Here is a 72,089-nt window from a genome sequence, read left to right as displayed (position 1 = left end):
ATGCCTATTTCCCTATAGATTGTAAGCTTGCGAGCAGGGCTCTCCTACCTCTATGTCTGTCTGTTATTATTACCCAGTTTTGTTCTATAACTGTTGTTCTAATTGTAAAGTGCAACGGAATATGCTGCGCTATATAAGAAACTGCTAATAAATAAATAAATAGAGAGAGTTACATTCGGGTGGGTTCAGGGCTGTCTCTAGACAATTTGACTCCCAGTGCGGGCAGTAAAATAGTGTGCCCCCCCATAGACTTTTAAAAAAAGTGCCCTTCCCCCATAGATATAAAAAAAAACTATTTTGTGCACTTCCAGGGAGAGAGCATGACCTTGCTAAAATGGGTATGGCCTCGCAGGAAAAGACTACATTACTCCCTAGTTTTTGACCCTGCACCAACAGACCTCAACCACCACAGGAAATAAAAACATTCCACCATATTAAGCCGCACACAATAATGCCCCTTGCACCATATTATGCCACACACAATAATGCCCCGTGCACCATATTATGCCCCTGCACCATAGTATGTCACACATCGCAATGCCCGTGATACATTATGCTCTACAGTAAGGCTTCTAATTACTTTTAAATTATCTGCTCATTGCCAGGGATTTTATGCGCTGGGTGTTATGCTCATTGCCAGAGGTTTCATGCACTGGGTGTTATGCTCATTGCCGGGGGTTTCATGCACTGGGTGTTATGCTCATTGCCAGGGGTTTCATGCGCTGGGTGTTATGCTCATTGCCAGGGGTTTCATGCACTGGGTGTTATGCTCATTGCCGGGGGTTTCATGCACTGGGTGTTATGCTCATTGCCAGGGGTTCATGCTCTGGGTGTTATGTTCATTGCCAGGGGTTTCATGCACTGGGTGTTATGCTCATTGCCAGGGGTTCATGCTCTGGGTGTTATGCTCATTGCCAGGGGTTTCATGCTCTGGGTGTTATGTTCATTGCCAGGGGTTTCATGCTCTGGGTGTTATGTTCATTGCCGGGGGTTTCATGCTCTGGGTGCAATGCTCATTGCCAGGGGTTTCATGCTCTGGGTGTTTTGCTCATTGCCAGGGGTTTCATGCTCTGGGTGTTATGTTCATTACCAGGGGTTTCATGCACTGGGTGTTATGCTTATTGCCAGGGGTTTCATGCACTGGGTGTTATGTTCATTGCCAGGGGTTCATGCACTTGGAGCATTAACTGCTCCCCCTCTTCCGGTCCATAAGCTGCTCCCCCTCCTCCCATCCATAGTATTCAGCTTTGGGGCGGAGTTACGTGAAATGGCGTGGTTGCGTCGTGACATCACGATGCAACCGCATCATTTGCAAAACTCTGCCCCCCTGAGCGGAGTACTATGGATAGGAGGAGGGGGAGCAGGATACCAGCTAGTAGGTCTCGTGGCGGGCACCATGGCCCTCATTCCGAGTTGTTCGCTCGCAAGCTGCTTTTAGCAGCATTGCACACGCTAAGCTGCCGCCTACTGGGAGTGAATCTTAGCTTAGCAAAATTGCGAACGAAAGATTCTCAAAATTGCGAATAGAAATTTCTAAGCAGTTTCTGAGTAGCTCGACACTTACTCTGCCACTGCGATCAGTTCAGTCAGTTTCGTTCTTGGTTTGACGTCACAAACACACCCAGCGTTCGCCCAGACACTCCCCCGTTTCTCCAGCCACTCCCGCGTTTTTCCCAGAAACGGCAGCGTTTTTTCACACACACCCAGAAAACGGCCAGTTTCCGCCCAGAAACACCCACTTCCTGTCAATCACACAACGATCACCAGAACGAAGAAAAAACCTCGTAATGCCGTGAGTAAAATACCAAACTTCTTAGCAAATTTACTTGGCGCAGCCGCAGTGCGAACATTGCGCATGCGCAGTTTGCAGAAAATCGCTGCGATGCGATGAAAAAGAACGAGCGAACAACTCAGAATGAGGGCCCATGTGCGATCGCACGGCTCATCTGCCACGAGAAACGGCACTGGGTGGGTTATATTATTTCTGTGCAGGGTAAATACTGGCTGCTTAATTTCTACACTGCAATTTAGAATTTATTTTGAACACACCCCACCCAAATCTAACTCTCTCTGCACGTTACACCTGCCCCACCTGCAGTGCGATAAGTGGCGTGAAAGTACATAGGTCCACGGATTAACGGAGGGTTTTCATGCATGATTATTGAATAGAGGTGATAAAAAAAATAATGAAAACCCCTGTTTTTCCCGTCTGCAGCAATATAGCGGCTTTCTGAATGCATTGGGTATGAAATGCCAGCATTCGGGAAACCGGCGGCCAGAATACCGACCGTGATATCCCGATGGTGCGAATCCCAACCTAATCCCGACCTGCCCCCCTAACCCTCCCTACCCGCAGCCTAAACCTAACCCTTCCCATCTAAACCTAACCCCCCTTCCTGCAGCCTGAACTTAACCCCCCCAGTCTAACCCGAACCCTGGAGGTGCCTAAACTTATCCCCCCCCCCCCCCCCCCCTGGAGGTGTCTAACCCTAACCCCCTTCGCCACAGCTTAAACTTAACCCACCTGTCCCCACAGCCTTACCCTCCCCCACAGCCTAAACCTAACTAACCCCCCCCCCCCCCCGGCTTACCTCTCCACGGCCCGGCATCATTCGGGATACCGGCTGTAGGGATCCCGGCGGTGGGTTTGTCTGGATGCCGGTATTCCGAGCAGTGTTGGGATTCCGGCGTCAGCATTTTGACTGCCGGGTTCTTGACAGCTGGAAACCTGACCAGATCCCAATTGAATACCCCCCTGTGGGTCTACTGTGCATGCCCAGGTCTACATGGAAAGTTTCCAGGTGATTTGTGCTGCACTGCTGACATGGAACTCTAGGGAGGTAAGTATTAAAGAACATGGGTGCAGGATGTGTTGTGTGGCCCCCCCTTTGGCCCAGAGGCCCGTGTAGACTGCACCCCCTGCATCCATTATAAATACACCACTGTCTTCCTGGGTCTTTATGTTTGTCCCCATTATAATAACCTCAGCGTAGACTGGAAATGCTGTGCATCACACTACCGCTATGTCACTGAGCTCATCGACATTGGACGCGCTCTGTGTGCCGCGTTTGGGTTGCCAGAGACAGTCCTTGGCACCTGCCCAGTGCTTGGAATCACTGTTAGATGTGTGTGTAAGAACACAACAAGTATCACATCTCATGCGTCTGCATTAAAAGTCACTGCTGCACTTATTTGATTGTGCGGAAAATAAAAACCACACACAAGAGCTGGATCTACTATAGAGCATCTTGTGACCCAATAGTGAATTAGTCACGCCCGTCTCCTCAAGCGTAACTGACAGTCCTAATGCCTCTTATCTCCAGGGCACCGCAGTTACGTGAATGCTATGAATATGCCTTGATTGTGGAATTTGCATTGTGTACTCCATGTAACAGCTTCTCTGTCGATAGAAGAACATCACGTCCATTTCCTTAGAAACATTAAAAACAGCCAGCACTAAGTGTGGGCCTCCTGCCAGCAGGGATCTGGTGAGGTCTGTAACCTAGATTGTATCTGGTGTCTAATAAATCATTGTGGCGTAATATGTTGACATTCATAATTACGACATGAGAATGTCAACAAGGTCAAAAACGAGATTTATGGTAAGAACTTACCTTTGTTAAATCTCTTTCTGCGAGGTACACTGGGCTTCACAAGGATAGACATTGGGGTGTAGAGTAGGATCGAGATCCGAGGCACCAACAGGCTCAAAAGCTTTGACTGTTCCCAAGATGCATAGCGCCGCCTCCTCTATAACCCCGCCTCCCTGCACAGGAGCTGAGTTTTTATTTACCAACCCAATGCAGTAGCAGGAAAAGAGACGACAACAGTTAGTAGCCACATACACCACACTCTCACGACAGGGGAAGTGTCAGCGGCTAATGCCATACCAACCCAAAGAAGCTAAGTGGGTCAGGGTGGGCGCCTTGTGGAGCCCAGTGTAGCTCGCAGAAAGAAATTTAACAAAGGTAAGTTCTTACCATAAATCTCGTTTTCTGCTACGGGGTACACTGGGCTCCACAAGGATAGACATTGGGGATGTCCTAAAGCAGTTCCATATGGGAGGGGGACGCACTGTAGCGGGCACAAGAACCCGGCGTCCAAAGGAAGCATCCTGGGAAGCAGCAGTATCGAAGGCATAGAACCTTATGAACGTGTTCACTGAGGACCACGTAGCCGCCTTGCACAATTGTTCAAGGGTCGCACCACGGCGGGCCGCCCAAGAAGGTCCAACAGACCGAGTAGAATGGGCCGTAATGTAAGCAGGAGCGGACAGACCAGCCTTCACATAAGCATGTGCAATCACCATTCTAATCCATCAGGCCAAAGTCTGCTTGTGAGCAGGCCAGCCACGTTTGTGAAACCCAAACACAACAAAGAGAGAATCAGATTTCCTAATAGAAGCAGTTCTCTTCACATAGATACGGAGAGCCCGTACCACATCCAAAGACCGCTCTTTGGGAGACAAGTCAGGAGAGACAAGGGCCAGAACTACAATCTCCTGATTAAGGTGGAACGAAGAAACCACCTTAGGTAAATATCCGGAACGGGTCCTAAGAACCGCCCAGTCACGGTGAAATATCAGATATGGGGAACTACAAGACAAGGCACCCAAATCCAACACTCTTCTAGCAGAGGCAATAGCCAGCAGAAACACCACCTTAAGGGAAAGCCACTTAAGATCAGTTGAACCAAGAGGTTCAAACGGAGACTCTTGTAACGCCTCCAAAACCACCGACAATTCCCAAGGAGCCACAGGCGGGACATAGGGAGGTTGGATACGCAACACACCCTGAGTAAAGGTATGAACATCAGGTAAGGTCGCAATTTTTCTCTGAAACCACACCGACTAGGCAGGAATATGAACCTTGAGGGAGGCCAGACGCAGGCCTAAGTCTAGGCCCTGCTGAAGAAAAGCCAAAAGCTTGGCTGTACTAAACTTGGAAACATCATAATTGTTAGATGCGCACCAAACAAAGTAAGAATGCCAGACCCTATGGTAAATCCGAGCAGAAGCCGGTTTCCGGGCCCGCAACATAGTTTGAATGACAGCCTCAGAAAACCCTTTAACCCTCAAGACGGAAGCTTCAAGAGCCACGCCGTCAAAGACAGCTGGGCCAGGTCCTGGTAGACACAGGGTCCCTGAACGAGGAGGTCTGGGCGTTGTGGAAGTAGAATTGGACGCTCTGACGATAGGCCTTGCAGGTCTGAGAACCAGTGCCGTCTGGGCCACGCTGGAACTATGAGAAGCAGGATTCTTCCTTACTGCTTGAACCTCCGATTTACCCTGGGCAGGAGTGACACCAGAGGGAACACATACGGCAGCCGAAACTTCCATGGCACCGCCAGCGCTCCACGAATGCTGCTTAAGGATCCCTTGTCCTTGCTCCGAAGACCGGAACCTTGTGATTGTGTTGAGATGCCATCAGAGCCACGTCTGGAAGGCCCCACCTTTTCACTAGGAGTTGAAACACTTCTGGATGGAGGCCCCACTCTCCGGCGTGTACGTCCTGACGACTGAGAAAGTCCGCTTCCCAATTCAGGACTCCCGGAATGAATATTGCCGATATGGCCGGTAGATGGCGTTCCGCCCATTGAAGAATCCGTGAGACTTCCTTCATTGCCAAGCGGCTTCGAGTGCCGCCTTGATGATTTATGTAAGCCACTGTGATGGCGTTGTCCGACTGTACTTGAACAGGACGGTTCTGTATTAAATGTTGGGCCAGGTTCAATGAGTTGAAGACCGCCCGCAATTCCAGAATGTTGATCGGGAGGAGAGACTCCTCCTTGGTCCATCGACCCTGAAGGAATTGTTGCTCCAGCACCGCGCCCCAACCCCTTAGGCTGGCATCTGTCGTCAACAGAACCCAGTCGGGTATCCAGAAGGGACGACCCCTGCACAATCGTTGGTCCTGGAGCCACCAGTACAGCGACAGACGGACCTCCGGAGTCAATGAGATCATGTGAGACCTGATCCGATGAGGCAGGCCGTCCCACTTGGCCATAATCAGCCTCTGAAGAGGGCGAGAATGAAATTGAGCATACTCCACCATGTCGAATACTGACACCATGAGGCCCAGCACCTGCATCGCCGAATGTATCGACACTTGCGGACGAGAAAGGAAACAACGAATCCTGTCCTGAAGCTTCAGGACTTTCTTCTGAGACAAGAACAACCGCTGGTTGTGATTGTCCAATAGCGCTCCCAGGTGCAACATGCTCTGAGCAGGGACTAGGGAGGATGTCTTCCAGTTGATGAGCCACCTGTGGGCTTGCAGAAACTGGACAGCCAGATCTAGGTGACGTAGGAGAATTTCTGGGGAATTTGCCAGGATCAACAAGTCGTCCAGATACGGTAGGATCCTGACCCCTTGACGGCGGAGCACCCCCGTCATCACCACCATAACTTTGGTGAAGACTCGCGGAGCCGTGGTTAAACCAAAGGGTAATGCCCGAAACTGGTAATGGAGGTTGCCAATCGCAAACCTCAGGTATTGCTGATGCAACACTGCTATAGGAATATGCAGGTAAGCATCCTGTATATCCAGGGAGACCATAAATCCCCAGGTTCCAAGGCCAGAACAATAGAGCGAAGGGTTTCCATACGGAACTTGGAGATTCTCACAAACTTGTTCAAGGCCTTGAGGTTGAGAATTGGCCGGGAGGACCCATTCGGTTTCGGGACTAGAAACAGCGGAGAATAGTACCCCTGGCCCCTCTGAGCAAGAGGCACCTGTACTACCACTCCTGTGTCCAGGAGGGTCTGTACCACCGAATGAAGAATATTTGCCTTTGTCTGGTCCGATGGGACGTCTGTCAGGCAAAATTGATGAGGGAGACGGTTTTTGAAGGCTATGGCGTAACCTTGAGTGACGACTTCCCGTACCCAGGCATCTGAAATGGTCTTCAACCATTCCTGGGTATACCCTAGAAGCCAGCCCCCCACCCTGGGGTCCCCCAGGGGGAGGACGCCCCGTCATGCGGCAGGCTTATCGGTCTTGGAAGCTGGCTGATGGGCAGCCCAGGCTCTTTTGGGCTTTGGCTTACCAGGTTTGGAAGTGTGGGCCTGTTTGTGGTACGCCTGACCTTTTCCTTTACCTGAAGGACGAAAGGGACGAAAGGAAGTACTTTTAGCCTTCGGCACAGAAGAAGCAGTACTTGGCAGACAGGCTGTTTTGGCAGTAGCCAAATCAGCCACTATCTCATTTAAGTCCTCTCCGAACAGGATATTTCCCTTAAAAGGGAGTACCTCCAGGGTTTTTCTAGAATCCAGATCCACAGACCAGGATCTCAGCCACAATATCCGGCGAGCCAGGACTGACGAAGTAGAAGCCTTGGCTGCCAGAACACCAGCATCAGAAGCGCCTCTTTAATATAGTGAGAAGCTGTGACAATATATGACAAGCATTGTCTAGCATGGTCAGAAGAGATTTCAGCTTCCAACTCTTGGGCCCACGCTTCAACAGCTTCTGCAGCCCATGTCGCTGCAATAGTGGGCCTTTGCGCAGCACCTGTGAGGGTGTAAATCACTTTCAGACAACCCTCCACACATTTATCCGTCGGCTCTTTCAGAGACGTGACGGTAGTGACAGGTAGAGCTGAGGAAACCACCTTCCTTGCCACATGCGAGTCCACTGTAGGAGGTGTCTCTCAATTTTTAGACAGCTCTGGCGCGAGGGGATAGCGAGCAAGCATCTTCTTGTGAGGCACGAACTTCTTACCTGGATTTTCCCAGGATTCCTGACGTATATCAACCAGGTGATCAGAATGAGGTAAAACTTGTTTTACCACCTTCTGATGCTTGAACCTATCTGGTTTCTTAGGAGGAACGGATGGCTCGGGATCATCCGTAATCTGTAGAATCAACTTTATAGCCTCCAATAGATCAGGAACATCCACTTGCGAACTGCTATCCCCATCAGTATTATCAGTGTCAGAATCTGTGGAATCAGTGTAAATGCCATCTTCATCAGACGAGGTGTCAGTGACAGCAGTGGATTGTGAGGAAGTAATGGCCCGCTTAGAGGACCCCTTGGTCTTAGGCGAGCGAAGATTAGACTTTTTAGTAGTCAGTGACTGGTTCAATTTCTTTAACTGAGCGGACAAGTTATCTGCCCATGGTGGATTAACCGTGGGGACCATATACGGTTGGACCGGCATAGGAGGTCCCATAGGGGGCGTTAGTTTAGTAACTAGCGTATTCAGTAGTGTGGAGAAGGTAGCCCACGGCGGGTCATTCTGGACCCCCGTTGCCACAGTCCCACTGGGGGGCAAGGAACCCCCAGAACCAGAGCCCTCAGCTGCTATATTTTCTTCAAAATGATCTGCGGCTTCAGCACCATTCCCAGTGTGTTCAGCCCCAGAACCGTTACCCTCATAAGCAGACATGTTATAACTTGCAGTATAAGGTAACTCAGTACAATTTGTCAGCAGCACAATACCTGACCCAAACCCCTGCGCAGTGTAGTCAGCACAAACAGGGATTCGGGAGAGATATGGTGACTAAAATCACAGAGAAAAATACAATTAAAGTATATCTTGTGAATATCCTATATTATATTATTTTATATTATATTATAATAAACCTGATGCACTTAGCCCCCACAGGTTATAGAATATAGGAATAGCAAGCTGAGTGAGAGACACGAAATGGAAGTCAGCCAGCAGGCCAATGCACACACATATTGGCCCTCATTCCGAGTTGTTCGGTCGCTAGCTGCTTTTAGCAGCATTGCAAACGCTAGGCCGCCGCCCTCTGGGAGTGTATCTTAGCTTATTAGCAGAATTGTGAACGAAAGATTAGCAGAACTGCTACTAAATAATTCCCTGCAGTTTCTGAGTAGCTCCAGACCTACTCCTAGACTGCGATCACCTCAGTCCATTTAGTTCCTGGTTTAACGTCACAAACACGCCAGCCACTCCCCCGTTTCTCCAGCCACTCCTGCGTTTTTACCTGGCACGCCTGCGTTTTTTAGCACACGCCCTGAAAACGGACAGTTTCCGTCCAGAAACAGCCACTTCCTGTCATTCACACTACGATCACTCGAGCGATGAAAAAACGTCGCTCGTGCTTGTGTAAATCTACAAAGTTTTGTGTGAAAGTACTTAGCGCATGCGCGCTGCGTACCATGCGCATGCGCATTTTTGCAGTTTTTTCACTAAATCGCTGCACTGCGAAAATCGTCAGCGAGCGATCAACTCGGAATGACCACCATAGTCACAGTTTGTACAATGTAGGGGATGCACTCAGTTTACCTCCAATCAAAATCCCAACGTTCAAAATCCCAACACCAATTGACCGATGGTCAAAATCCCGACAAGGTCAAAATCCCGACATGGACTAAATACCGACACTTAAAATACCGACATGTAAAATGCCGACAGGTCAAAATACCAACATGAGTTTTTTCATGATTTTTTTCATTGAAACCGACTTGTTCATACTTTACCATCCCAGTGGACCTGGAGGGGGAATATAATAGTGTGCCGAGCGTAGCTAGCCATGCTAGGGGACGCGGTACACTTTATATGGTGTCCATGTTGACTTATGTCGACATACACACACACAAAAAACCGCATGTCGGTATTTTGACCTGTCGGCATTTTACATGTCAGTATTTTGACCTTGTCGGTATTTTAAATGTCGGTATTTTGTCCATGTCGGGATTTTGACCTTGTCGGGATTTTGACCATCGGTCAATTGGTGTCGGGATTTTGAACGTCAGCATTTTGATCCCCAATGCAGACGTTATGACAAGCAATAATACTGCACTGGACTAGCTTATATATAGCTATGTAGTCAATAGATATAACACTGCACAGTAAAGACTGGATGTATATCACAGGGTACTTGTACCAGAGAACCCTGACCAAATGCACTTTTTCTTAACTAGCACTGTCTAAATGACATGTAGAATACTTAAGTGTCTTGTAAAGTCACAGCGCTGACTATCAGGCGGCTTTACAAAGAAGGATTTTCCCAAGCAGTCCCAGGAACAGTGTAGCTGAGAGAAATGGCACCCAAACACTGACAGGGAGTGAGGGAGAGACAGAAATGCAGCTCCAGGACGAGAACATTTACTGTAAATGGCGCCCTGGGGCTGGGGGAGGGGCTACAGAGCTAAGCCTTATCCCCTCTGCTGGCAAAACCACCGGTACTATGGGCTTAATATAAAACGGTTTATGAGAGAAACCGACCTGTGCCCGTGCCCTGGTGGCCTAGTGGGGTCGCCTGTACTGCCACAGTGTCCACGCCAGTGCGCGTGGCCTGCCTCCCACCGGCCGCGCCGGATCGCGATAAAGAGCGGGTCCCGCGAACGGGACCCACTTACCACCTCCCGAAGCGCGGGCACGCGATCCTGGAGAGCCCCAGCCGTGTGTGTCTAACATGAAAAAAACCGGAGCCTCCTGCTGTAGGTACCCGGCAACCCGGATATGGGAGTGTACAGCGTCGCTGGGGGAGTGATGGAGCTGTAGCAGGCAATGTCTACTGACATCCAGCACAATCTGTGCCTCTGCTGCAGCCCCTGTAGTCCACTTTTCTTCACAAAAAAGCTCTTCTTAGGGCTGCCAGGAGCAGCCCCTCTGTTACGTGCCTGCTGTCTGCAGCACCAACTACAAAACTGAGCTCCTGTGCAGGGAGGCGGGGTTATAGAGGAGGCGGCGTTATGCATCTTGGGAACAGTCAAAGCTTTTGAGCCTGTTAGTGCCTTGGATCAAGATCCTACTCTACACCCCAATGTCTATCCTTGTGAAGCCCAGTGTACCCCGCAGCAGAAATGTCAACATATCATCCTTGGTTGGCCAGCGGTGACTTACCTGCTCCCGATGACTGCAACATCTCCAGCAGCATCTTCCGGGTCCCAACAGTCCTGTGAGTGTAACTCCCAGCAGAGCCATCTGATGGAGCTATGTTCCAGTGAGTGTACCTGCCCTATCCCAATCCCTAATCCCTACTATTGACCCTCTCCCTCTCTCTAGTGCCTTACCCTAACCGCCCCCTACAACCTAACTCTCCCATCCCGCTGCCTCACCATGATGTATACTTGCTCACTTTTAGTTGCTCCTCTCCAGGAGAAGCCCAGGAATGGAGCCGGGCTCTTTGCGTCATTAGGCTCTTGTCCATTGTGGAAAACTGAAGTAAATTGCAAGTCTGTGGGGGAATGGGAGGGCATAAAATGACACGAATTGCATCACTGTAGCCCCGCCATTTCTATACGGAACCATAATTCCCAGTATTATCTCCCAGGGTTATCTCCCCATCCTGCCCATTTTACGGAAGTTAGAAGTATCTACCACCACCACACCAACCATCCCCCCCTTCCCCACACCCATCTCTAATTGCATACCTCCCAACATTTTTAAAGCAGAGATCGGGACAATGGCGACAGAAAAGGTGCGTGGGCTGTAAAAAAAAGGTGTGGTTTTGCAGTAGTGCCGCTATTGCAAGCCACGCCCCCCATTTTTGTCACTGAGGGGGCATGCCCAGCGCTCTGTGAGCTGCTGGCATGCACCCTCTCCCTCCATCTCTAGTGAACAGACGCTGTGCGCATGCGCACAGCCTCTATTCACCGCTGCTCTGCTAAGCAGGGCAGCGAGTGACAGAGCCTCCCAGCTGCCCCCCCCCACCATGGGTCAGCAGGACAGTCCCAAAAAAACGGGACTGTCCCACGAAAATCAGGACAGTTGGGAGGTATGTAATTGGGCAGCCCCTTGATTGACGTCTCCCATTACACAACGTCTGTTTGGGCTCATGACTCATAAACAAGCAGCAGACACAGGCAGGCAGGGCCGAACTGCCCATCTGGCACTTCTGGCATGCCAGAAGGGCTGGTGGGCCGGTCCAGCACATAGATAACTGGGAAAGATAGCTGCGCGCAGTCCAGACCCCCCTGACTCATGAGAATGCAGCAGCACTACAGATCTGCGAGGAGCTGTGTGAGTCTCAGCGCACCATCCACTTAGTCCACTCTCAGCCAATCATCAGGCTGTTTCTATGGCAGCGGCCGCTGATTGGCTGAGGGTGCAGAGAACCACATGGACAGCTGCCATTCTCCGGGGAAGCACTGCACATACAGAATGTATTTATACAGTATGTATATATACAGTGCTTCTGTGTCTGCAGGATCGGGCAAGTTTTTTTTATTTTGCCAAGCCCTACGGATTCCTACTGGAGATGGGGACTGACCTGCACCAGGGAGTAGCGGTAAGTATGTAGAGTGAGTGTGAGTATGGGTCAATGTGTAATAAAACATATGGTGTGTCGTCTGTTTTTTATATATATATTTCCTCTACAGTAGGTGTTCAGGTGCCTGCGGGCCCATACAGTCCAGGCATATTGGCACTTGTGGTTCTCCAAGTGCCAACATGCCGGGGCCGGCTTGCTTGGGACCTGTAGTCCCACCTTAACAGACAATATTACTTCTAACTTTAACCAGCATCAACTCCGTATCCAACACCCAGGGAGATAACTCCGGACTTCAACCCAGATCAGGGGTATACTCGGGAGTGGGGACCCCTTTATTGGCTGGGTCCCCACTCCCAAGGAATCCCTGGGACATGGGCTGACTAGTTGTGGGAGGATAATGTTTTGGCCCCACACATTTGGGGGACACATTTTTTTTGTTTTTTTAACCATTTAATTACAGTGTAAGACACGGAAGCACTGCATAGATAACACTGATCTGTGCAGGCCTCGGCAGAGTAAGCTGCTCGCAGGCAGGTCTGTTGGATTCGGGTACAATGAGACTGAACCCATTCACGTCTAAACACAACTGCATAGACTATCGGAAAACATGATTCTGTCAAACACGAATATTAGTAACTTTGAGTGTTTGATCTTGAAAAACTCTCCCCGATCCCAGTGATGCTCAGCATGTTTAATCTTGACCAAACATGGGGCCTAAGGGGTCATTCCGAGTTGATCGCTCGCTAGCTACATTTAGTAGCCGTGCAAACGCATAGTCGCCGCCCACGGGGGAGTGTATTTTCGCTTTGCAAGTGTGCAAACGCGTGTGCAGCCGAGCGGGACGAAAAAGTTTTTTGCAGTTTCTGAGTTGCCCAGAACTTGCTCAGCCCTTGCGATCACTTCGGACTTTTTGGTCACGGAATTGACGTCAGACACCCGCCCTGCAAACTCTTGGACACACCTGCTTTTTTCCAAACACTCCCTGAAAACGGTCAGTTTCCGCCCAGAAACACCCACTTCCTGTCAATCACACTCCGATCACTTCAACGATGAAAATTCTTCATTCTGCCGTGAGTAAATCTACTAAGTTTTGAGCAAAAATACTTAGTGCATGCACACTGCGTACCATGCGCATGCGCATTTTCGCATTAATCGCTCCGTTGCGAAAATTGACAACGAGCGAACAACTCGGAATGACCCCCAATGTGTTATATTTAGAGGACAACAAAATCCCAAAATTGAAACTTTGAAAAATGAACCATAAAGATAAAATTCATAATCGTTCAGTTTTAACCTGGCTGTAGATGTATGCTGTGTTGCTTTAATGTGAGTGGCAGAAGTTGCATCATTGCCATCCAACTTGTTATTCTGGAGGTGCCTCTGCAGCCATTGTTCAGCAAGAATGCAACTAGTAAAGTCACACTTCCGCAGTTCTCCAGAGATTTGCACACGGACCACTTGACACTGACAATACATTGCAGCTCTGTTTAAAAGTAATGTTCTAACTCCTCTCTCTACTGCACGCAGCTGTAGCTCCTCCCAAAATCATTAGGACTGTGGCCTTATGGAAGCTGTTATGAGTCCAGGAGTTGAGGCTGCAGTAATTTCAGCTGCTGTGACATCACTGCCCCTGTCTGTGAAGCCACCGATCCATACAAGGCATTTCTGCAAAACATTTCAGCAATTTAATGTTGCTCCATGATAGGAATCTAGTTTTTGCAGTGCTCCACAAAACTAGGAACACCAGCCTGACTAATCCTTAGGTATGCCAAGGAATGCCAGCACTTCACCCAATTCCTGCCAGCGCAGTCTCCTGCTCATCAACAGCACAATGTGCTTTTCTGGGTATGCTTATGCAAACTGCAGCATGCAGAGTCACCGAAGAGGATTTTGTACCATGCCTCACCGGTCAGAGCTTTGTAAATGAGGCCCTCTCTGTGTAATAGAAGCTCTTCCCACCTAACATGTGACTTGATGCAGAGAAAATATACATGGGGGGGGGAAGCTTATACAGGGAAAAGACCCTGGTTCCTGCTGGGCCCCTCCAAGAAGCACTGGCCGGGGTAATTAGTACCCGCTCCCCCCCAGCGCCTGTGCTCCCATGAAGTCGGAGGGGTTAGGAGACATGATGATGGCGATGCAATGCCGCAAATTTCCCATATTTCTACCACCTTGACCCGTCTTGGAGGACAGAGGGGAAAAGTTGGTAAATATGTATTAATGTCAATTATGGGTCTATTCATGAAGCAGTGAAAAGTGTGGAGAAGTGAGCCAGTGGAGAAGTTGTCCATGGCATCCAATCAGAATTGAAGTAACATCTATAATTTGCATACTATACAATTGTACGGAGCAGCTGATTGGTTGCCATGGGCAACTTCTCCACAGGCTCACTTCTCTGCTCTTTTCACTGCTTCATGAATAGACCCCTTAGTGAGCTTACCTGCTTGTTAAGAAGACATTATAGTTCCGGGTATCACTATAAGGCACTATGAAATCAGCAGCGGATCTTGCACCGGGCAAGCAGGACTTTTGCCCGGGGCGCCGCCTTCCGGAGGGGGCAGGGCGCCATCCGGAGGGCGCCGCACCAGGGCAAGATCCGCTGCTGCTGTGCCCCCCGCTGCCTGCTGCTGTGAAGGGAAACTAGACGCGTACGCGTCTAGTTTCCCTTCGTGGAGAGGTCCTTTACTGTGCGGTGCGCGATGACGTCATCGCGCACCGCACAGCAAAGGTCCTCTCCACGAAGGGAACTAGACGCTACGCGCGCGTCTAGTTCCCTTCGTGGAGAGGACCTTTGCTGTGCGGTGCGCAATGACGTCATCGCGCACCGCACATCATTTCAGTCTGTACAGGGGGCGTAAATTACCATGCCCCCTGTGCGAAGCCACGCCCCCTATTGCCGCCCGGGGCGCACAGAGCCCCAGAACCGGCCCTGTATGAAATATACAGCAGACTGTGTCAGACTAGCACAGATTGACAGCGAATATTTGGGGGTCATAAGGGGATGAGAGGAAATTTTAATTTAACTGGAAAATTACTTTCAAGGAATGTGTATACTTAATGAATACCAATTACAGTAGGCAAATGAATCATATCACATTGCACTCCATAAAATATAGTGATTGCTGTAAAAGAAAATTACATCTATTGATCTTTTTTTTTTTGCTCAAGTGGAAAAACTGGTCCCAATTTCCAGTCTTGCCCCATAAGGATGGATAATAAAAGCTACTTTCTGTATTCATTTCTTGTTCCGTGGAAGTGCCTCCTGTGCGCTAGCAGGGAGCGAGTGACCCCATTCACTGGAAGTTTTCCCTTTGCCTGGTCCGCAGTCCAGGTGGTAGAGGAAAATCGCTCCTTATGCAGTCACTGCAGTGAACACACTTTTTCAATTATACAAATAATTGATCCTGCCTTCAGCTTTTGTATAAAGCTAACTTGTGATTTGTACCATTGTGTCGGTGCACATTAGTATATAGAGAGGTATTTACATTAATCCCAATCCTTTATAATGACAGGATGTCTATTTGTTTTACTTGCATTTCAGTGTCAAGGATTCACATAATGTGGCACTATTCATCAATCCATATGTCACAGTAATCCTCAATGCACCAGTTCGTGCTGAAGGCCTCATTTGGAATTAGGAGTAGATCCAGCGACAATTTGCAATTTTGCACCTTGGCAAAACTATGTTGCAATGCAACCGGGGTGGGGGCAAATTTCAGCTGTGTGGACAGAGTTAGACGATAGAGTCCAAATCTCAGCGTAAAAATAAAGCTGCACAAAAGCCTGCAGTATTTTCTCTGCAAAAAATACATAAATAAAATTAAAAATTTGTTACATGCCCCCTGTAAGGCCCATCAGACACCCCGCATGCCCGTTTTGTGCCATCAAACTTCTCCAAATGGCCACTTTGTGCCATGGAACCCATCCATATGCCCCCTTGTCCCATTAGACTCCTCCACATGCCCACTTTGTCGTCAGACCCCTCCATATGCCCCTATGTGTCATCAGACCCCTCCACATGCCTGCTTTGTGCCATCAGACCTCTCCATATGCCAATTTGTGCCATCAGACCTCTCCATATGCCCCCTTGTGCCATTAGACTCCTCCACATGCCCCCTTGTACCATCAGATCCCTCCACATGCCCATTTGTGCTATCAGACCCCTCCATATGCCCCCCTGTGTCATCAGACCACTCCACATGTCCATTTGTGCCATGAGACCCCTTCATATGGCCCCTTGTGCCATCAGTCCCCTCCATATGCCTGCTCTGTGTCATCAGACCTCTCCATATGCCCATTTGTGCCATCAGACCTCTCCATGTGCCCCCTTGTGCCATCAGACCCCTCCATATGCCTGCTCTGTGTCATCAGACCTATCCATATGCCCATTTGTGCCATCAGACCTCTCCATGTGCCCCCTTGTGTCATCAGACCCCTCCACACGCCCCTTGTGATGATGCCATGGTGCAGCCAATCAGATGACATTGCACAGTGCACAGGATGCCTGCAGCCACTTATGTTGATGATGCCTCATAGCATCATCATCTGGTGACGTCTGGCAGCCGTGCCATAGCCAAATGTGTCAAGGGACCACTAGTAGTGAGGCATCACAGATGAGCCACGTGACAATCTCAGAGTCACTCGCTGTCCCTGTTTAAAACTCCTTCCATGTAAAAGAGGTAGTGCCTGGGGATCACTGACTAAGCCATGCTGCTCACATAGACTTAGGCAAGGAAAGCAAGGGCAACTTTAGGCTCTGGTGCAGCTACTCTTTGGCTCTCCTACCTATGCTACATGAGTAAGTTTGACTAAAGCCGTTGCTATGCCTGCAGCGTAGAGGAACCTTGGTGAAAGCTATCAGCCTAGCAAACATGGGACTATATAGACCAATAAGAAGCACAGACAGGTCCACACAGTCACTTTTCCCTGCCCAAAATCTGGCCCCATCTGCTCCCACCATTATCTCTGCCATCCCAGTTACTCTGGGCTCATGGACAGGAGCAGCAAGGCCAGGCACACAACAGGGTCCAGAAGTCCATGCTGAGGTTTCAACAATGGGGGAATGGTACTTTATTCACCTCTGCAATAGCAGAGACAGTTTTAGGTTCAACATACAGTCAATGGAGTCAGCGGGTCTACTGTGTTTATGAAGAGTCAGGTTGTAAATTGTCAATTTGGATTGTTTCTGCCCAACATTTAAAAGGGCATTGCTTTTACTAGCCATGTCTTGCTAGTAGAAGCATTGCCTTCTTAAATGTCGGACAGAAACAGAAACATGATCCGCAATGATGGGTTTTTAAAACCGACTCTTGATAAATAAACCCCAGCATCTCTAACACCGTCCCCTCCAGAGGTGTCATCATACACCAAAGCAACAGAGGTACACACAGTCTCACCGTACGGTATATTCATTTGTCAGGCTAAACTTTGGATTTGTGAGCCGATATTCCTGCGACGTGGTAATTTCCTCCAAAGCAGCACTACTTCCACACGCAGGAACAAATGTGAGTAAACTTGAAGGAGACAAAATGGTAGAACCAAAGGGTCTGGTCATGAGTTGCACGTAATGCGTTCTCAATTTCCAGACGCCTACGGCAAGCGTCTATGTGACTATTATGGGGGACATGTACTAAGCAGTGAAAAGAGTGGGGAAGTGAGCCAGTGGAGAAGTTGCCCATGGCAACCCATTAGCATTGAAGAAACAATGCGTAACGTAACAAGTTACCACTCAGTAGCACCCATCCAGCCATCCCTGAGAAGTGACTGAGCTGCGTCCGACTTAGAAATGCACGTAACTGTTCTAAGTTGCGTATGTTTGCTGCGACACATGCGCAGTTCGCTGAAAACCGAGAGATGCACGCGGCAGAGAATCAGGCAAGAATCGCCTCCTAAGCCGCATTATGCCGCGGCACAGCAACAAAGTCGCCAGGTCCTACAATGAAGTGCATTTGCACATTCTGCACTCTCAGAAGAGACCGTTACTGTGCGACAATCATCGTTAGTCTACCAGTAACAATAAAAACTACAGGAGGGAGATGACGCAGGCTTTGTATTTGATGGTTTATTTTTCTCAAATCAAGGAAATAGAACCCATGGGACTTAGAACGAAATACATATTCGTTTATGAGGTCCTTTATACTGCAGATGATAATTTTATCAATATGTTACTAACCCTCTGCAAATTATGTATTATTGTGGAAGGCAGATTGTCACCTGGTTTAAATCTTAGCATTACCCATAAGAACATTGATTTTTGCGGAGCCCTCTACTTATAAATTTAGGAGGTTAAGTGGCTTGTATCCATGTTTCTCCCGCACCATGCCATCTTTCATTTAGTCTCTTGGAAGATACATTTTATTGATAATTATTTAGAAGGAGAAATCATGTTCAGCCCTGCGTGGGAGGCCGCGGAATGACGGAGATACAAGGGGAATAGGGGAAATACTGAGAGCAACATCACTCACAACCGCCTCAGCACACAGCATGGAAAATACATAGGGCCTAATTCAGAGCTAATTCACTCTGAAGCTCTTTATGGAGTGTGCCCGCTCAGCGGGTGCACTGCACGTGCGCACCCAGTGAGATGCGAAAACTTCTCACTGGTGCGATCGCCTCTGCCTGACTGACAGGCAGAAGCGGTCGCAGGGCGTACCAACGGAGTTAGAACGCTGTTGGGAGGACGTAGTCCGGACAACGGAGGAATGTCAAAACCGTTGCTGGGGCGGGCCACGGCGACTGTGTGACGTCACACGCAGTCGCTGCGATCCAAAACATTGCGGGTAGCCGCCTGCCAGTGCCGCTAGGCTGCACAGGCAGGGAGCTATACGGCGGGTGCGAAAGCATCAATGCCATGCGATGGTTTCTCACCTGTGCGAGGGGCAGTGGTGTCAAAAGGGGAGTGCGGGGGGTGCGGCCCGCACCCTGGTGTCACCCGCCGAGGGGTGACACCAAAGTGCCGGCTCCTGCTCAGTGACAGGTGCCGGGTGCTGCACTGTAATATTACGTGCAGCAACCCGGCTTCTGTCATCATGTAGCAGCCGGCACTGAAGAAATTAAAGTGTCCGGGGCCAGCCCGCATCTCCCGGACCCACGATGTGTCAAAAATGGGGGTCGGGACGCAAAGCCACGGCCCGTCCTGCAAAGCCACACCCCATCCCGTGAAACCACGCCCATTTTCCCGCCTTCACCAGGTGTTTGAGAGGTAAGTGACTCCTCTGGCGAGGGGGGTAGGGCCTGACATGCGGGGCGGACTAGCCCTGTGCTGGGCGTCCCCCCGCATGTCAGAAAATCTAATCGTAGGTAGCTATGCTAAGTTTAACACATCTACGATCAGCTATGAATCACCCCCATAAATGCTGTATATACTATCTGGAAAACATATAACTATGGTACGGGATATAGTCAAAAGGTCAACAATAGCAATATCATCATTTATGATGTCAACGTTAAATGTTAAAAGGTGAAATGTTAACATTGTCAGAATGCTGATATTAGGGTTAGGCTGCGGGCATAGTTGCCCACCTTGCTGCCCCCTCCTCCGGGAGGTGGCAGCGTGGTAGGCAATAGAGGAGTGGCCATGGCAAGGTGGACTGTCCGGGGGCGTGGCTGGCGGCAAGGTGGGCTGACCAGGGGGCTTGGCCGGTGGCATGATGGGCTGCCTGGGGGCGTGGTGTCACAATTGCATCATCGTGGCTCCGCCCCCGCTATACAGTGCCGAGAAAACAGGCTTTGTATAGTGGGGGGTGGAGCTACAATGACGCAATTTAGCGTGAATCATGTCATCTGATCCCCCCTCAGATCGCCCACTTGTTCTCTCTTGTGGGTGGCTAAAGGAGGGTGAGGGGGCTGCTTTGAAAAGTGGGAGACATGCATACATTTTCGGGGGGCGGGGAGACCCACACAATTTTGGTGAGCCTCCCGCCCATTCTGGGAGAGTAGGCAAGTATGGATGCGGGACTGGATGGTAAGGCTGTGGAGGGAGGGAGGTTAGGGTTAGGCTGCGGGACTAGAGTGTTAGGATGGTGGGAGGAGAGAGGTTAGGCTGCGCGACTGGAGGGTTATGTTGTAGAGGAAGGCTAGTGTTAGGCTGTGGGAGGGGAGGGTGAGGTTGCAGGGGGAGGTTAGGGTTAGGCTGCGGAAGGAAGGGGTAGGCTGCAGGGGGAGGTTAGGGCTAGGCTACGGGGGGGGGGGAGGGAGTTAGGGTTAGGCTGCGGGACTGGAGGTCAGAGTGCAGGGGGAGGTTTGGGTTAGGATGCAGAAGGGATAGTTAGTGTTAGGCTGCGGGGAGGGAGATTATGGTTAGTCTGCAGGGGGAGGTTAGGGTTAGGATGTGGGAGGGAGTTTGTTAGGCTGGGGATGAAGGTAAGGGGTAGGCTGCAGGGAGGGAGATTAGGGTTAGGGTGCGGGGGAAGGTTAGGGTTAGGTTGCGGGTGGGATGGTTAGTGTTAGGCTGCAGTGGAAGTGTTAGGGTTAGGCTGCAGTGAGGTAGATTAGGGTTTGGTTACAAGAGGAGGTTAGGGTTAGGCTGTAAAGGGATGTAAGGGTTAGGCTGCGGGGAGGAGGTTAGAGTTAGGATGTGAAAGGGGGGTTAGTGTTAGGCTGGGGGAATGGAGATAGGGGTTAGGCTGCGGGGAGGTAGGTTAGGGTTCAGCACTAGAGGAACAGTTAGGGGTAGTTATTAAGTTTAGAGTCGGCGAGGAATACTTACCGGAAAGCTAATGACTGCAGTTCTGACCCAGAAGTGACGGTCGGTCACATGACTACCGGTTTAACCCAGAAGATTCTGATGCAGCCGCAAGGAGAAGATAAGTAACGAATAGAGACAATGGGCCTAATTCAGACCTGATCGTAGCCGTGCCGGGGGACGCTCAGCATAGGGCTAGTCCGCCCCACATGTCTGCCCCCTCCCCCCCGCACAAGTACAAAAGCATCACACATCGGCGATGCTTTTGTGCTTGACGAGTAACTCCCTACCTGCGCGCTGGCAGAGCACTTCCCATCGCTGTCCGGGTCGCAGCGGCTGCGTGTGACATCATGCAGCCACCGCGGGCCACCCCACACACGGTCCCCCAAAACGGCGGCCAAACGCCGCCGACCCACCCCCTCCCGCCTGGCGACCGTATCTGCTTGGGAAACAGGCAGAGGCGATCGCTGGGCTGAGATGGCCATAGGTTGTCTGGCATGCGCCAGCGTACTGCGGCGCATGCGCAGTTCAGACCTGATCAGCTGCTGTGCGAAAACACACAGCAGCGATCAGGTCTGAATTAGGCCCAATATTTTGATATTCTAACATGTCAACATTTCCTCACTGTCTACATGATGAATACCCAACCCCTATAGCAAATGATACATTTTTTGCATCAGTCCATTTAAAGAAAAGAATGGCCGTCTTTGGACGGAAATCTCTGCTCTGGATCTCTATTTAGGGTCTGCTGTATGAACTCTTCCACTTGCTCCAATAACTGAATATTTGGTTAATGATTTAATGATTCCCAGTATATGTAGTGATAGGTATTTATGAAAAAGTCTGTCGGAATAGGCTTTCTACCTAGAAAGCATCGGTCTGCTGCCCTATGTACCCCGGCTTGTTTAAAGCCTTGCAGTATTATTTTATTTTATTTTTTATTTAGCGCACATATAGTACGCAGCGCCTTACAGAGAACATTTCAGTCATTCACGTAGGCTTTACTGTATTATCACTGGAGTTTTGGGACAAGGATACACCTAGATTAATGGCCTAAGGGGGTCATTCGCAGCACAGCGATCATGTAAAAAAAACGGCAAAACTGCACATGCTTATGTACCGCAATGCGCAGGCGCGTCGTACGGGTACACAGAGGAACGGTACTGGGCGATGGATTTAGCCGAAGATTCCATTCGCACAGCCGAACTCAATGTGATTGACAGAAAGAGGGCGTTTATGGGTGGCAACTAACCATTTTCTGGGAGTGTTTGGGAAAACACAGGCGTTTGCAGGATGAGTGTCTGACGTCAATTCCGGGACCGGACAGGCTGAAGTGATTGCAGCGGCTGAGTAAGTCCTGGGCTACTCAGAAACTGCACAAAATGTTTTTGCTATGCTCGGCTGCAAAGGCGTTCGCACACTTGCAAAGCAAAAATACACTCCCCCGTGGGCGGCAACTATGCGTTTGCACTGCTGCATAAAGTAGCTAGCGAGCGAACAACTCGGAATGACCCCCTCAATTACAACTGCTCTATAAATGAATGTTAACTAGGTAACACAATTGTTATGTAAGCACGTATCAGTCATGTACAAACTGCACGTTTCATTGGAAATGTATGCTTATGGCTGCTTTCTGCACTGATTTTCGAGGTTTCCATAGCATAATGTTCGCAAGTTAACGATCCCTGCAATTAGGGAACTATTATGTAATACATTTGTGTCTAACGCTGCTGAATTTTAAGTGGGGAAAGTCATGACTCATGATTGCTGGTGGTATTCAATCATGGCACCACTGGTAGAAATTATACGGCGGTGCCAGTAACGCCTCCTCTGCAATCAAATTTCTGGTCTAATTATAGAACAGCCACCTGACCTTGCTGTCTGGTTTTTGATCACACAGAAGCCATGATTAGTACAGTTGCCTCACACTTGAGATGTAGCTCTACCTGTCATGAATCAACATCATTATAACCATTAGAGGTGTCACTTGCACAATTTATGTTTTCCTTAATCTGGCAATTTTTAACTACGAAAGTGTACCTGTCACCAACGCACAGCGGAGACAGCCATTTTGATGGCCCCAGCGATATTTAGTGGATACATTGGGGTAAATTTACTAAGATTCGTATTTTCCCGTTTGAGGTCAAAGTTCAATCACGAATGACATCGAAAGTGTAAATATGCAACTTTTTGAATTGATTACGACTAATTTACTAAGCTGCCGTATTCTGCATTTTCGGTTTTTCCGATGTCGATGTCATTCGTTTTTTTAGGCAGTGTTTTACGTGAGTGACTTGTAAAACACTGCCGACTTTAATACAATGAATCTCGGCCGGATCTGAGAGATCCGTGCAGGGCTTCATTGTGCACCTTGTAAAAAAAAAATGTTTAAACTTAAAAAAAAAAATTGCGTGGGGTCCCCCCTCCTAAACCAAACCAGCCTCAGGCTCTTTGAGCCGGCCCTGGTTGCAAAAATATGGGGAAAAAATTGACAGGGGTTCCCCCATATTTAAACAACCAGCATCGGGCTCTGCGCCTGGTCCTGGTTCCAAAAATACGGGGGACAAAAAGCGTAGGGGTCCCCCGTATTTTTGAAACCAGCACCGGGCTCCACTAGCTGGACAGATAATGCCACAGCCGGGGGTCACTTTTATACAGTGCCTTGCGGCCGTGGCATCAAATATCCAACTAGTCACCCCTGGCCGGGGTACCCTGGGGGAGTGGGGACCCCTTCAATCAAGGGGTCCCCCCCCCCAGCCACCCAAGGGCCAGGGGTGAAGCCCGAGGCTGTCCCCCCCATCCAATGGGCTGCGGATGGGGGGCTGATAGCCTTTGTTGAAAGTTATGAATATTGTTTTTAGTAGCAGTACTACAAGTCCCAGCAAGCCTCCCCCGCAAGCTGGTACTTGGAGAACCACAAGTACCAGCATGCGGCGGAAAACCGGGCCCGCTGGTACCTGTAGTACTACTACTAAAAAAATACCCCAATAAAGACATTACACACACACCTTGAAAGTATAACTTTAATGCATACATACACACCACCATATACACATACTTACCTTATGTTCACACGAGGGTCGGTCCTCTTCTCCAGTAGAATCCATGGTGTACCTGTTGAAAAAATTCTACTCACCAAATCCAGTGTAGAGGGCTCCTCGGGTAATCCATTTGTAATCCACGTACTTGTAAAAATAAAAAAACGGGACACCCGACCACGAACTGAAAGGGGACCCATGTTTTCACATGGGACCCCTTTCCCCGAATGCCAGAAACCCCCTCTGACTGATGTCTAAGTGGGTTTCTTCAGCCAATCAGGGAGCGCCACGTTGTGGCACCCTCCTGATCGGCTGTGTGCTCCTGTACTGTCTGACAGGCGGCACATGGCAGTGTTACAATGTAGCGCCTATGCGCTCCATTGTAACCAATGGTGGGAACTTTGTGGTCAGCGGTGAGGTCACTTTCGGTCAACCGCTGACCACAAAGTTCCCACCATTGGTTACAATGGAGCGCATAGGCGCTACATTGTAACACTGCCGTGTGCCGCCTGTCAGACAGTACAGGAGCACACAGCCGATCAGGAGGGTGCTACAACGTGGCGCTCCCTGATTGGCTGAAGAAACCCACTTAGACATCAGTCAGAGGGGGTTTCTGGCATTCGGGGAAAGGGGTCCCATGTGAAAACATGGGGCCCCTTTCAGTTCGTGGTCGGGTGTCCCGTTTTTTTATTTTTACAAGTACGTGGATTACAAATGGATTACCCGAGGAGCCCTCTACACTGGATTTGGTGAGTAGGATTTTTTCAACAGGTACACCTTGGATTCTACATGGAGAAGAGGACCGACCCTCGTGTGAACATAAGGTAAGTATGTGTATATGGTGGTGTGTATGTATGCATTAAAGTTATACTTTCAAGGTGTGTGTGTAATGTCTTTATTGGGGTATTTTTTTAGTAGTAGTACTACAGGTACCAGCGGGCCCAGTTTTCCGCCGCATGCTGGTACTTGTGGTTCTCCAAGTACCAGCTTGCGGGGGAGGCTTGCTGGGACTTGTAGTACTGCTACTAAAAACAATATTCATAACTTTCAACAAAGGCTATCAGCCCCCCATCCGCAGCCCATTGGATGGGGGGGGCAGCCTCGGGCTTCACCCCTGGCCCTTGGGTGGCTGGGGGGGGGGACCCCTTGATTGAAGGGGTCCCCACTCCCCCAGGGTACCCCGGCCAGGGGTGACTAGTTGGATATTTGATGCCACGGCCGCAAGGCACTGTATAAAAGTGACCCCCGGCTGTGGCATTATCTGTCCAGCTAGTGGAGCCCGGTGCTGGTTTCAAAAATACGGGGGACCCCTATGCTTTTTGTCCCCCGTATTTTTGGAACCAGGACCAGGCGCAGAGCCCGGTGCTGGTTGTTTAAATATGAGGGAACCCCTGTCAATTTTTTTCCCATATTTTTGCAACCAGGGCCGGCTCAAAGAGCCCGAGGCTGGTTTGGTTTAGGAGGGGGGACCCCACGCATTTAAAAAAAAAAAATTAAAACATTTCCCACCCCTTCCCACTGAAAAACATGCACGGATCTCATGGATCCGTGCATGCCTATCCAAACACGGGATAAAAAAGCAGGTCTGGGTTTTTGTAGCACTTTTTCACGATTTGTATTTCATCACGGCAGTGTTTGGCTATTGTCGGCAGTGTTTGTGTTTTGCACTTTTTAGTAAATTCCCGATTTCTAGCAAATTGCAGGCGTATTTGACCGATGGTGTATTGATTCGTGATTTTTTCCTAGGACATCCAAAATATTACGAATGCCCTCATCACTGCCGTGATTTTTGCTTAGTAAATTACAGAGATGACACTTTGAAGAAAAAACGGCATCTCGGTCAAAATCGGGACCTTAGTAAATATACCCCGCTGTGAGGACTCAGCGTTGTAAACACTTACCAGCCCGCTAAGCGTAGGTGCTTGTTTCTGTATTTCAGCATCATGCCCCTCTGTCACCACTTAGCAGTGTCTGTCATGTCTTACCCAAGCGCTCCTGCCTGTATCCCATTCTCTGGGCGCTGCCATATTGGCCCTGGTCAGCTGACCATGAACAGGCCAATCGAAGGGCGCTTCCGGTCCAGCTGACCATTTCCACCAATGGCTGAGGAGCAAGGGGGATAAAAGGCACCTTCTGATGATCAGAAGGCAGCATAGTAACGTTTGTCTTCAGGCATCCTGTGGCTCCAATTACCAGGTCCCCCTGCGTATCTGCATATCTTACTAGCTATTCCATATGCATTTTTACTAAGCTATTCCGGTTAAACCTGGATCCATTGTGCTAAGCCATTCCAGTTCAAGCCTGGATCCATTGTGCCAAGCTATATTGTAGCCAAATGGGAAGCGTAAGGGGGCACTGCTCTTTCATAACTGTGACCTCCTGCCATACAATGCTGCAATTGTCAGAACTGTAGAACGGGAACATAGCCATGATGACGCAATTCTACACAAACTGCGTCATCAAGCCACCTGCTCCACCCACTTCACTCAGAAAGTGGGTAACAACAGGTATCCATGGGGGGGAAAGGGGGGCGGGGGGGCAGTAGACTTGCCCAGTTTTCTGGGCATTTGGGAGAACCACCCGAGATTCGGGAGTCTCCTGAACATTGCCGGAGAGAAAAGGCAAGTATGGCTCATGTTGTCACTTGTAACTGCCGTTGTTTTTTAATGAGTATAATATATACTTTACAAATGTTTTATTTTATTTATTAAATGCGTGAGTGTGACTTTGGAGCTTGACCCGGACTTCTGTAATAAGGGCCCTCATTTCGAGTTGTTCGCTCGCTAGCTGCTTTTAGCAGTCGTGCATACGCTAAGCCGCCGCCCTCTGGGAGTGTATCTTAGCTTAGCAGAAGTGCGAACGAAAGGATCGCAGCGCTGCTACAAAAAAAAATGTGTGCAGTTTCAGAGTAGCTCCAGACCTACTCCTAGCTAGCGATCACTTCAGACTGTTTAGTTCCTGTTTTGACGTCACGAACACGCCCGGCGTTCGGCCAGCCACTACACCGTTTCCCCAGCCACTCCTGCGTTTGTATCTGACACGCCTGCGTTTTTACACACACTCCCCGAAAACGGTCAGTTACCTCCCAGAAACACCCACTTCCTGTCAATCACTCTGCGGCCAGCAGTGCGACTGAAAAGCGTCGCTAGACCTTGTGTGAAACTGCATCGGCTTTTGTGAAAGTACGTCGCGCGTGCGCATTGTGTCGCATATGCATGCGCAGAAGTGCCGATTTTTAGCCTGATCGCTGCGCTGCGAACAACGGCAGCTAGCGATCAACTCGGAATGACCCCCAAAATGTCTTAAAAAGTAACACGTAAAATAGTGAACTAACTTACAAACCAGCATATAATAAAGCACATTCCCTATAGTATTTAGGGGAGGCATTTAATATGCCGGCTGTCGGGATCCCGGCGCTCAGCATACCGACAACTAATCTCCCTCTTGGGGTGTCCACGACACCCCTGGATGGAGAACAAATAGCATGGCACACTTAGTGCGCCACCGTGCCCACAGCGTGGCGAGCGCAGCGAGCCCGCAAGGGACTCTTTTGCACTCGCCCCGCTGCCGGCATTTTGGCGGTCGGGATCCCGGCGACGGTATGCTGGGCGCCGGGATCCCGAGTGCCGGCCAAACATAGTACACCCAGTATTTAGGTATCTGCTTTCCGCTCACGAGTTAGTGCAACAAAGAACAAACATAAACTAAAACAAATGGGAGATTAAGTAACATATAGTCCTGGAAGTCCGGTGAAGTGAGCGATCTAACTAGATTTGGCATGCATGCAGGCCAATCTGGAGTCAGCGATAGCGACACGCGGTGCCGTGCATCGCTATCGCTATGGGTCATACACATGGAGAGATCTGCGCTTTGGGGGTCAGTCCGAATTGTTCGCTAGCTGTTTTCGTTCGCAGCGCAGCGAATAGATAAAAAAGCGGCACTTCTACGCATGCGTATGGGGCGCAATGCGCACGCGCGACGTACTTTCACAACAGCCGATGCAGTTTCACACAAGGTCTAGCGATGCTTTTCAGTCGCACTGCTGGCCGCAGAGTGATTGACAGGAAGTGGGTGTTTCTGGGAGGTAACTGGCCGTTTTTGGGGAGTGTGTGGAAAAACGCAGGCGTGCCAGATACAAACACAGGCGTGCCTGGCCGAACGCAGGGCGTGTTCGTGACGTCAAAACAGGAACTAAATAGACTGAAGTGATCGCAAGCTAGGAGTAGGTCTGGAGCTGCTCAGAAATTACACAATCTTTTTTTGTAGCCGCTGTGCGATCCTTTCAGTCGCACTTCTGCTAAGCTAAAATACACTCCCAGAGGGTGGCGGCTTAGCGTTTGCACGGCTGCTAAAAGCAGCTAGCGAGCGAACAACTCGGAATGAGGGCCTTCATTTCTAAGCAGTCTAGTAAAATTGCTTAGAAATGAAGCACACATCGCTACGTATGTACTGTACCCCCCTTAACTCTCTCACATGTGCAGCGATTTGTGAGTCCTGTTACACTGATTCAGGAACAGTGAGATTCATGCACTAATGTGCTGAGCCCTAATCCCGCACATTCTCCTGTTTGTAGGCATACAGTACACACAGGAGAATTATGCATCCAATTTCTGACTGTATAATAATACCCCTTTCACACAGAAAGTCAAATTACCGGATTAAGAAGTTCTACCCAGTAATTTGGTGATAAACACGTGTCAACCCAGGTTGAAATTCCCGGGACTTCGACCCAGGAATTTACCAGGGTCGGAGATCTGGAAATTTTTAAACCTGGGTTGACCTTTTCACGCAGACAAAATACCTGTGTTGATCTGCAAATTACTGGGTTGAACTGCTGCACTTGGTAATTTGCTTCCCTGTGTGAAAGGGGGGTTCATGCTGGGTCCGGCTAAGAAGCCAGGAATTTCAGACGTTTCTGTCTGAAAAGCGTATGAGTAACGTATTTATAAAGGAGTGCACTTTTCATTTATCCTGCCCAAAAAATTAATTCTTTCCGGAGGGGAGATGCATTTTGGCCATTATCGTATAGCTCCATATGAACCCATTTCTGCAACGCAAGATAACAAATCGCAGCATCCCGCAGGAGGGAATGATGCAGTTTCCACTAGGATTTGGGCCGGATGTGGGAAGGTGATCTACTCTCCCGGAAGTACATGGCTACTCGCAGAGGCGGATTTGCCATAGGGTTTGCAAGGAAGATCCCCGGTGGGCCGACGCACCCGCGGGGCCTGTTTTGTTTGAGGACATGTGGTCCTTTTTATAGACATAATGAATAAGATGCAAAATAATTTGCATATATGACAATTACTTTGCCACTTAGCCTGTGATTGCAGATGATCTAGTGTATGCTCTGTCTGCCGGCTTGGCTGACATATAAGATTGAGTGAATAGCGATTGGGATACGGTTGGTGTAATAAGCAAGAAAATATATCTTTCTAAAGAATGATATTGGTGGTCATTCCGAGTTGATCGCTAGCTGCTTTAGTTCGCAGCACAGTAATCAGGCAAAAAAAAAGGGCACTTCTGCGCATGCGTATGGGGCGCAATGCGCACGCACGACGTACTTTCACAAAAGCCGTTGCAGTTTCACACAAGGTCTAGCGACGCTTTTCAGTCGCACTGCTGACCGCAGAGTGATTGACAGGAAGTGGGTGTTTCTGGGTGTCAACTGACCGTTTTCAGGGAGTGAGTGAAAAAATGCAGGTGTGCCAGATGAAAACGCAGGCGTGACTGGTGAAACGTAGGAGTGGCTGGCCGAACGCAGGGCGTGTTTGTGACGTCAAAACAGAAACTAAATAGTCTGTAGTGATCGCAAGCTAGGAGTAGGTCTGGAGCTACTCTGAAGCTGCACAAAATTATTTTGTAGCCGCTGTGCGACCCTTTCGTTTGCACTTCTGCTAAGCTAAGATACACTCCCAGAGGGCGGCAGCTTAGCGTTTGCACGGCTGCTAAAAGCAGCTAGCGAGCGAACAACTCGGAATGAGGGCCATAGTTTCCTAAATTCTGAAGGTGTATCATATAATGTGCTCATAATATGTAATTTCATTTCTTTTTAACTTCCCTCTTGATGCTGGACATGCCCACTATCTGGAAAGTCTTGGGGGGAGGGTGCTGCTGCCATGGCCCATGGCTAGACCTTACACCTCTGCTGCTGCCCATGTGGGACCACTAGTACAATTTTTTCCAGGGCTGCTTTTTGGGGGTAATTCCAAGTTGATCGCAGCAGGAATTTTGTTAGCAGTTGGGCAAAACCATGTGCACTGCAAGGGAGGCAGATATAACATGTGCAGAGAGAGTTAGATTTGGGTGGGTTATTTTATTTCTGTACAGGGTAAATACTGGCTGCTTTATTTTTACACTGCAATTTAGATTGCAGATTGAACACACCACACCCAAATCTAACTCTCTCTGCACATGTTATATCTGCCTCCCCTGCAGTGCACATGGCTTTGCCCAACTGCTAACAAAATTCCTGCTGCGATCAACTTGGAATTACCCACTTTGTTCCCAATCCGCCCCTGGCTACTCCCCCCCCAAATTTTGGAGCCTGGCTGATGTTCCGGGAGAGCAGGGTCTTAACAAGGGGTGCTGCCTCCCAGGATGCATTGCAAGGCCAAGGGGACAGCTTGGTTGCGTCTCCATATTCAGCATGCGGGGTGTCTGGGAAAGTGCAAGGAGGGGCCCACGGAGGCTGTCCACTGGCGTATCTATAATGGGTGCAGTGAGTGCGGTGCACACGAGCCCCTGAGTCCAGAGGGGTCCCCACCGCACACGCTGCATCCATTTTTTGAATACTCTCCCCTCTGGAGTCCTGCACCGATGTCAGCATTGCTGTTGAATCACCGTGAAAATGGCGCAGCAGCCATTTTTCACGGTGTTTTGAGCATGCACATCAGAGAAATCACTGAGAAAATGGCCTCCACACCATTTTCCCGGTGATCTGCGCATGTGCAGTAAGGTCTGGGCCAGGGGCGTCTCTAGAGAGGAGGGGACCCGTGTGCAGACTCCGTGTGTGGGGCCCCTCCTCTCCTGTAGCCGTTGCGCCGCAGCTAGTGCTCTGAGCGCTGTAGACTCTGGCACAGTGTCAGAATCTACAGCGCATGCGCAGGACTCCGAAAAATGGATGTCACGCCATTTTCTCGGAGTCCTGTGCATGCCAGAGTCTCTAGTGGTCAGTGCGCTAGCAGCGGCGCGACAGAAAGGTAAGTATAGGAGAAATGGGTGCAGTGTGTGCGGTGTGGGCCCCCTTTGGACTCAGGGGCCCGTGTGCACCGCACACACTGCACCCATTATAGAAACACCAATGGTCTGAGCCCTCTAGAGCTCAAACTCTCAGCGCTGCCGGCAGAGAAGAGGGAGCCCGAACGGAGGAGGCAGCACACGGGCCTCCTTCTCTCTTAAAGCGTCCCTGGGGCTGCCCAGGGTGTCTCCGCATCCTGCTACGCTACGGCCCTGCAGTGCACTCAGTTCTGCATACATGTGCACACTTTCTCAGCACTGCTATTGCAGTATTGCATGCTGGGAGAAAGAAAAACGTGTCAAGTCCTGATTACATTGCATTAGAACTTTTACATTTCTGCCCTCAGCTACTGCTGACTCATCACGCCTCATACACAACTGATTCATGTCTGACAGAACTCATGGGCGTCCCAGACCGTGTTTATTTCATGTGTCACATTTGCACTTTTCAATGTGTTTTTTCATTGGTAGAATTTCCTTTCTGTGAAATCCTCATTATAGGTATAATTTAAAATCTTAACAGTGATTGTGATGACAAAATGATACGTTACAGAATTCCGAACTGCCTGCACGAATGGCTCTGCTGCCCTCGTGTGGATAAAGCACTAGCAGCTCTCTATTGTGCTGGGCTTGGGCCTTGTCAGCTACTGACTACTGGCTTGTACAAAGCTTTGAATATGTTTAAACTTGGTTTCTCTGAATCCATCAATGTAGACTGAAAAGTGTATTCATCCCACAAGTCTTTATATGAAAATGACAATTCTGATAAACCAAGGTATTTTCAGTGGGGTAACTAGAAATTTTTCTCCCCCAAGCCAAAAAATTCTCTGTCCCCTTCTCATAATTGGCACTAGCAAAGTGAAGAAATTGTGCGCGCCTAAGGTGCACTCGGAAAAAGGGGTGTGGTTTCATTAAAATGGGTGTTACTTCGATGAAAGGGGCGTGGCGTTGCAGGAAAAGACTACCTTGTACCCCAGTTTTGCACAGAAAAAAATAATAATCTTGATTCATGCCCCTTCCATTATTTGTCATTATTCCTCCTTACAGCATAGTTGCCGACTTCTGGGCTGCTCTCTCCAGGAGAGAGCAGCCCGTCGGCTCAGCAGGGGGCAGTGAGGTGACGTGACAGGGGGGCGGGCCAGAGGTGGAACGGAGGCGGGCCAGAGGCGGAATGGGGCGTGGCTTCTGGACAGCGTCATTTAAGCCACGCCCCCGCTGTGTAATGCCGCGATTACCGGCATTATACAGCAGGGGGGCGTGGTTACGATGACGCGATTCAACAAGAATCGCGTCATAGCCTGCCAGGACCGCCCACTTTACTCGTTAAGTGGGCGGCGGGCAGGGGGTGACCCGCGGATATCAGGAGACTTGCCTGCTCTTCCGGGGGGCCGGGAGGGTCACCCGTTTTTCGGGAGCCTCCCGGCCATTCCGGGAGGGTAGGCAAGTATGCCTTACAGTAATGCTCCTTACACATTATGCCATACACTGCAATGTCCCTTAGACATTATGCCACACACCGTAATGCCTGTGACACATTACACCACACCGCAATGCCTGTTATACATTATGCCACACACTGCAGTGTCCCTGAGACATTATACCACATACAATGCACGTGATACAGTATACCACACACCGTCATGCCTGTAACACATTATGACACACACCATCATGCCTGTGACACATTACGCCTCGCATCACAATGCCCGTTATACATTATGCTACACACTACAATGCCCCTGAGATATTATACCACATACAATGCACGTGATACAGTATACCACACACCGTCATGCCTGTGACACATTATGACACACACCGCAATGTCCGTGATACATTATGCCACACATCGCAATGCCCGTTATATATTATGCCACACACCGCAAAGCCCATTACACATTAAGCCCTACAGTAAGGCTTCTAATTACTTTTAAATTACCTGCTCGTTGCCAGGGGTTTCATGATCTTGGTTTCGTGCTCTGGGTGTTATGCTCGTTGCCAGAGGTTTCATGCGCTGGGTGTCAAGCTCGTTGCCAGGGGCTAATGCTTGTTGCCAGGGATTTCATGCACTGGGTGTCATGCTCGTTGCCAGAGGTTTCATGCGCTAGGTGTTATGCTCGTTGCCAGAGGCTTCTTGCGCTGGGTGTCAAGCTCGTTGTCAGGGGGTAATGCTTGTTGCCAGGGATTTCATGCACTGGGTGTCATGCTTGTTAGTTGTTGCTAGGGAGTAATGCTGCCCAACCCGCCCCCCCTTCCCTGCTGTTTAGTGAGCAATGCTGCCCGATCCCCCCTTCCCGCTGCCTCTGAAGGTTGTAGTGAGCCGCGGGCACCGCTGCCCGATCCCCCCGTTGCTGCTGCCGCCACCGCACCAGGGTAGCAAGATGGCAGGGCTGTAGGGTGCCGCGGCCAGCGCTATGCGCTCCCGCTGGTCCCGGCACTTCCTAGACGATAGAGGTCAAATATGACCTCTAGCATGTCTCCTCCATAGCGGCGACCATTTTGGAAGGGACATTTAGCAGTTTAGCCGTCCACATGTCAATCTGCTCTGAATCGGCGGCGGCACCCCCCGCAGCCCTGCGCCTTCGCAGTGGCTGCGGGGTTGGGAGTTATGCCACTGGGTATTTTGGGGTTTAGCAAAGATGTATGGAGAGAGAAGAGGAGGCCCGTGTGCAGTCTCCATCTGGGCCCTGTCCTCTCTAGCCGGCAGAGCAGTAGACTCTGGGCACTAGGGGGGCAGTTCAGACCTGATCACTGCTGTGCGTTTTCGCACAGCGGGCGATCAGATCTGAACTGCGCATGCGTATGCCCTGCAATGCGCTGGCGCGTCAGACAACAGCATCGGGCGTCGGTGTCTAGCGATGGGATGGTGCGAAAAAAATGATTGCACGGGTGATCGCAAGGTGATTGACAGGAAGCAGCTGTTTGTGGGTGGCAACTGACCATTTTGCAGGAGTGTCCGGAAAAACGCAGGCGCGTTTGGAGGGAAGGTGTCTGACATCAGCTCCGGCCCCGAACACCCGGAATACATCGCAGCGGGTGAGTAAGTCCTGCACACACTTATTTTACAAATGCAATCACACACCTGCACAGACTTTACCCTTCCCTCTGTAGGCGGCGACTATCTGATCGCAGGGCTGCAAAAAATGCACCCTATCTGATCGCAGGTCTGAATGACCCCCTAGAGTCACTAGGAGACCCTAGCACTTTCCAGAGTCTAGTGTGCATGCGCAGGTCTCCAGGAAAATGGCGCCATGGCCATTTTACCAGTGATTTTCCTACTGCGGGATCCCAACAGTCAGAAGACCGACAGCCAAATCCTGATGGCCAGGATCCCAACGGATCCCGGTTAGTATTTTCGCCCCTCCCGCAGCCTATCCCTAACCTCCCTCACCCCCCAAGCCTAAACCCGACCACACACCCCATCACCCCTGTTCGCAGCCTAACCCTAACTTCCCACACTCCTGCAGACTAAGCATAACCCCCTGTACTTAACTCCGGGATCCATTGGAATTCTGACCATTGGGATCCTGGCTGCCAGGATTTTGGCTGCATACCATATAAAACTGTGATACCCACGTTTGGGGTACCCCTTCTGCTAGTTAAACCAGCTGCAAACGCACTGTGAGGATTAAAACCCTTTTAACACTGGTTGCTAAGCAACCATGGCACCCAGGAGAGAAATATGTATAGCACTAGGACCCTGGGCTTTCCATCAGGATCCCTGCAGAGCGGGAAGCTGGGAGCGCTCTGATTGGCCGTGTGTGTGGGGAGAGAAGAAGGGAGGAGAGCTGCAGTGAGCAGAGAGCAGCATGGCAGTGAAACAGGAGGCAGTGTGTCATGTGTGGGTGTGAAGAGCTGTACGCGGAGGTCTGGAGGCGCGCTGCGCTGGGAGAGACTGGGCACCGAGAGAAGGCTGTCATCCTGAAAAACAGCAGTGAGAAGCGACCGGCAGGAGCTGGCAACAGCAGCAGAGAATACAGGTACTCTACCTCACCCCAGACAGCCCCCACCTATGGGCACCCAGACCAACAGTGATCACCCTGACAGCTTGCAACATCACAGCCCCCTTGGGACAGATCACAGCAGGACTCTATGTACAAGGAGAGGGACACGTGTGATTTATTTGGGGCTGCCTGCCACTCTACCAGAGAGCCTTAAGGGATAGGGTTGTGTGAAACCCCCTGCTTCCCCTTACCACTTCAATTGCAGGGAAAACACGAAGTGACACTTATCCCTAGACTGTTTGAGCTGCAGCACCATGTGTGTGCCAGGATTGGGTAATTTGCTCTGTGTCCCACTGTATGCTGATATCAGTTCTTACTCCACAGCGCCCTCTATTTGAAGCTCATTGCTACACTGTGCTATGACTTACTCCACAGCGCCCTCTATTTGAAGCTCATTGCTACACTGTGCTATGACTTACTCCACAGCGCCCTCTATTGGAAACTGGTGCTATACATTGCAAGTAGCTGCTCCACGGCACCACCCGTTGGATTACAAATACTGTGCACAGTGCAAACTCATTCTACAGCACCCCCTGTAGGACATTGATATAGCTGGAACATTTTGTCAGCAGCGTAAACTGAACACATCCAATCTAGCTCCATCTGGCGGACACTTTAGTAAATACGGAGTGGATAGAAATGCCAGCCCACGCTTATGTTGTACTTTTGTTTGGGTAAATGCAGTGGCGGATCCAGGGGGGGGGGGGCACTCGGGCCCGTGCCCCCCTGTCGTTTGTGGCCTCCGTCCCCCGTCCCTCTGTCGTCGTCCCCCCGGCGCCGCACAGGGAGATGACGGGCGCCCGCTGAGATTGTGTTACCAGCGGGCGCCCGTCTCCCTGCACAGCGGTAGCCGGAGGCCGGAGCTCAGTACTGAGCTCCGGCTTCCGACGCTGTCACTGTGCGGCGTGCGCTATGGGAGAGACGTCAGTCATGACGTCTCAAAGTGCTGAGGAGAGGACGACAAGAGAGGAGGAGGACTGCAGAGATCTGGAAGCGGGAACGGGGCTTGGTAAGTATGTTGTGTTTTGTCTTCTTCAGTGCAGCGGGGGCATCTACTGGGGGCAAACTACGGGGGGGACATTACTACTGGGGGCATCAACAAGGGGCATTACTACTGAGGGGGCTTTACTACTGGGGGCGCATTACTACTGGGGGCATTATTACTGGGGGAGCATCTACTGGGGGCATTACTACTGGGGGCATCAACAAGGGACATTACCACTGGGTGGAGGGAGGGCATTACTACTGGGGGCATTATTACTGGGGGAGCATCTACTGGGGGCATTACTACTGGGGGCATCAACAAGGGGCATTACTACTGGGGGGGCATTACTACTGGGGGCATTATTACTGGGGGAGCAACTACTGGGGGCATTACTACTTGGGGGCATCAACAAATGACATTACTACTGGGTGGGGGGGCATTACTACTGGGGGCATTATTACTGGGGGAGCATCTGCTGGGGGCATTACTACTGGGGGGCATCAACAAGGGGCATTACTACTGGGGGCATCAACAAGGGGCATTACTACTGGGGGCATCAACAAGGGACATTACTACTGGGTGGGGGGGCATTACTACTGGGGGCATTATTACTGGGGGAGCATCTACTGGGGGCATTACTACTGGGGGGCATCAACAAGGGGCATTACTACTGGGGGCATCAACAAGGGACATTACTACTGCGTGGGGGGGGCATTACTACTGGAGGCATTATTACTGGGGGAGCATCTACTGGGGGCATTACTACTGGGGAGTCAACTATTGGGGGCAACCTCCTAGGGGGCATTACTACTGGGGGCAAACTACTGGAGGACATTATTACTGGGGGCAAACTACTGGGGGACATTATTACTGGGGGCATCTACTGGGGGCAAACTACTGGGGGACATTATTACTTGGGGCCAACTACAAAGGGGCTAACTACTGGGGGCATACTACAGGAGGGCATTACTACTGGCGGCTTAACTACAGGGGCATTACTACTTGGGGGCTAAACTACAGGGGGGCCAAACTACTGGGGGCATAACTACAGGGGCCAAACTACTGGGGGATAACTACAGGGGCAAAACTACTGGGGGCAGTACTACTGGGGGCTAAACTACAAGGGGGGGCATAACTACAGGGGCTAAACTACAATGGGGCAAACTACAGGGGGGGCATTACTACTGGTGGCTAAACTACAAGCAGGCAAACTACTGGGGGCATTACCACTGGGAGGCTAAACTAAAGGGGGGGTAAACTACTGGGGTCATAACTGCAGGGGCATTACCACTGGGGGCATAGCTACTAGGGCGCCAAATGACTGGGGGCATTACTACAGGCAACATTACTACTGGGGGCAATACGGGCATTGCATAAGGGGCACCACTACTATGGGGTCTATATAAGGGGCACTACCAGTACAGTGGACATTGCATAATGAGCGCTACAACTGTGGACATTGTATAAGAAGCGCCACCTCACATGCACCGAAGCCGCACGCAAATGTACTTGCCCCTTCCATGGTGCCCCCCCTATCATTTTCTTCTGGATCCGCCCCTGGGTAAATGCCTAATTGTATTGCAGCATTATTCCGGACTGATGCAGTTGATTGTCAAAGTCCTTCTTGTGTTCTAATTGCAACATTACACATTTATACTTGATGTTACAGGTTGCTTCAACAAACAGGTCGTGTTGATATGTAAATGTACTTGGCTGGTAATACCCAAATATCATTTGTAGTGGTGACTAGTGAAACCAACTATAATAAATTGTTGTCAATACGATTCTGTGTTCTATCTATATGTGTGGGGCTCTCTTGGGGTGTCCACCCTTCTGCCACAGGCTCCTGAAGAAGAAGTCGGGAGAGGTCTTAAAGCCGCAAGCGTCTATTGAAGAAAGCAGGTACAATTGCACTCACACACGCAGGGGGGCTATCACAAAACTACCGGGGCAGTTTGAGGCTTTGTAGGGCCAGATGCAAACACATTTTTTGTGCCCTATGATCTTTGTAAACAATATTCTAGTTTACAGTATGTATATGTTATGTATTGTGCTCAACACCCTCGCCCCCCTCCAACCCCCTCATCTATATGTTATTTATTGTGCACGCAAGTACAATCCATCAAATGTAGGGGCCAGAATAACTATGGGGTCTATAGGACTACTGCCCCAGGCCTCCACATAAAAATAGGCCCGTTATCATAACAGCAGGATAATGAGCAGCCATCCTCACGCGGTATTTTCCGTACATTTACTTATTTAAGGAGCGTCGGGCTGGCGGTGTACACGCCCACACGGCACTTGCCACACCCACACAGCACTGGAATGGCATAGCCCGGTGTAGCGGGTGGGGGGGGAGGGGTTGGGGGTGTTGAGGAAACTATCGCTAATCCAACTGGCTATTATGGGGCAGTTAATGCCATTTTATTTTTAATAAACATTTTTCTTTTTCCTAGCTATTTGGGGCTGCTCTGTTAACTGGTGGCCCCTCCCCAGGGATAAGTTACCCTATTACTATGCATCATAGATCAGCTGAATGCGCCCCCCTCCGGCTCCTGGCTCCCCTGATTCCCTGCCCCCTCCCTGTAAATGACAGACATTGTGTTAATGCTTTGGGGGTTTTTTTTGTAAAACTGTTTTTATTTTCTTATTTTCACAATGTAAAGAGTTACATACAGTGGTGATTCATAATGAAAAATTATAAGTAAGGCACAAACACAGACGGGTGTGGTTCATCAAATCGACAGTGTCTAGGTCGACAATGTTTAGGTCGACCACTATAGGTCGACAGTCACTAGGTCGACATGGATGGAAGGTCGACAGGGTTTCTAGGTCGACATGTGCTAGGTCGACAGGTCTAAAGGTCGACATGAGGATTTTTTTTTTTTTTTTGGGTGTCGTTTTCTTCGTAGAGTGACCGGGATCCCAAATTAGTGCACCGCGTCCCCTCGCATGGCTCGCTTCGCTCGCCATGCTTCGGGCATGGTGCCTTCGCTCCGCTACCGCTTCGCTCGGCACACTTTACCATTCCAATCGTAGTCCACAAGGATCGTTAAGTATGAAAACATAAAAAAAAAGAAAAAAAATGTGAAAAACTCATGTCGACCTTTAGACCTGTCGACCTAGCACATGTCGACCTAGAAACCCTGTCGACCTTCCATCCATGTCGACCTAGTGACTGTCGACCTATAGTGGTCGACCTAAACATTGTCGACCTAGACACTGTCGATCTTCAGACCGGATCCCAACACAGACGTACATCCCCGCTATAGCAGAACTGCGGGTATCTCAATGCCTTGCATCTTGTGCCGCCTAATTCCGCATATCCTGCAGTCATACCTTTTAAACTGCAAACTATTACCACCCACTGATAAACATGATAAAATAATAGTAAGGGGAAAAACAAGAAGGGAGAGGGGAAGGGGGAGACAAGACAAGACAATTCACTCCGTAGTCGCGTGGAGTACATACAGTACAAACAAACTATGAACTCATCAGCCTCAAAACAGCAAAGTGTACACGAATATCAATTAGCATCCACACGTTTATAAAGAATCCAGGAGGTATTTTCAAAGAGCCTTTCAATATGGCCCTGTGTTGCAATGTCTAGGCTATCAATGTAAAGCTCCCATTTCGAATAAAAGCGAGCAACCCCCCTCTCAATGTCTGGCAAGGTGGCTTGGCGCTCGAAATAGAGAACCCGTAAAAGCACATTTTTTAATTCCCCTAAAGAGGGAGACGACTTTTTCGTCCAATGATTCAGAATAACTTTGTTAGTCACCGTGAGAATGGGCGTGACTCGCTTCCTATCTGGGCCAAGAGGCCAACCCTCAAAACAGTTGCATAAACAAGCTATGGGGTCTCTGGCAACCCCCAATAAGAGAGTTCTATTAATGAATACAATAACTTTGTTCCAAAACGTAGCAATCTTCCTACATGTCCAAAAGCAGTGAAAGAAGGAGGCCCTTGACACGTGGCATTTTAAGCATTCACTCGTCCCATCCGGGATCATATGTGCTCTTTGGGCTGGGGCTATATAAGCCCTGTGTAATAACTTAAAATACACTTCCTGAAGCTGAGCTGAGTGTAGATATTTAAATGTATACTTACAGGATTTCAGTAGGATTGATTGCGCGGGGAAATCTGGTATATCCCCCACCCAATTAGAAATTGTGCGATTCCATAGCTTTTCCGCCTGCACCACCCGTAAATTATCATAATAATATGATAGACGATAAGTAGAGGCATTCGTGAGAGTGAGGAGAGTGGCTATCGGATCCTGTATGTCTGGCGAGGGCATAGGGACCGCCATAGTAGTGACAAAATGTTGGGCTTGCAGGTACATATAAAAATTTGAGTTTGCTATACCATATCTGGACTTTAATTCCTCAAAGGACAGCATATGTCGTCCCCCAGAGTCAAATACGTCTCTAATAGACGAAATTCCCCGCTCCCGCCACTGTTTAAAGTTAGCATTTTCTAGCCCCGTGCTGAAGCAAGGGTTCCCCCAGAAAGTTGTGTATTGGGAGGAGGTCGGGTGTCTATGTAAGTTAGAATTGGAATAATGCCAGGCTCCATAAGTATCAGAAAGGATAATATTCGTTTTAAGTGATGCCGTCAGTTTGTTCTTTGGGGTGTGAAGGAGGGCGCTGGGGGAGAAGGGGGAAAACAGTTCCTCCTCCAATGTGTAATTGGTAAAGCAGGAAGAACGCTGCCATAACCAGTCTGTGACATAGCGGAACATCACCGCTCTACTAAACGCCTCCAAGTCTGGAATCCCCAGCCCCCCCCCCCCTCCGCCCTTGGCAACTGAAGTTTAGCATAAGAGATCCTAGGTTTCTTCCCTCCCCATAAAAATTTAGAGAACATGGAATTTACCGACTTACAGTCTTTTCTTGTAAGGCGAAATGCCAGCATCTGCAAAACATATAAGAGTTTTGGGAACACCACGCTTTTAAGGACCGTGGCCTTATCCATCAAGGACAAAGGCAAATTTACCCACCCGTCTAGGAGGACCCGAACAGCCGTCAGGACCGGTGCAACATTAACTGCATATAACAGTTCCAGTGACGTAGGGATCATTATCCCCAGATACTTAAGAGCCCCCTGGGTCCTAGGGAACTGGGATAAAACCGGGTGCCTGTTGAAAAAAGACGCATCTCCCGATAGAGGCATTAGTTCCGATTTGGAAAGATTAACCTTGTAACCCGCAAAGGATCCAAAGCTGTCAATAATGGAAACTATAGGTCCTATTGACCTGCTGGGGTCAGCAATAAACAGCAACATATCATCAACAGTGCTATTTTAACCTCCAGCCTGCCCACAGAAATGCCTCTAAAGGAAGACGCGTCACGGAGGGCTATCGCCAGTGGCTCCAGGGCCAGAGCAAACAGCAGTGAGGATAAGGGGCACCCCTGACGGGTGCCTCTCTGAATGTAGAAGGGGGAAGAAATATAGCCATTTCCCAATACCTGCGTGGCAGGGTCTTTGTACAAGCGGACCAACACCTCTACAAAGGCAGACGGGGCCCCAAACCTATGTAGTGTATCCAGAGCCGGCTCCAGGCCTACCAGCACCCTGAGCGAGAAAATGTAAAAGCGCCCCCCTCCCAACCCCTATGCGCGCGCCGAAGGCGCGCGCATTCCAGAAAAGTGGGCGTGGCCTCCGGAAAAGTGGGCGTTGCCTTATCACCTCATATTATCAGACTATAAATATATTTTCACACCCCCTCTACGCACACAATTAGCAGCCTTACACATAAAAGCCACAGTAGTGTTCCTTACACACAATGTCTCCAGTATAGTGTCAGATAAACATAATGTGCAGTGCCAGCTAGATATGATATGCCCCCCAGCAGTGCCAGCTACACATGACATGCCCCGCAGCAGTGCCAGCTACACATGACATGCCTCGCAGCCGTGCCAGCTACACATGACATGCCCCGCAGCCGTGCCAGCTACACATGACATGCCCCCCAGCAGTACCAGCTACACACAATATACCCCCCAGCAGTGCCAGCTACACATAATAGTGTTCACTTTTTAGGGCAGGGTGCTGATCACAGGGAGGGCACATTTTGAAGTTAGGAGGGCAAAATGATGTACATACTGTAATGCTTGGTGCTCCCCTACCTACACGCTAAAGAATGGACAGTGCGCGCCGAAGGCGCGCAGCAAAAATTTAGGGGCATTGCTTCGTGGGGAAGGTGCGTGGCCACATAATAGTGGCAATTCGCATTACACCACACAGTAATGCAGCTAATACACATTGTGCCAGACAGAGCACTGAGACACTTTGCGCCAGGCAGAGCACTGAGACACATTGCCTAGCGGGAACACTACATGATATGCTCCCCAGCCGTGCCAGCTACACGTGACATGCTCCCCAGCAGTGCCAGCAACACGTGACATGCCCCCCAGCAGTGCCAGCAACACGTGACATGCCCCCCAGCAGTGCCAGCAACACGTGACATGCCCCCCAGCAGTGCCAGATACATAAATGGCCACACAGTGCCAGATATGTCCCCACAGTGCCAGATACATAAATGCCCCCCAGCAGTGCCAGATACATAAATGCCTCCACAGTGCCAGATACATAAATGCCCCCACAGTGCCAGATACATAAATGCCCCCACAGTGCCAGATACATAAATGCCGCCCCCACAGTGCCAGATACATAAATGCCCCCACAGTGCCAGATAAATAAATGCCCCCACAGTGCCAGATAAATAAATGCCCCCACAGTGCCAGATAAATAAATGCCCCCAGTGCCAGATAAATAAGTGCCCCCACAGTGCAGATATACCCCCACAGTGCCAGATACATAAATGCCCCCACAGTGCCGATATGCCCCCACAGTGCCAGATACATAAATGCCCCCACAGTGCAGATATGCCCCACAGTGCAAGATACATAAATGCCCCCCACAGTGCAGCTGACCCGACAGTGCCAGATATGCCCCCACAGTGACAGATCCATAAATGCCCCCACAGTGCCAGATATGCCCCCACAGTGACAGATCCATAAATGCCCCCACAGTGCAGATGACCCCACAGTGCCAGATATGCCCCCACAGTGACAGATCCATAAATGCCCCCACAGTGCAGATGACCCCACAGTGCCAGATATGCCCCCACAGTGACAGAATCATAAATGCCCCCACAGTGCAGATGACCCCACAGTGCCAGATATGCCCCCAGTGACAGATCCATAAATGCCCCCACAGTGACAGATCCATAAATGCCCCCACAGTGCAGATGGCCCCACAGTGCAGATATGACCCCACAGTGACAGATCCATAAATGCCCCCCACAATACCTGCGGCGCGGGAGGGAGTGCTGCTGTCAGAGGGCGCGGGCCGGGACCGGAGGACTCTTCAAACGATGGTGTGATCGATGATCGATGCGCGCTGCGCGGGAGTGTGGCTGTCTGCAGGCTTGGGACTTACGGTGGTGTGCTCTATGCGCGCTGCGCAGCGCCGGCGTCTGACGTCAGACGCCAGCGCCGCGCAGCACACATATCGTGCACCACAGTTAAAGGCCGGGGAGAGCTGCACAGCAGGGTCGGCTCCAGGTACGAATATGGCGGCGCCAGCGCGCGGCGCCCATTAAGGGTGGCGCCCTGCGCGGCCGCTCTATTCGAACATGCCTTGAGCCGGCCCTGAGTGTATCAAATAAATGGTCCCAAGTCACCATATCAAATGCCTTTTTGGCGTCAAGTGATAGGATAACATTGGTGCCCGTATCTGAGGAATCCTTTAACCTCTGCATTACAGTTAAAACTTTTCTGATATTCACAATCGCCTGACGGCCCCAAATGAACCCCGACTGATCTGGGTGGACAATAGAGGGCAATACAAGTTTTAACCTGTCAGCTAATATCTTGGTAAACAACTTATAGTCCGTATTAAGGAGGGAGATGGGCCTATAAGATTCCGGGAGTTCCAGGTCCCTACCTGGCTTCGGCAACACCCTAAGGAACGCTGAATTAAAGAAACTAGGCAGGGTCTGACCTGAGAGTAGTTCATTAAAAAATACCAGCAATGTGTCCCGGATGTGGGGTAATAGGATTTTGTAATAATCATTGGAGAGGCCGTCCGGTCCCAGCGCCTTTCCAGTTTTCAATGCCTTAATCACCCTTTCTACCTCCTCCCCCGATATGGGTGCCATAAGGGATGAGGCCTGGCTATCAGACATCTGAGGTAAACTCATATTAGCCCAAAAGGCCTCTTTATTGGGCAGATTACTAGGAGGCTGAGAATACAGTTGGGAATAAAAAGAGCTCAGCACCTCAGTTATCTTGGCATTAGTCCGGACCCTAGTACCGTCACTAGTGCGGAGGGATTTAATTACCGAAGAAGAGTGACGCCCTTTCAATAAGAAGGACATTAATGTACCCGGTTTATTACCATATCTATCAAAGTAGGCATTCCTATAAAAAGTGTGCTTGGCTTCCAAGTGACTCAGAATATTATCAAAAACGGCCTTCTTATTATTATAATCAGCCCTATTAGTTGGGGTTGGTGATTGTTTAAACCTTTGAAAGGAAGTCGTCAAGTTCGCCTGAGCTTCCAAGTATGAGCCGTCTAATTGCCTATCCCTGTGTGCACAGTAAGACATAATAACCCCTCTCATGACGAACTTAGACGCCTGCCAGAACGTCAGAGGTTTCTCGGACTCACAACCAGCGTTATTACTCTTGTAATCTAGCCATGCCGCTTCCAACATATTACGAAATTTCAATGAATTAGCCAGATGTGCCGGAAACCGCCACTGCCTCACCGGGCCCTTATCTACGTGTACCGACAGTTTAATCCAACATAGGGCGTGATCCGAAATACTAATAGCTTCGATCCCAGCATCCATATCCTTGGGGAACATGTGTTCTGACAACAACAGGTAGTCAATGCGGGAGAGCGTACCATACGCAGCAGGTATATTCCCGTTCCAGCGGATAGCACGCCCTCCACACATCCACCACCCGCAATCGGCGTGTTAGATACTGAACACCCACTTTCGGGGTGCTATACCCCCGACTCCAGCCACATTCCTATCCAAAACATGAGACGAAACCACATTGAAATCCCCCCCTAACACAATGTTAGACTCTATATGACCATATAGTTTGTTCAACATATCCAGGAAAAACACTTTGGAGCGGTTATTCGGAGCATATATATTACATAGCAATAAGCGTGTGCAATCTACTGTGACGTCTGCAATAACGTACCGACCCTGCGGGTCAACCTTTATAGAATGAACAGTATGAGATAGTGACTGTCTAATCAGTATGGCCACCCCCCGTGCCTTAGAGGAGTATGGGGTCGAGGCCAATACTGACCACCAAAGTGTGTTAAATTTGGCTACATATAGAGGGAGGAGGTGCGTTTCCTGCAAGAATGCTATATCCATGCGGAGCTTGTTTAGATACATAAGGATTTTTTTCCTCTTAGCCGGGGAGTTTATACCCCCCACATTCCATGTGCTAATTGCTAGAGACGACATGCAACTAATCTAAAGAAACCCAATGAAGTAATGACGAGTACATAAAGGAAGTGGTGGTCCAGCCACCGCTGCTCCATCCACCGCGACACTTGAGCAAACATACAGGGGGGACAAGATGGGACATAAAGAGGGTAACAACACATAGAAAAAAGTAGACAGAACAGGACAAGAGGCAGTAACTCGCCTCTACGTCCAAGAAATAAGAACTTCCAGCCATATAGAAATCCGTAAGGCTAACTTCAAACTAGGCGTGCTTACCCCTAGCACACCCCGGCCAATAACGACATTCAACAAGATAAATGAGAATCCCAGCTTCCACCCAGCCCAACTGAACAGATTAAACTGAGGCTAAGGAAAAGAGGGTGTCTGGTGCTTATAAACTAGATGAAAAGCATTAAGGCAATTATTCCCCGTTTTTGGGTACCATACAAATAGCAAGCATATGAGCAGTCCCGGCCGGAACTCCCAGGCCATCCACCAAGTAACGCATGTAACCCCCGGCTCAGGGCCTATGATGTGGAACGTGGAGAAGTAGGAGAAGACGAATGTCTCGATTTCCTTCCTTCAGACAGATAACCAGCTGCGTCAGCTACATTAGAAAAGTCACGAAAGGAGTCCCCGTCAAAGAGCCATAAACGTGCTGGGTACAACAGTGCAAACTTCCTGCCCTCCTGGACCAGGCGAGAGCAAATCTGCGAGAAATCCTTGCGAGCTCGGGATACTTCTGCAGAGTAATCTTTAAAAGAGATGAATATCCCCACCATCCCATGCAAGAGTCCTGTGTCTCTTGGAAGCAGACCAAATAGCTTCTTTATGAAGAAAGTTTAAACAGCGAAAAATCACCACACGTGGCCTCGCGTTCTGACCCGTCCTGGGCAGTCCTAACCGGTGGGCCCTCTCCACTACCATGTCTGCACACGTCTCCTGGATTTCCAACAACTCTGGGAGGGACACTTGTAAAAAACGATACAGGTCTGGCCCTTTAAGAGATTCTGCTTGGCCCATGATCCTGAGGTTATTCCTCCTCGACCTGTTTTCCAGGTCGTCTAATTTATTCATAACTTGGTAATAAGATTTCTGCATAGTGTCAGTATTCGTTTTTTAATTCTGCCACGTCTTGGAATACTTCCCTCAATCTTTGCTCAGTGGATAATACCCTCTGGGACAGCTGTTTCATCTGAGACTTAATGTCCTGTGCCAACTGCGTCAGCTTAGCAGCATGCGCGTCCATGAGGGGCCCCATTGTTACCTGGATTGCTTTCACTACATCCTCATATGAGACTGGAGCTGCAGGGTCAGGAGAGGCAGGCTGAGATCCATCATCCAGCTGCTGCGTGTCCTCCTGTGTGTCCGGTGCGGCGGCCATGTTGGATTCCGCCCGGCGCCACTCAGAGCGGGATCTTTGCTGCTTTGCCGGCATGGGAGAGGTGAGAAACTTCTCCATAAGGTGGAGAAGAGCTTCCCCTCGCCAAGGTTGCGGGAACCGCCGCGAACGCAGCGCTGCGTGCTGTGCTGTCCGGGGTAGCAGAGGAGCTCTCACACCAGGCACCTGATCACATGGGAGCCGGAACTGGAAGTCACGTGTTAATGCTTTGTTAATGCCTATCCGAGCAGTTCATTCACACTAATGGTCATGAGAAATACGGTGAGGAGGATACGTTCGGCGGCTGGTTGGAGTCCGCAGGTGAGGATGGTGAGGAAGATATAGACACAAGGCAAAGTACTACAGCTGTGCCTGCAGAAAAATATTCTACATACCAACAATAATTACTTACAATGGACAGTTTTTTGTACTGGGTGCTTAGGATTTGTATTTCCGTCGCAATGTAGTTGATATAAAGATGCAGGTTAAGCACAACGCCATGTGGTGCTATGTATGGTGCGTCTCACTCCTGTCGCTCCTCAGTCTTTTTGCCTTTCTTCCCAGTTCCACATCAGAGTCGCACATAAGAGCTGCATGTAATGCCATCACCCATGCCCGGGGTAACCGTGCATTAGTAATGCAACTAAGAAGCTTATTCAGTCAACACTTTGTGGCAAGATGTATGGCGCAGTTTAGTCATCATTTGTGGAGCCCTTTGGCGTGGTTTGAGAATCGGTTAGTGTGGATGCTCTCTCTGTATAAATATAATTTGCTCTATCTCTGCTACTGTGCCAAGTAGGGCCCCATTGATATTTGAATTTTGAAATGCCTGTGGGGCTTGTTTTCCTACCGGCACCCCCCACCATGTCACAAACTGGCTACGCCACTGCAATCATACATTTCCATTTATTTTAATACCTTAATTCTTGGACAAAAGGAAATGTTTAGTGTCTGCTTAGTATTTATATGTTGTATGTTTGTAGAAAAAGAAAATTAAATTTGGATACAAAGTAATAATGATAATAATAATAATTTTATTTATGTAGCGCTCTTTCTCCAACAGGACTCAAGGCGCTTTACAGACATTTATTATTTATTTATTAGCAGTTTCTTATATAGCGCAGCATATTCCGTTGCACTTTACATTAAGAACAACAGTTATAGAACAAAACAGGGCAAAGAAAGACATAGCGGTAGGAAGGCCCTGCTCGCAAGCTTACAATCTATAGGGAAATAGGTATTGATACACAAGGATAGATGCAACCTATTACATAATGTTTCCCCAGATTGCTAGGTTCTTAGTGGGTTGTATGATATGATCACCCAGCAATGTTGGAAGACAAAATGTGAGGTTATGGGGACTGTGCAGAGGATATGTAACTGGATAGGGAAGCATTGAAGGTTATGTGTGTGGGTCAGGAATTTGGTAGGCTTGTCTGAAGAGATGAGTTTTCAGGGAACGTTTCAAGGTTTGGAGACTAGTGGAGAGTCTTATTGTGCGTGGGAGGGCATTCCACAGAGTGGGTGAAGCCCGGGTAAAATCCTGTAATTTTGAGTGGGAAGTGGAACAGGTAATACATCTGGATGAGAGACGCAGATCTTGTGCAGAGCGGAGGGGTCTGGTAGGGAGATATTTTGAGATGAGTGAGGAGATGTATGATGGTGCAGTTTGGGTAATAGCCTTGTATGTAAGTAAAAGAATTTCATATTTGACACGGTAGAATACTGGTAACCAATGGAGGGACTGACAGAGCGGATCAGCAGACGAAGAACGTCTGGCGAGGAAGATTAGCCTCGCAGCTGCATTTAAAATGGATTGAAGTGGTGACAGCCTATGTTTGGGAAGACCAGTAAGGAGACTATTACAATAATCAATGCGGGAGATGATGAGTGCATGGATCAGAGTTTTTGCAGTGTCTTGTGTAAGATAAGGGCATATTTTGGATATGTTTTTAAGGTGCATGTAACATGATTTAGAGACAGATTGAATGTGTGGAACAAACGACAGTTCAGAGTCAAGGATGACACCTAGGCAGCTAGCTTGTGGGGTAGGGTGGATAGTTGCATTGTCAACAGTTATGGCAATATCAGGTTGGTAACTACCCTTAGCTGGTGGGAAAATAATTAATTCTGTTTTGGAAATGTTGAGTTTGAGATGGCGAGATGACATCCAAGATGAAATGGCAGACAGGCATCCAGTGACACGAGCCAATACAGATGGTGATAAATCTGGGGAGGATAGGTAGATTTGAGTATCATCAGCGTACAAATGATACTGAAATCCGAAGGAGCTGATTAGTTTACCAAGAGAGGAGGTATAGATTGAGAAAAGCAGAGGACCTAAGACTGAGCCTTGCGGTACTCCAACTGATAGAGGTAGAGAAGAGGAGGTAGAATCAGAGAAGCGAACACTGAAAGATCGATTAGATAGGTAGGATGAGAACCAAGTAAGGGCTGTGTCCTGAAGACCTAGGAACTCTAGTGTTTGTATGAGAAGAGAGTGGTCAACAGTGTCAAAAGCAGCAGAGAGATCTAGAAGAATAAGTAGTGTGTAATGGCCTTTTGATCTAGCAGTGACCAGATCATTCACTACTTTGGTCAGTACCGTCTCCGTGGAGTGTTGGGCACGAAAGCCTGACTGAAGTGGGTCCAGTAAGTTGTGGGAGTTAAGAAAGTGTGTAAGGCGAGTGTAGGCAAGTCTCTCAAGTAGCTTGAAGGGACTGGGTTGCTGAGAAATGGGACGGTAGTTAGATAGTGTGTTTGGGTCAGAGTTGTGTTTTTTCAGAATGGGAGTAATCACTGCATGTTTAAACAGAGATGGAAAGATGCCAGTAGAGAGAGAGAGATTACAGATTTTAGTTAAGGTTGGGATAAGCACAGGAGACATACTTTTGCTGACCTGTGAGGGTATAGGATCAAGAGGAGAGGTAGTGGAGTAGGAGGATGAAAAGAGTGTTGATACTTCATCTTCACTTGTGGGATCAAATGAAGAGAAAGTGCCAGAGGGTTCAGATAGGGATTTGAGCAGGTCGCTGGCTGAGTTAGAGCATACCATTTCATCTCGGATTTTATCAATCTTATCCTTGAAGTAGGAAGCAAGTTCTTGTGCACTGATAGTAGCTAGTGGGGGAGGTGAGGGTGGGTAAAGAAGTGATTTAAATGTATTAAAAAGTTGTTTGGGGTTGGTGGCATGATAAGAGATGAGAGATTGGAAATATGTTTGTTTGGCAGTGTCCAGGGCCTGATGATAGGAGTGGTAGGTAGTCTTATATGTGAGAAAGTCACTTGGATTCTGAGATTTCCGCCACTGACGTTCTACCTTACGTGACAGTTTTTGTAGGTGTCTTGTTGATTTAGAGTGCCATGGTTGGCATCTAAGCCTACGTGGAGTGTGATGGGTAGCTGGAGCAACTTCATCAAGGGCACTCTCTAGGGTCTGGTGCAGGTGGGATACAGCAGTGTCAGGTGTGGTGAATGTAGAGATTGGTGAGAGACGTTGTTGCAGAGAAGTGGAAAGTTGTTGGAAATTTATATTGTTAGTATTTCTGCGTGTTAGAGGAGGCTTGCTTGGTTTTAGTGTCCTAGAATTTAAAGTAATAGAAGAGATTGTGAAGGTGATCAGGTTGTGATCAGAGAGAGGGAAAGGAGTGTTCATGAGTTGGGAAACTGAGCAGAGCCTGGTGAACACAAGATCAAGGCAGTGGCCCTCCTGGTGAGTAGAGGAGTCGGACCATTGGGTTAGACCAAGAGAGGAGGTTAGAGAGAGGAGTTTGGATGCATGAACAGATTGTGGACTGTCAAGAGCTATATTGAAATTGCCCATAATGATGGTGGAGATTTCAGAGGATAAGAAGTGTAGGAGCCAGGCAGAAAAATCTTCTAGAAATTGTTGTTTAGGTTGCCCAGGAGGGCGATAGATAGCTGCAACACGCAGAGAGAAGGGGGTGAAAATCCTGATAGAGTGAACTTCAAATGATGTGAATGCGAGTGATGGAACCTGAGGTAGAACAGTGTATGTGAAAAACTGTGACAGTAAGATTCCAACCCCACCACCTTTACTGTTATTAGGCCTAGATGTGTGTGTGAAGTGGAAACCACCGTGTGACAGTGCTGCAGGGGAGGCCGTGTCTGATTGTGTGAGCCATGTTTCTGTTATAGCCAGCAGATTAAAGTTGTGAGATATGAAGAGGTCATGGATGGATGTTAATTTGTTGCAAAAAGAGCGTGCATTCAATAAGGCACATTTTAGTGACTTGGAGAGGGATGGGAGACACGTGATATTTATGAGGTTAGATGGATTTCTATGTTGTTTTGAGACAGCTGAGTGTGAGAGGAAAGGGTGGTTGGGGCCTGGATTTGGTGATATGTCACCAGCTAATAAAAGCAGAAGAGTGAGATAAATATTGGTGGATGTTTGCGAGTGTTTATTCTGGTGGTCAAAGTACTTGCAGAGAAGTAAGTATAAAGCTCATGAGTGGTTAGAAGAGGGGAGTGGAGAATAGAAGCTGTAATGTGCACAGAGGGGTGAGTTTCAGGGTGAGTGTAAAATGTGTGAAATTTGGTGAGAATTCCATGAATAGAAATAAGAAACAGTAGTTTGCTGAACATGCTGTGGTTGTTTGTGTTTTCTTGGTTTAAAGTGGAGTAGGAGTAAGTTGTAAAAGTAAGTTAGCTTTCCTTGATGTTGTTTAATGTTTTTTCAACTGTTTTTTTTAACTGTTCAGATAACACACTTCTTAAATCCACACTTATTAAAATCCACGCAAGCTACCCCCAGCAAGCTGACCCCTTAACTTAATCTAAAGAAATACTGTCTCTGATTAAGAATAGGCCTACAGTATCTCAGAACATTTGGTCACCTGATTGAAATGCTAATTGATCAAAGAACAAATTGCACAGGGTGGGTAATCAGACAAAAACTACTCTAGCTATCCACAATAAATTCAATCACATACATAGGAAATGGCAAGAAAAACATCACATACATTTAAACATATGATGTGGATTGCTAGCAGCATGTGTGTCAATCATAAACAATGCAGAGGATTTACATAATACAGAGGATTTAAGTAATACAGCAATAGATAAGCCACACAGACATAAAAGAAAACCTTAAGCACACAGAAAGCATAATGCATGATTGGTGCAGGCATTTTGGGTAATAACTTCCAAGGGATTGTGTATTCCACCCTCACAAGGTATCAGGTGTGGCAGCCATCTTGGGCGCACTGCGTAGGATTACCCAGGGTAAAATAGTCTACACCTAGAAGAGATGACACATTGTTATCTCTTCTAGGGGTATATTCTAGGGGTAACATTGTTTAGTGTAGTGATGTGCACCGGACATTTTTCGGGTTTTGTGTTTTGGTTTTGGATTCGGTTCCGCGGCCGTGTTTTGGATTCGGACGCGTTTTGGCAAAACCTCACCGAAAATTTTTTGTCGGATTCGGGTGTGTTTTGGATTCGGGTGTTTTTTTCAAAAAACCCTAAAAAACAGCTTAAATCATAGAATTTGGGGGTCATTTTGATCCCATAGTATTATTAACCTCAATTACCATAATTTCAACTCATTTCCTATTCTGAACACCTCACACCTCACAATATTATTTTTAGTCCTACAATTTGCACCGAGTTTGCTGGATGGCTAAGCTAAGCGACACAAGTGGCCGACACAAACACCTGGCCCATCTAGGAGTGGCACTGCAGTGTCAATCAAGACAGGATGGCACTTCAAAAAAATTGTCCCCAAACAGCACATGATGCAAAGAAAAAAAGAGGCGCACCAAGGTCGCTGTGTGACTAAGCTAAGCGACACAAGTGGCCGACACAAACACCTGGCCCATCTAGGAGTGGCACTGCAGTGTCAATCAAGACAGGATGGCACTTCAAAAAAATTGTCCCCAAACAGCACAGGATGCAAAGAAAAAAAGAGGCGCACCAAGGTCGCTGTGTGACTAAGCTAAGCGACACAAGTGGCCGACACAAACACCTGGCCCATCTAGGAGTGGCACTGCAGTGTCAATCAAGACAGGATGGCACTTCAAAAAAATTGTCCCCAAACAGCACATGATGCAAAGAAAAAAAGAGGCGCACCAAGGTCGCTGTGTGACTAAGCTAAGCGACACAAGTGGCCGACACAAACACCTGGCCCATCTAGGAGTGGCACTGCAGTGTCAATCAAGACAGGATGGCACTTCAAAAAAATTGTCCCCAAACAGCACATGATGCAAAGAAAAAAAGAGGCGCACCACAGGTATAGAATGTAGATGGATAGTATACTTAATGAATGACGACACAGAGGTAGGTACAGCAGTGGCCTACCGTACTGCTATATATAGTATACTAGTGGTCACTGTGTCAGCAAACTGCAAAACTAAAATGCACCACAGGTATAGAATGTAGATGGATAGTATACTTAATGAATGACGACACAGAGGTAGGTACAGCAGTGGCCTACCGTACTGCTATATATAGTATACTGGTGGTCACTGTGTCAGCAAACTGCAAAACTAAAATGCACCACAGGTATAGAATGTAGATGGATAGTATACTTAATGAATGACGACACAGAGGTAGGTACAGCAGTGGCCTACCGTACTGCTATATATAGTATTCTGGTGGTCACTGTGTCAGCAAACTGCAAAACTAAAATGCACCACAGGTATAGAATGTAGATGGATAGTATACTTAATGAATGACGACACAGAGGTAGGTACAGCAGTGGCCTACCGTACTGCTATATATAGTATACTGGTGGTCACTGTGTCAGCAAAACTCTGCACTGTACTCCTCCTATATAATATTAATTATACTGGTGGTCCCCAGTCCCCACAATAAAGCAGCACACTGAGCACAGATATGGAGTGTTTTTCAGGCAGACAACGTATACTGGTGGTCACTGTCAGCAAAACTCTGCACTGTACTCCTGCTATATAATACAGCTGCTCCCCAGTCCCCACAATTAAGCAGTGTGAGCACAGATATATTATGCAGCACACTGAGCACAGATATGGTATGGAGCGTTTTTTTCAGGCAGAGAACGGATAAAAACTGGTGGTCACTTATCAGCAAAACTCTGCACTGTACTCCTCCTAACAGCTGCTCCCCAGTCCTCCCCACAATTAAGCAATAAAGCAATCAAGTTCAACAATAAATGGAGAGAACGCCAGCCACGTCCTCTCCCTATCATCTCCAATGCACGAGTGAAAATGGCGGCGACGCGCGGCTGCTTATATAGAATCCGAATCTCGCGAGAATCCGACAGCGGGATGATGACGTTCGGGCGCGCTCGGGTTAGCCGAGCAAGGCGGGAAGGTTCGAACCTGCCTCGGACCCGTGTAAAAAGGGTGAAGTTCGGGGGGGTTCGGTTTCCGAGAAACCGAACCCGCTCATCTCTAGTTTAGTGCAGAGGTTCTCAAACTCGGTCCTCGGGGGCCCACACAGTGCATGTTTTGCAGGTCTCCTCACAGAATCGCAAGTGAAATAATTAGCTCCACCTGTGGACCTTTTAAAATGTGTCAGTGAGTAATTAATACACCTGTGCACCTGCTGGGTTACCTGCAAAACATGCACTGTGTAGGCTCCCGAGGACCGAGTTTGAGAACCTCTGGTTTAGTGTCATACCGACAATAACACAGGAAGTGAGATACACTTTTCTAAGGTAACATAAGATCTTACTCAGTAGCGGATCTTGCCACGGGCAAGCAGGATTTTTGCCCGGGGCGCCGCTGTCCCGAGGGCGCCGCCACCGCCGTGGCAAAATCCGCTACTGGCGCCAGTGCCGTGCGGTGCACGATGATGTCATCGCGCACCGCACGGCATTGTGGGAGTGGCGAAAGACGCTAAAGGTCATAATTGACCTCTAGTGTCTGTGCGGTGCTATGGGAGAGATGTCATGACGTCTCTCCCATAGATCCGAGGAGCGGCGCTGGCGGCCGGAGATGGACAGCAGCAGCGGTCGGGAAGCAGGAGCGGAGATGGTGAGTATTTTTATTTTTTATTTTTTTGGTAAGTGGCGTAACTAGCGGCACAGCTACAGGGGGCACAGTATTGGGGGCACAACTACTGAGGGCACAGCTACAGGGAGCACAGTACTGGGGCACAACTACTGCGGGCACAGCTACAGGGGGCACAGTACTGGGGGCACAACTACTTAGGGCACAGCTACAGGGGGCACAGTACTAGGGGCACAACTACTGAGGGCACAGTACTGGGGGCACAGTACTGATGGCACAACTACTGATGGCATAGCTACAGGGGGCACAGTACTGGGGGCACAACTACTGAGGGCACAGCTACAGGGGGCATAACTGTGACCACGCCCCTTCCCCATGAAGCAACACCCCTATTTTTGGGACACACGCCTACGACGCACACTAACCCTGTTTTACCTGTCGGGGGGGAGGGGCGCCCTGGGCACCACAAGGCCTAGAACTGGCCCTGATCTTACTGAGTGACTTGTATTGTGAGCAAGAGTTCTGTGCCCCGAACAACATCTTCTTCTTCTTCCTCTTCTTCTGTTTTTTCTTCTTCTGCCTCTTCTTCTTCTCCTTTTCCTCCTTCTTTTTCTTCTGCCTCTTCTTCTTCGTCTTCTTCTTCCTCAACAGAATTTAGCAAGAGAAAATAAATGGGGAAACAACAGTAAAATCACAAGCAAGTGTTGCCATTAGTCCAAGTTTGACCAATTTTTACAGCGAACCTCGTAGTTCTTACTATCAAAGTGCTCAAGGGCCACCATAGAAATAGCTAAACGAATCCATTCCTGAAGAGTCTGTACTCGGCAGAGCTATCCAGTGGGTTGCAATACACACTTTGGCTGACATAAATAAATTTGTTAACAAATAACTGAAGAGAAGCAAACAGGAGTACCTTAATACATAGCCCAATTATACATATCCCTGCATGTGTAAAGGGAGACAACTACCCATATGAATTATACAATTAGCTACGCCAGACTAAAATGTAGATAATTTAGGGTTGACCAATAATAAATGGCAAAAAAAGTTCCAGTCTCACCGTATTTAAAACAAATTGTGACCGTACCTCTCCCGATTTTAGAAAGTCTTACCGGGGGCCAATAAACTCTTTGAAGTTTATATACTACATCTGCAGTTCTTAAAATGAGGACATGGCCACACCAGACAAAACCAAAACAAGACTGCTCTCATCATCATCCAGCACCCCAAGATCCCTCTCCCATCTGAATCACAGCTGAAGCAGGATTTAAAAAATATTTGAGCTGAGGTTGGGCCAGGGTCGCAGTGAGTAAAATTTCTGGGCTCTTAGGACTAGGGTTAGTTACAAGCAGATTAGTAACTCTCACATTCTTTCTAAATGAACAAATCCTCTGGTGTTCTTCAGGGGGCGCTCTGCTTGATCTTCTGTGTTGCAATGGATGGAGTAGCTAGATGCTTGGTGATACAAATCGGGGTCTTAGTCTGTCATTCCCTGTACAGCACTGCAATATTCATATTCACTGTACCTGGCCTGTCACAGCATTCCTGAGCCGGCTACATGGGCGCATCCATGTTGTTATGCTCACATGATCCCTGCTTCCAATCGCAGCCAAGAGTTTGCTCTTTAAACCTGTACCTGTGGCTCAGCCTTTGTCAAAACAACTAAATTCCTAAGCATACAGTATGAGCTCCCTGGACCCCATTCGCCCTGAGTACTCCATACTCCTGTCATTCCAGCATTCCTATCACCTGCTAGTGTTCAGCAACTCTAGTGTTTGTCATCTCACCTGCTCATTACAGGTCCCTGCAAATTGCCTCACTAACTGAACTACCAGTACTCAGCCTCTGCCTCCCTTTCTCAGCAAGTCTACATTAGACAGAACTTGGCTCTGGGCTGTGTGTGAAGCAGTCACTAGGGAACCCAGGCACGGCAGCCACAACGGCGTTGATTGCATTGTACCTGGATGACATGAACCCCTTCATCTGCAAAGATCGCACTGCTAACCGAGCTGCTGCAAGCCATGCACAAGCTGCTGGGGACCCTGCTACATGTACCAATGACCATGAGAATGAAGGGGACCGGTGAGAGAGATTGCTGCAGCAGTAGTCAGTCCGCTCTCCCCTTCGGAGATGTACTGGGGGACAGCAATCACACTGTTCAACCTCCTGCCCTGACCCCCTTCCCCCCCCCACACACACACGGACCATGGAACCACCGGTGCCTCCCTGTGCAGTTCGCAGCTATAGTAAGTTTAAGCTCTTCGAGAGAAGGAGGGGCGTGGCTACACCTCACAATTTGGCCACGCCTCCTGCTCGTATTCAATCTTGTTGGCCTGCTCATGGGCAGTAAGAAGGATAGGTCAAAAGTCCTATTGATGGCCGACGCTTACTATACAATCTTCGTCTGGGCAGGCTCCAGTGTCCCGGCAAGAGGTTGTTTTTTTTGTAAAGCGGACCAGTAAAAAATGTTTATCACTGCTATACGTGGTGATAAGAAATTACATTTAACAGGGGAGAAAAATAATACATGACAGATCCTTAAATTACATGTAGCAAGACCAGGGACGGATCTAGACTTTTCTTTAGGGGGGCGGTTTACTGTTTAATCTTGACTCCTCCCTCTACAGTCCCAACTCCTCCCATCTGCAATCCTAACTCCTCCTCTCTCAATTCTGACTGAACTTTTTGAGTGAGACTGAGATAGAGCTTTGTGATTGTTCTATGTACATGTGACTGTGCTATGGGGTAATTGTATTTATTAGCCCTAGTACCCACACACCAGCAAGTGAGGGGCAAATGCTCTGTAACCCTTGCTCTCCTGGCTCCTCTGTGCTGCTGTGGTATAAGCTGCAGCACATCGTTCTGCCTCATGCTCTCCCCGGAGAGCTCTCTTCTGCTCAAAAGTGGGTGTGGCTATGACTGTGTTAGGGGGGGCGGTCGCCCCCTTCGCCCCCCCCCTAGATCCGGCCCTGAGCAAGACCCCCCCTATTGCCAGTGCCTGACAGCAGGCATGTCCAAACTGCGGTCCTTCAGCTGTTGTGAAACTACATATCCCAGCATGCCCTGATACAGTTTTGCTGTCAGAGAATGATAAAGCTGTGCCAGGGCATGCTGGGATGTGTAGTTTTATAACACTTTACATGATTATATTGTAATGACGTTGGTTATGGGTCATTATATGTATTCCTATGCAACAGAAATATCTCCACCATCCGAATTCTTACACACAATTCATATCTGGCATTTCTAAACAAAATAAAATAAATATTGGCTGATCTGTCAGAAAATGATGAACTTAATCTGCAGGGATCCAATAAAGGGAGATCACATAATCCATAATGCGGGCTAAAATGTGTATAAAATGTGTGTTTTGGTTTCCCAACACTTGGCTGTACATATCTATTTTGCTGAATGGCAGGACTGAGACAAGTATAGTACACTGCCATCAGTCCAGCATTTCAACAACATCTGCTGATACTCCTCCATACGTCTGCAGAGCCAGGACTGCTGAGGCAGCACAATCTTGGCAGTATAGTTCCGGAACGAGTACGCTGGGGGTACGTCTGTGAGACTGTAAGTCCGCTCCATCCCATGTGATTGCTATAGAAACAGCTACCCCCCTGCAAATCAATGTTCCGATTGCTAATTCCTGTAACCCAGCAGTTGCCGTGATGCCTTGGCCTAGACTCAGTGAGAGACTGCGTTTGTTTTCATAACATACTAGACTTATGTTACAGGGCTGAGAATTGGCAAAAAAAATGTCAGAAATTGAAAGAAAGAAAAAAACAACATAATAACAAAACAGTGGAAATAAACCAGAAGCCAACATAACAAATCAAGTTTGTTTTCTTGGCTTTCGGATCCCCCCCATAATTGCCTCAAACAATTATAAAATGAGGCAGGCATGGCCAAGCAGTTGTTCTTGTCCAACGCGGTCTCCAAGTAGCAGATGTCTCTCAATAATGTATTCGGAGGGGAGCGCCGTTTGACATTCTAAGTGACTGTTAGACATTTATTTCAGCATATGATATAAAACGTCACCATAGTAACAAAGCAATCGGATCAAGAGTCTCAGGGCTTGATGTCGAGGTGGATGCAGTGGAGCAATGTTATGTGCATAAGTCTAACAGTGGCAAACAGAGAGTTTTTATGGGGGAAGGGGGGGGGGTTCCAAAAATATATGTATGTAATATACACGTATCACTCCTGCATACACACACACATACCATGCAGCAGGTAGTAGCTGGGGACAGGTCCAAATACTATTTCATTAAGCCCCTCCCTCTAACGGGGAAAATCTAATCGATTTGGGGGGGCTATCCGATTGGCCCCGCCCCCTTCCTAGTGACCCACCAATCATGGCTTAATAATGGCGTGGCTATTATTAAAGAAAAAAGTTAGCCAGGGGGTGTTTCTGGGTACTTATAACCCCCCCCTGCATGTACCACTGTCTAAAGCGCACCGCTATGCTCCCCAATTGTGTCCATACTTAGTCGCACTTGTGATTTCAGGCGCACGCAGAGAGAAGTGTATTGAAAATGAAGTGCGAGTTCCTGGACGGGGGGGTGGGAGGTGTCTTAGCTCACACACAGAGATAGTCCGTTGTATGGGTGTGTTATGAGAGTGTCGCGGGTGTGTTGGTGAAAGTGGTTTTGTACAGAGGAGCTCATCCGCTCACATAAGAGGTGAGACTCAGACAGGGCTAGTGCAGGTTTAGATGGTGCGATTGGTGGTTGCGTCTAAAGGCGCCAACTGCTATTACAGCGGGTACAGACGCTGACACTGGGCGTCCCAGTTCTTGCACTTTCGGATGCATGGCTGTACACAAGTGAAGGGCTTTGTAGCGGCATTTGCATAAAGTCGTAGACGGGCGACCGCCAACAGATGCAGCCGCTTCTGTGTGCATCTCTGAATGAGGACCTTAGTACCGTCAGGAGATATTAATATTTAATGGGTACCTTAGATAGAAGAACCATCACCCGTAATGAATAACTTTTTAAGAACAATTATTGTGCTGTCAACTGTTCTATGAGAATAATGATTTATTAAACGTAGATAATTAGTATAATAGGAAAACATTACTGTGCCTGCTCTAACTACAGTGTCCATAGTGTGTCATCAAGGCTGGATTACTGGTTGATTCCTGGCCTGTAGTGGTGCATTTAGAGGTTGCTTGGAATGCTGCGAGCACATTTCAGTATTGTTAGTACTGACAACAAAAGACACCAAATAGAGCCAGCCTTGCGCAGTGGCATACCAATAGGGATTGCATGACACCAGGGCAGGGCAGCCACCAGGGGGGGACTGTGGGGACTGGTGTCCCGGGCCCTTACAGGCCTACCCCTGGCTCCTACCGCCAATACCTGTAGAGCTGCACCAGCCTGTAAATCAACAGCAGTCTGATGCGCAGGAAGGACATCTTAAAACAAGACTTATCTGCGCATGAGATCTCTGTAAACTGTTTCTGTAGGTCCGCAACATTCGACCTATACGTAATGTCACAATGTATGACATCACATAGGGGTGGAGCAGTGCGGCAGAATCTCCTTTTGAGGGAGGCAGGGGCCCTGTCTATTTTGTCAGTCCCGGGCCCCTTAATTTCTGATGGCAGTCCTGCACCAGGGGGTCTATGTACTGAGCCTTGGATGGAGATAAAGTGGACGGAGATAAGGTACCAGCCAATCAGCTCCTAACTGCCATGTTACAGGCTGTGTTTGAAAAATGACAGGAGCTGATTGGCTGGTACTTTATCTCATCCACTTTATCTCTCTTCAAGTCTTAGTACATAGGGGGTCATTCCAAGTTGATCGTAGCTGTGCTAAATTTAGCACAGCTACGATCAATCAAACTGACATGCGGGGGGACACCCAGCACAGGGCTAGTCCGCCCCGCATGTCAGTGACGCCGCCCCCCTCACCCCCCACAGCCCCCCCACCCGCAGAAGTGCAAATGCATCGCACAGCGGCGATGCCTTTGCACTTCAAGAGTCGCTCCCGGCCAGCGCAGCTTTAGCGTGCTGGCCGGGAACTACTCATCGCTCCCCAGCCCGCAGCGGCTGCGTGTGATGTCATGCAGCCGCCAGGGCCCGCAGCCCCCACAGCGGTCCGGCCACGCCTGCGTTGGCTGGACCGCTCCCCCTAAACGTTGGCTTAACGCCGCCATCTTGCCCCCTCCCGCCCAGCGACCGCCTCTGTCTCAGAGGCGATTGCTAGGCACCGACGGCTGCCATTCGCCGGCGCACTGCGGCACATGCGCAGTTCCGACACGATCGCTGCGCCGCGATAAACTACAGCGAGCGATCGGGTCGGAATGACCCCCATAGAACCCAAAGTACCATGGGGCCTAGCTGCAATCCCTATTGTACTAGGGTGGAGATATATCAAACTTTCCTTGGAGTGGATAAGTAAAAAAAGTTGACCTTGGCAACCAGTTAGCATCTGCCTGCCATTTTATAGACTGTACTTGATAAATGCTATCTTCAAGCTGATTGGTTGCTATCAGGGTGTTAAAAAAAAAATAATGATTTAAAAAAAACAACAACAGATTTTTGGGATTTAAATCAGATTTTTTTTATTTAAATCGGATTTTTTAATTTTAATTGTTTTTTTTATTTAAATCAGATTTTTATAAAAATGATCAAGTAAACATATAAACCAAGTAAAAACAATAATACAAAGTTCTTTTAAAATACTGTAACTTTAATATATTTAATTTAAATGACTTGACAGTGTCACCTTGAACCATGGCATGACACGGCAAACTACACACAAATCACACAAACTACAAAAGGAAAGAAACAGCAACGATGTTAAAAGTTACATTAGTTGGCAATTGTCTCGCCTGATTTGTAAATCTGAATAAGCCGACACGTGAGGTTTATTGTGCACCTTAAAAATAAACCCAGGTTTTGCAGCTTTGTCAGTACCCAAGTTTCTCAGTTTTGACTGCACCAAACCAAGTGTGGAAAATATTCTTTCTACTGAAGCTGATGATGCTGCAGCTGTTACCAATTGCACTACTGCTACCATGATAATTCCGTTAGCAGCTACAGTTTCTGAACCAATGTGCATTTTCCACCAATCTATTGGTGCCACTGGTAACAGAACATCGTGGTCAAACAAGAGGTCATTAAACGGGGGTTGCTTTTTCTTGGAACTTGACTAGTGTTGGTAGAAGGGTATTTGAATGTGGATATTTTTCTTTGACAAACTTAAGAGCTTCTACCTTTTCTTCTGTAGGTAGGCAATTGGGTCCATCAAGTAAGCAAGAAAATGTACAGGTACAAATGTTGGATTATAGCGGTACAAAATTTCTTCATGCTTGGTTTGTCCAGATTTAGGCCCAGATTTATCAAACCTTGGAGAGTGATAAATTGCACTGTGATAAAGTATCAGCCAATCAGCTCCTAACTGCCATGTTGCAGGCAGTGTATAAAAAATGACAGTAAGAAACTGATTGGTTGATACTCTATCACCGTGCAACTTATCACTCTCCAAGGCTTGATAAATCTAGGCCTTAATTCCTTCAAGCTATCCTCTAACTCTTTTTGTTAAAAAAAAAAAATCATGTGATTTAAATCATGATTCAAATCAGGTTGATTTAAATCGGCAAACCCTGGTTGCTATGGGCAACTTCTTCATATTTCCACTTGTTGGAGATTTGGTTTGATAACTGTAAGGTTTGATATATTTACCCCTAGGTTGTGAATTGTAGGAGGCCACATATTGAATAACCTCCTAATTTGGGAACTCTATGATGTCTCAGCCAGACAGTGAGTAAATCCTGGAACTACACACCCAGTATAGGTGCTTACTACTTCAATTAATTATAGCTAGGGATTACTGCAAATTGGGCTAAAGGCGCAACATCCTCCTAATTGCCACATGTTGCCGGAGTCAAAGCATGGTACAGTTCAAGCGCACATACCGTCACACTGGGAACTATTAGGGCCACTATATCTCCTTAATATCATGCACAGCTCACATGAACTCAAATCCCTGCACACCCGTATCAACGGCCATTTAAATGTCATTGTAAGCAGGAACGTCTCTATATCCCAAGCAAGGCCCTGTCTGGGTGTGTACTACGTGATACTGGCCCTTTCTGATGCAGGAACAGTCAGTGCCAGGACCATCAGAAGTCTTTTTAGCAATGTGATTGGGTCTGTGGAGTCTTCAACACTGGACGCGCCTGGATGCACCACTTCCTCTGCAGTGTGATCTACGCTCTTTCTGTCCTTCGTCGCTGTGCTCCCAGTCTCATTCTATTAGGTGGCCATGCAGCACTTTCTATGTGTCTGTGGATTCATAACTTATTCTGCGATATTCACACCATTCACCACTGCCACTTGTTTAGCCCATGAGAAGAACCCTCAGCACCTCTGTCTCCATGTTTTGTTACACTTCTCTCTGCCTTACTTCCTGCAGCACCTTGCAACTCCACTAGGTGGTGGTATAACAGTGAGGAGACTTCAGTGGGTAAATGCCAACTATTTGCAACACTTGGAAGAGAGCCAAATGGTTCTGTACACAGAGCTAGGTGATCCCACTTCTGCCACCAAATGTGACGATACCGGGGTAATGCTGAGCTATACGATCAACCTTTTAATATGCCCATACTGTCAACTTACTGTTATGCGCATAGATCAGCCTTATTCGTCAACCTTGGCCTTCCTTGAGCCTAGACATGGGTTAAATAAATCACCTGGACAAATAGTGGATGAAAGACGTACCTTTACATTATTAAGGTGTGCATAGGCTTACCATATTATTCCTTTAAACTGGAACGCTCATGGATAACACAGGTTCTGTGGCTGTTTAAAACCAGATGAAATGAAGGCTTGAGGTCAGCCAGCCACAGAACCTGTGTAACTCATTAGCGGGAAAGGGATAGTATGGTAAGCCTAGGTGTGCAATACTAACAATTGGCCCCATTGGAGGTGTAAGCAGAAATAAGCATTAATTGCTTTCTCTGAGGCTACATGCGGATTGACTAAAGATCTGTAATTGAATTTCTCTGAGCACATTACCTGGGGAAGAGACCATGGGCCTAATTCAGACCTGATTGCTCGCTAGGGCTTTTTTTGCAGTCCTGCGTTTGCATAGTCGCCGCCCATAGGGGGAGTGTATTTTAGCTTTGCAAGTGTGCGAACGCATGTGTGGCAGAGCTGTACAAACAGATCTTGTGCAGTCTCTGAGTAGCCCAGGACTTACTCAGCCGCTGCGATCACTTCAGACTGTCCGGGACCGGAACTGACATCAGACACCCTCCCTGCAAACGCTTGGACACGCCTGCATTTTACCAGACACTCCCTGAAAACGGTCAGTTGCCACCCACAAACGTCTTCTTCCTGTCAATCTCCTTGCGATCGCCCGTGCGAATGGATTCTTCACACAAATCCATCGCAGAGCCACGAACCGCTTTGTACCCGTGTGATGCGCCTGTGCATTGTGGTGCATACGCATGCGCAGTTCTGACCTGATCGCAGCGGTGCAAAAGACGCTAGCGATCGATCAGGTCTGAATTAGGCCCCATGTCAGGTAATCACTGCTACTTAGATCCGTTCCTTAATAGCGCACTGTTCACCATCCAGTTCACAAAATATCACAAACCCATCACAATGCAGTCTGATGATAATCAGGGGATTGATGTGACTGATTAAATTTGGACCCCCAAATTGTGATAGTTATTTTATAACCCCTATATATACACTTTCATTCTCCAGCTTTACATTTTACATGAAGATTAACAAATCACTACAGCCAAACTACAGAAAATGGTCATTTACAGGGGTCTCAATTCTACCGGTGACCTTGTGAGATGGCATTATGATGTGTAACGATCCAAAGAGAGATTTCAACTCACTTCCTGGTGAGAGGGTGCAAATGACACACAGGGGTAAATTTACTAAGATGGGAGTTCTATTTAAGATGGGTTGTTGCCCATAGCAACCAATCAGATTCCAGGTATTATCTTCTAGAAGGTGCTAGATAAATGAGAAGTAAAAGCTGATTGGTTCCTATGGGCAACATCCCATCTTAAATAGTACTCCCATCTTAGTAAATTTACCTCACAGTAGGGATCGGTCTCAGAATGTCACACATTTCCACCTACTTCAGGCTCACGTCATAAGCTGAGTTTTACAAGCAACTTCAGGGAGCTGCACAAAACCCTGTTTGACAATGTGAAATGGTAATTTTAAGATAAGATAATTTGATCAATTCCCTTCCTGGCTCCACTAGTCTTTTTTAGAAGGTTTGATAAGTCCCCCCATTACTGTCCAGCCACCATCAGGAGAAGCGCGTTTCACCACCTTACAGTACTGCCAGCTGGGCTTAAGCCACAATGAAGGGGTCACCAAACATCTAATAGGATCTATGAGAAGGATGTCCGGTTACACTATGGAAGTGCTTTGTGATATGTAAGCACCTCCCTAATCACCTAGCAGTGTAACTAGTATCATCTTGACACTTGCAGCGAGATCATATGAAGATATCAACAAAGCTGAACCAAAAATGTCAGAGTCTGCACACCTGCAAAATTAGGCATCTGCTTTTTAATGGGAGCAGTCTCAGGACTAGGAAGTTGGTGGTCATCTTTATATGTGTTTGGTGGATAAATGGGGTCCTTTACACAAAATGAATGCAGAACCTGCTTTTTTTTTTTTTTTTTTAATGACGTTTTTAAATGACCTTTAGTAGAAATTAACCACAGCATGGGACAACAGCACATTTTAAACCTTTTGAGAGACATTAAATATAAAATTGCTTGAAAGAACTAAAGGGAAATGAGAAAATGTCATTTATGAAGTCTGAGCACAGGCCGCAACTGAAGGAAATGACACACAAATCCAAGCTACCTTATTTCCCCCTGTAATTGCTTCATGACTTATTGTGTCTGTTGTGCTGTATTTTGGTTATATAGTATGACAATGCATAGTAGGCCCAGACCAAAAAATATCCTGTATATTGTGTGAGTTTCAATCTAAAATATAGCTTGGCCAGATAACAAAATAAAACCTAGCCATGTGTGGGCAGTATAGGTTAATTGTCATTGACATATTGGGGGTCATTCCGAGTTGATCGCTCGCTGGCTAGTTTTAGCAGCCGTGCAAACGCTATGCCGACGCCCACTGGGGAGTGTATTTTAGCTTAGCAGAAGTGTGAACGCTTGTGCAGCCGAGTTGGGCAAAAACAGTTTGTGCATTTTCTGAGTAGCTCTGAACCTACTTAGCGCTTGCGATCACTTCAGCCTATTCATGTCTGGATTTGACGTCATACACCCGACCAGCGAATGCCCAGCCACGCCTGAGTTTCTTCAGACACGCCTGCGTTTTTGCAAACCCTCCCATTAAAACGGTAAGTTGACACCCAGAAATGCCCCCTTCCTGTCAATCTTCTTGCGGCCGTCAGTGCGACTGAAAACTTTGCTAGAACCTGTGCACAACCACAACGGCCTTTGTACCCGTACGTCACGCGTGCGCATTGCAGGGTATACGCATGCGCAGAAATGCCATTTTTTAGCCTGATCGCTGTGCTGCGAACAACGGCAGCTAGCGATCAACTCGGAATGACCCCCATTCTTGTAAGTAAATTGTTTTCCTGTAAACTAAAGAACTATCATTGCATTCTACATGGTAGCCACTAGAGGGCAGCAGCTGTTCAGCTACATTTCAGCTCAGGTTGATAGATAGATCATACTTGCCTACTTTTGAAAAATAGTTTTAGGGAGTATGTAAGTGTTAGCAGAATGTGTTGCTTGCCGTTGAGGGGGCGTGTCATGTTCCACCCAATGGGTGTGTCTAGCTGCACCTTTACATACCAACACACTGATGATATTATACATCCAAAGCAATAAAGCTGTCACAGAACTTTGTATAGCAGGCCATTCAGCGCAGCTTTCACATACAGGTATATCCGTCATATTGTCTGTTATAAGGCTGTGGAAAATATAAACTCCTAAGTACTGGAGTATTTTGACTACATGAATACGCCAGCAGTGCTATCCATATAAAGCAACAGGTATCACTCCCACATTCACATATCGGTGCCCTAATAGTGCTGTGTGTGGCGGGACAAGATTCATCTCAGAGAGGATTCAAAAGCTGGACATACACTATACAATTATCTGTCAGATAATCTGCCAGATCTGGCTGGTTGAAATGAAAATCTGGTAATGGATGAGAGCAAATGACAATAGACCATTTGCTACCAAACGCTGGAAAATGGAAAAAACCTGTCCGTGATTTAACCAACTTGTATGAACAATATTTTTTGTCCATTTTTCAGTGTTTAGGAGCACATGGTCGATTGTCATTTGCTCTCATCCATTACCAGATTTTCATTCCAACCAGCCAGATCTGGCAGATAATCTAGACAAGAAAAACAAAAGGGATTTTTCCCACGCACTCTACTGGCTGTTAGTAAGAAGAACTATATACTATGTAATAATAGAAAATTTAGAGCTCTTCGTTACATATGTTTTGCAAAAGATATGATAAGCCTCTAGGCCACTTCACGGCTGCTCTATTACTGGAGGTCCCTAACTAAGCATAAGTCCAGGGTTTGGACCCCACAAAGTCGGCTCAGGCCTGACCACCCTAGGGCAGCACACCATTGAGATACTAAAGTGTTAATATGTGTTAAGAAAGAAGCAGAAGCTATGGGTGAGAAAGTGCTACAAAAATAAGGTTGTTGATAAAAATACTCAAAAGAGTAATATTAGTGGAAAAATAGGAGTGTTACATAAGTGCTAAATAAATAATATGGCATGCTACCCCAAGGTAGCCCAGTCACACCAGACCTGGGGGGTACCACTCCCCAAACTCACACACAGCATAATAACAATAATAACATCCACTATGGGTCATACAATTGCTTAATGTACGGCCACATGATAATGGCACATACAAAACATATCCAGATTGAGAGCTAGCTTACCTGGAGGCACTCCTGTATCCTCCAAATGGCACCACAGGACCCAGCATGCCCTCCTAATGCTGGCTCCATCTATGCCTCACTGAACTGCAATAAATAGTGGCAAACTGCTCTAATCAAGCTGGTAACAATCCTCAGGTGCTGCGGGAGGGGGTTACTCTAGACAAGAAAAACAAAAGGGATTTTTCCCACGCACTCTACTGGCTGTTAGTAAGAAGAACTATATACTATGTAATAATAGAAAATTTAGAGCTCTTCGTTACATATGTTTTGCAAAAGATATGATAAGCCTCCAGGCCACTTCACGGCTGCTCTATTACTGGAGGTCCCTAACTAAGCATAAGTCCAGGGTTTGGACCCCACAAAGTCGGCTCAGGCCCGACCACCCTAGGGCAGCACACCATTGAGATACTAAAGTGTTAATATGTGTTAAGAAAGAAGCAGAAGCTATGGGTTAGAAAGTGCTACAAAAATAAGGTTGTTAATAAAAATACTCAAAAGAGTAATATTAGTGGAAAAATAGGAGTGTTACATAAGTGCTAAATAAATAATATGGCATGCTACCCCAAGGTAGCCCAGTCACACCAGACCTGGGGGGTACCACTCCCCAAACTCACACACAGCATAATAACAATAATAACATCCACTATGGGTCATACAATTGCTTAATGTACGGCCACATGATAATGGCACATACAAAACATATCCAAATTGAGAGCTAGCTTACCTGGAGGCTTAGTTAGGGACCTCCAGTAATAGAGCAGCCGTGAAGTGGCCTGGAGGCTTATCATATCTTTTGCAAAACATATGTAACGAAGAGCTCTACATTTTCTATTATTACATAGTATATAGTTCTTCTTACTAACAGCCAGTAGAGTGCGTGGGAAAAATCCCTTTTGTTTTTCTTGTCTAGAGTAACCCCCTCCCGCAGCACCTAAGCATTGTTACCAGCTTGATTAGAGCAGTTTGCCACTATTTATTGCAGTTCAGTGAGGCATAGATGGAGCCAGCATTAGGAGGGCATGCTGGGTCCCGTGGTGCCATTTGGAGGATACAGCGGTGCCTCCAGGTAAGCTAGCTCTCAATCTGGATATGTTTTGTATGTGCCATTATCATGTGGCCGTACATTAAGCAATTGTATGACCCATAGTGGATGTTATTATTGTTATTATGCTGTGTGTGAGTTTGGGGAGTGGTACCCCCTAGTTCTGGTGTGACTGGGCTACCTTGGGGTAGCATGCCATATTATTTATTTAGCACTTATGTAACACTCCTATTTTTCCACTAATATTACTCTTTTGAGTATTTTTATTAACAACCTTATTTTTGTAGCACTTTCTAACCCATAGCTTCCGCTTCTTTCTTAACACATATTAACACTTTAGTATCTCAATGGTGTGCTGCCCTAGGGTGGTCGGGCCTGAGCCGACTTTGTGGGGTCCAAACCCTGGACTTATGCTTAGTTAGGGACCTCCAGTAATAGAGCAGCCGTGAAGTGGCCTGGAGGCTTATCATATCTTTTGCAAAACATATGTAACGAAGAGCTCTAAATTTTCTATTATTACATAGTATATAGTTCTTCTTACTAACAGCCAGTAGAGTGCGTGGGAAAAATCCCTTTTGTTTTTCTTGTCTAGAGTAACCCCCTCCCGCAGCACCTGAGGATTGTTACCAGCTTGATTAGAGCAGTTTGCCACTATTTATTGCTGGCAGATAATCTGCCAGATAATTGTATAAAAAAATGTTGCCCTTTGAAAAAGTGTCTTGTTTTGTGGTCCCCCTTGTGTTTTCTGTATAACATCCCCTTGCCTGTATTTTCTGTATAGGGATACCCTCTGTATATTCCCCATAGTGACCCCCTTTGTCCGCATATTCCCTGTAGTGACCCCCACTTGTCCACATATTCCCTGTAGTGACCCCTTTGTCTGCATATTCCCTATAGTGACCCCCACTTGTCCACATATTCCCTGTAGTGACCCCCACTGTCCACATATTCCCTGTAGTGACCCCCACTTGTCCACATATTCCCTGTAGTGACCCCCACTTGTCCACATATTCCCTGTAGTGACCCCCACTTGTCCACATATTCCCTGTGGTGACTCCCCTTGTCTGCATACAGTATGCCCTGTAGTGACCCCTTTGTCTGCATATTCCCCGTAATGACCCCCCCCCCTTTTTCTGCATATTCCCTATAGTGACCCCCACTTGTCCACATAGTCCCTGTAGTGACTCCCCCTTGTCAGCATATTCCCCGTAATGACCCCCCCCCTTTGTCTGCATATTCCCTATAGTGACCCCCACTTGTCCACATATTCCCTATAGTGACCCCCACTTGTCCACATATTCCCTGTAGTGACCCCCACTTGTCCACATATTCCCTGTAGTGACCCCTTTGTCTGCATATTCCTCGTAATGACCCCCCCTTTGTCTGCATATTCCCTATAGTGACCCCCAATTGTCCACATAGTCCCTGTAGTGACACCCCCTTGTCCGCATATTCCCCATAATGACCCCCCTTTGTCTGCATATTCCCTGTGGTGACCCCCCCTTGTCTGCATACAATATGCCCTGTATTGACCCCCCTTGTCTGCATACAGTATGCCCTGTAGTGACCACTTTGTCCGAATATTCCCCATAATGACCCCCCTTTGTCTGCATATTCCCTGTGGTGACCCCCCCCCCGTCCTTGTCTGCATACAGTATGCCCTGTAGTGATCCCCCTTGTCTGCATATTCCCTATAGTAACCCCACTTGTCTGTATATTCCCTGTAGTGACCCCTTTGTCAGCAAATTCCCTGTAGTAACCCCACTTGTCTGCATATTCCCCGTAGTGACCCCTTGTCTGCATATTCCGCATATGCCTACCCTAGTTGCTTACCCTACCGGATCTTGCGGGAGAGTCCCATATTGAATCTATCTTCCGCCGCCCCGCATTATAAATCAAATACTCCAGTTCTTTATATTCTTCACTGCAGCCAGGGAACTACAAAGTTTTTTCTCGGCACTGACAGAGATTTGCTGCCGTCGCTAGTATGACTTCTGTCTGGGCTCATCAGCTTCAGCTGTCCACTCTCAGCAAAACCTTGTGGAGTCCCCGCAGTAAAGAATACAGCTTGCCTGACCCACGTCTTCTTATCTCAGCTGCTAGTGTGTGTGAGCTGTGGAATGTTTTGTTAGTAATCTTTAGTTAAACACATAAAAAGGACAATACAACAAAAAGTTTTAGAATTCGTTTTTTTGTCAAGAGATAATCATTGAAGTAAGAATTCACACAAGGTGAAATTGCATTTGGAATTTATTGAATAGGTATCACATTTATCATGTATTGTGCTGAGTGAGAAGAAAATAAATATCACAGCAATAGTTGTAAACAAGAAATCCAATATTGCAGGCAGCAAACTTAGAGGGTTATTTAGCAAACCAAAAAAGTTAGCAGTTGGGCAAAACCATGTTGCACTTCAGGTGGTGCAGATGTAACATGTGCAGAGAGAGTTAGATTTGGGTGGGTAATATATTGTTTCTGTGCAGGGTAATTACTGGCTGCTTAATTTCAACACTGCAATTTAGGTTTGAGTTTGAACACACCCCACCCAAATGTAAATCTTTCTGTACTATTTCAGCCACTTATAGCTAATTGTCTTGCATAGATTACATTTTAATGTCAGCTTCCTTATTCCCTCGTGTTTCTGAGCCAATAGGCTTTTCTGACCACGCAGTTTGTTGGCTTAAAATGAATATCTCTTGAGACAAAGGTCCTTAAAGACAGTGGCGTTTCCCATTGCACCTCTCCCACTCCCTTAAGTTCAGAAACACGCTTGATGCACCTTGGATGGACTACAAACACGATAATATGGAGTCGGAGCGGAATTCGCCCTTGCTTTTTTGGCAAACTTCTAAGCCCGTTATATGAGGATTCATCATCTCATATTACTCAAAGAGGGACAAGGAATCACATAAATTGTATCCCGGAACACAATCCAACTTGACTAAGGCGTATTCGCAATTCATGATGACTACAAATTATTGACTAAAATTTTAGCTGACCAGCTTAAAGGACTATTACCCATCATTATTCATAAAGACCAATCTGATTTTATTTTGGGCTGACATTCCGTAGTTAACATCCGGAAAGTTATTTCTGCAATGTATTGGCTCCAGTCCTCTGGTGTTCCCCAAAAACATGCAATATTGTCTTTAG

This window comes from Pseudophryne corroboree, chromosome 5, assembly GCF_028390025.1.
Source record: "Pseudophryne corroboree isolate aPseCor3 chromosome 5, aPseCor3.hap2, whole genome shotgun sequence".
NCBI lineage: Eukaryota > Metazoa > Chordata > Amphibia > Anura > Myobatrachidae > Pseudophryne > Pseudophryne corroboree.
Note: the sequence above shows the minus strand (reverse complement) of the source record.